A 59484-nucleotide genomic window follows, 5' to 3' on the forward strand; every position below is an offset into this window, starting at 1 on the left:
GTAATGCGGTATCCTAGGAAGGAGACGGACTGCTGGAAAAACAGACACTTTTCTGCCTTGGCATAAAACAGTTCCAACAGTCGGGCCAGCACCTTGCGAACCAGGGACACATGCTCGGCACGCGTAGCAGAATACACCAGAATGTCATCGATGTAGACCACTACACCACGACCAAGCATGTCCCGAAACACCTCGTTCACAAAGGACTGGAAGACGGATGGAGCATTCATCAAACCGTAAGTCATCACCAGGTATTCGTTGTGCCCCGTGGTTGTGCTGAATGCCGTCTTCCACTCGTCCCCCTCACGGAAACGCACCAGGTTGTACGCACTCCTGAGATTTTGTGAAGAAGTGCACCCCATGCATTGACTCGATCACAGATGGAATGAGAGGTAGAGGATAACTATAACGTATTGTCCCCTTGTTCAGTGCTCGTTAATCAATGCAAGGGCGCAGACCTCCGCCTTTCTTCTTCACAAAAAATTAACTCTAGCGTCTAAGACGAATCAGGACAGGTCATTTAACTGAGCAGCCATTACGAACACAGGCTGTAAAACACTGATCACTTAGGTCATTACAGAAAACACCAGACTGATACCTATCAGGATTATTTGTGAGGATAACATCAAGGAGAGTAGCCTTTTCTGGGTGTTTGGAGTCATACCTTGTGGGATTGGTAATAATCTGAGAGAGATTTAGGGAGTCCCATTGTTTTAGGACTTGGTCAGGTGGATTTAGCATGTCCCAGTTTAGGTCACCTAGCAGGTCAAATTCAGACTTAGTGTAAGGGGCCAGGAGAGAGCTTAGGGCAGATAGGGTACAGGCCGGTGCTGATGGTGGACGATAACACCCTGCAGCAGTCAATAAAGAGCTATTTGAAAGCGTAATGCTTAAAACCAGCAAATCAAATTGTTTGGGGACAGACTTGATGGAGACAACAGAGCACTGAAGGTGTTCCTTGGTAAAGATTGCCACTCCACCACCTTTGGAAGATCTGTCTTGTCGAAAAAGGTTATAACCAGAAAGGTTAACATCAGTGTTCAAAACACTCTTTCTTAACCACGTCTCAGTAATGACCAACACATCTGGATTAGAGCTGTGAAACCCACACTTTCAATTGGTACATTTTAGGTAATTAGCCTCTAGTGTTAATGTGCAGAAAACCCAGGCTTTTACAAGAGCAGAAAACAGTGAAGCAGAAATCAGAGCACAAGTCAGAATTGGGGCTAGCAACAGTAGACGGCCCAGGGTGTACGTGTGCATTTCCAGATATTATCAGCAGTAATACAATCAGGGCACGGCAGAGGACAGGAAGAGCTCTGCAGTGTTGATTTTCTATGACATTTGAATGTGCATCAGATGGTAACAAGATCATATGGTACAGCAATTTCATCAGGTAACATAAATACAAAGCCGGCGAGAGGTGGTTAGAATGGGATGGGAGGACAAGAGTCTGTGTAACCAATAGAGAGTCAGAGTCGCAAGTGTGGGAACAAACATTGTCTGCCCCACGGTCGGGTAAACGAGCAAGTTCATAGTCAACAAAGCACGCAGGAGTCATAGGGCAAATAGAATAAAGCACAAGAAATAATAAAACGACTTGGGGTTAGCCATTGTAAGTTCAAAGAGTCACTCGCCCCAACAAGATAACTTGAGGGAGTAGCTCTCTATGAGTCCAGTAGGCTATAAAAGTCTGAGATAAAATAAATAAATTAATAGTAGGCCTATACTAGGTAATTAAAGCGTTTCTGAGTAAGCTCACATAATAAGTTTCAAGTTAATTAGCCTACATACAATTCAGATCAGTCCAAAGTCTGCGGTGTGTGTGTATGGTCTAAGTGGTCTAAGGCACTGCATCGCAGTGCTAACTGTGCCACTAGATCCTGGTTCGAATCCAGGCTCTGTCGCAGCCGGCCGCGACCGGGAGACTCATGGGCGGCGCACAATTGGCCCAGCGTCGTCCAGGGTAGGGGAGGGAATGGCCGGCAGGGATGTAGCTCAGTTGATAGAGCATGGCGTTTGCAACGCCAGGGTTGTGGGTTCGATTCCCACGGGGGGCCAGTATAAAAAAATATGTATTCACTAACTGTAAGTCGCTCTGGATAAGAGCGTCTGCTAAATGACTAAAATGTAAAAAATATGTGCGTGTGTGCTGGAGGCAAGCAAAAGCTTGGGAGAGAGGGGGTAGTGTGGCGGGGGTACCTGTACCAGACAGGGGGAGACAGGGCAGGGCAGACAGGGAACAGATCGCCGGGTGGGATCCAAGCAGCAGTGCAGCAGGCAACGGGAGTAGGTGTCATACCTGGTTGGGAGAAGCTTTTTTCAGGAGGCTGAGTAGGAGAGAAGGCGTTCAACCTTACCAGACAGGTGCGTGGTAGAGCAGCTAAAAAAATTTAATGGATCTTATTCACCAACATATCGGTCTCAAATGACCTTCATCAGGGTATTTTTACAGGAAGGTAAAACTCATAGTCTTTTAAAGACAGACAATGTCCCCTGTAGCTCAGTTGGTAGAGCATAGCGCTTGCAACGCCAGGGTTGTGGGTTCGTTTCACACGGAGGGCCAGTATGAAAATGTATGCACTCACTAACTGTAAGTCGCTCTGGATAAGAGCGTCTGCTAAATGACTAAAATGTAAACGTAATAGGTGTTCCAACAATCCATTCTTGGACTTCACTGTTGTCCACTAATCTTTCTCACTAACTATGTTACTATGACGTGCTTTCAGCTATAAACAACACTTCTGCTTCTGCCATCTCAACCTCTCTCCCCACCTCTTATTTGGTCCTAAAACTTGAACTCCAGATATGCCATTTCGAAAATGAGGCGTTTCCCACGAAACGGAATATGCGTCATCACACTCCCTCATCTGATTGGTCGGGAAGGATAGACGCGTCATCACACTCCCTCATCTAATTGGTGGAGTAGGCTGTGGTAACTAGTGGTGACCTAGCCTAGACTGTAGAATCTGAAACCAAATCAATAAGGGGGTTGGATTAATCGCACCCGGGCGCCCGTGTAGGCGTGATTTGCATCAGCTGAAACTTGATTACATTCGATTCGGAACCGGGCAGCCTCCCGGGCGTGAGCCAGGTGCACCATTCAAAGTCGGCTCAAAACAAAAGTGACGTAATTAAGCACGTGTAGTAATTAGTAGGATTCTGTGTTCTCATGCAAAAGTAATTGCTTTTGATAAAAATGCTTTATCTGCCTTCTCAATGAAAATTGTTTCACAAATTAAAACATTTACTTTATGGAAAAGAGATGTTTCATGTTTCTGGACGACGCATCATGCTGCCTTGGTCACAAAATGACCAAACATCACAGATTACTGCTTGATTTGAGAAGGGTAGGGGCAAGTAGAGGGACGGAAGCAACACTGTTACATTGGTGCCCTGACCCGGATCACTGGTTGCTGCGGAAAAGGTGGAGGTCAAAAGGGGGGTGAGTGTAACCAGTGTGAAATGGCTAGCTAGTTAGCGGTGAGCGCTAGTAGCGTTTCAATTGGTGACGTCACTTACTCTAAGACCTTGAAGTAGTTGTTTCCCTTGCTCTGCAAGGGCTGTGGATTTTGTGGAGCGACGGGTAACGGCGCTTCGAGGGTGACTGTTGTCATTGTGTGCAGAGGGTCCCTGGTTCGAGCCCAGGTAGGGGCTAGTAGAGGGACGGAAGTAACACTGTTACATATACAGCCTTTTATAATTCAGACCAATCGAGGAAACGTTTGTGTCCAAAAGGAGGGATTCTGGATTTTTTTTTTAAATGTTCCAATAGGACAACGTAATGGCTTTGATTGACATGTATAATAACCTATTAAGTGGTATTTTATGTCCATGTTGTCCAATCCACATCCAACATGTCCGTCTCGGCTTTCTTGAATCTGGAGGAATTAAACGAGATGAAATATGGGATCCAGACGTTCCATTTCTTTGGACCAAAAAACGGTTTCCATTAGATAACACATCCACAAAGTGGCTATATCGTAAAAATGTATGAAAACTAAAATGAGCTTTTTGTTCCTAGGTTTAGGCGGGGTTTATGACTGCGGCTGTGGTAACTAGTGACGACCCAAATAAACAACAGAAGATCTCTGACAGATGTAGCCACAGACAGAATAGGTAACCCAGACGCGTCACAGGGGCTATAAAGCTGAAGCATCCGTTTAGAACGTTTTCTCACCACCAAATATGGTAGTGAGAGGAAGTCCAGTCGCGGGTAGTGGGAGAGGGGTGAAACTGGGCCGACATTCAGCTAATTTTCTCATCGATGAAACATCTGATCTCAATATATTGTTCTGTTCCCAAAACTAGAATATGTTACGAACACAGTGCACTACGATTTTATAGACTTGACGCTTTGCCAAAGTTTTAAAAAATTGCGTTGTTTAGAAGGAGTGCAAGTGGAATTGAGTTTGTGCAAACGCGCACTTCACAGAGGAGGCGTTCCCTAACAAAAATATGCAAATATACCTACAACGCGCCAATAGAATCTCGCTAGCTCGTGCTTGGTTTTGCCCACTTCTTTGCTTTTTTTTCCCACTATGCTTCATTTATTCACACTGTAAACGACACAGATTAACTGTCTTGGGTTAGTTATATATTATCTTTGATGTAGTTTGCCGTAATGGCTGCTTCATTGGTTAGGTGGTTGAGGGAATTGTACGTTTTCTTTTTGACATATCTGCTATCCGTCTCGGCTTTCTTGAATCTGGAGGAATTAAACGAGATGAAATATGGGATCCAGATTCTTCCCGATCCTGTCATTATGGGGCAGGTGAGGCGTGAAATAAATAACTTGTTTTGCTAAGCAGCTAGCTTACGGTAGCTAGCATGCATGGTCAACGGTTCTGCACAGCTTGCTAGTGGAGTCCGGTGGCTATTGTGGTAGCTAGCTAGCTAACATGCTACAGCCAGTCAGACTATTTAATAATGAAATTATAATGCACTACTGTATCTATAAAATGTGTTGTTGTACAGTCAAATGTTTAACTAACCCATATAACTAGCTCATTGTTATTTATGTGTGGTAGTGCTAGCTAGCGCGCATGTCAACATCAATGTTAGTTAACGTTCCGTTGGGTGGCTTGAGCCTTTGACCATTTTTAGGGCCTTCCTCTGACACCGCCTGGTTTATACAGTGAGGGGAAAAAGTATTTGATCCCCTGCTGATTTTGTACGTTTTCCCACTGACAAAGACATTATCAATCTATAATTTTAATGGTAGGTTTATTTGAACAGTGAGAGACAGAATAACAACAACAAAAAAATCAAGAAAAACGCATGTCAAAAATGTTAAATTATTTGCATTTTAATGAGGGAAATAAGTATTTGACACCTCTGTAAAACATGACTTAGTACTTGGTGGCAAAACCCTTGTTGGCAATCACAGAGGTCAGACGTTTCTTGAGTTGTCCACCAGGTTTGCACACATCTCAGGAGGGATTTTGTCCCATTCCTCTTTGCAGATCTTCTCCAAGTCATTAAGGTTTCAAGCCTGACGTTTGGCAACTCGATCCTTCAACTCCCTCCACAGATTTTCTATGGGATTAAGGTCTGGAGACTGGCTAGGCCACTCCAGGACCTTAATGTGCTTCTTCTTGAGCCACGCCTTTGTTGCCTTGGCCGTGTGTTTTGGGTCATTGTCATGCTGGAATACCCATCCATGACCCATTTTCAATGCCCTGGCTGAGGGAAGGAGATTCTCACCCAAAATTTGATGGTACATGGCGCCGTCCATCGTCCCTTTGATGCTGTGAAGTTGTCCTGTCCCCTTAGCAGAAAAACACCCCCAAAGCATAATGTTTCCACCTCCATGTTTGACGGTGGGGATGGTGTTCTTGGTCATAGGCAGCATTCCTCCTCCTCCAAACACGGCGAGTTGAGTTGATGCCAAAGAGCTCGATTTTGGTCTCATCTGACCACAACACTTTCACCCAGTTCTCCTCTGAATCATTCAGATGTTCACCTTGCGGGTGCAGCAGGATTTCAGTCCTTCACGGCGTAGTGTGTTACCAATTGTTTTCTTGGTAACTATGGTCCCAGCTGCCTTGAGATCATTGACAAAATCCTCCCGTGTAGTTCTGGGCTGATTCCTCACCGTTCTCATGATCATTGCAACTCCACGAGGTGAGATCTTGCATGGCCGAGGTAGATTGACAGTTATTTTGTGTTTCTTCCATTTGCGAATAATCGCACCAACTGTTGTCACCTTCTCACCAAGCTGCTTGGCGATGGTCTTGTAGCCCATTCCAGCCTTGTGTAGGTCTACAATCTTGTCCTTGACATCCTTGGAGAGCTCTTTGGTCTTGGCCATGGTGGAGAGTTTGGAATCTGATTGATTGATTGCTTCTGTGGACAGGTGTCTTTTATACAGGTAACAAACTGAGATTAGGAGCACTCCCTTTAAGAGTGTGCTCCTAATCTCAGCTCGTTACCTGTATAAAAGACACCTGGGAGTCAGAAATCTTTCTGATTGAGAGGGGGTCAAATACTTATTTCCCTCATTAAAATGCAAATCAATTTATAACATTTTTGACATGCGTTTTTCTGGATTTTGTTGTTGTTATTCTGTCTCTCACTGTTCAAATAAACCTACCATTAAGATTATAGACAGATCATTTCTTTGTCAGTGGGCAAACGTACAAAATCAGCAGGGGATCAAATACTTTTTTCCCTCACTGTAGGTCCTGGATGGCAGGGAGCTCAGCCCCAGTGATGTACTGTGCCGTACGCACTACCCTTTGTAACGCCTTGCGGTTGGATGCCAAGCAGTTGCCATACCAGGCAAGTGGTGATGCAACCAGTCAAGATGCTCTCAATGGTGCAGCTGTAGAACCTTTTTGAGGATCTGAGAGCCTGAGAGCCTATGCCAAATCTTTTCAGTCTCCTGAGGGGGAAGAGGCGTTGTCATGCCTTCTTCACGACTGTGTTGGTGTGTTTGGACAATTATAGATCCTTACATGCTGACTATACCGGGCACGCGCATGTTGATTTTGTCCAGCCACACCAGACGCGATCAGGACATGCAGGTTGAAATATCAAAATGAACTCTGAACTAACTATATTACGTTAATTTAGGGACAGGTTGAAACACGTGAAACATTCATGGACATATAGCTTGCTGTTGCTAGCTAATTTGTCTTGGGATATAAACATTGGGTTGTTATTTTACCTGAAATGCACAAGGTCCTTTTTTTCCTGGATCTTTGTAGAATTTTGACCCATTCTGAGTCACACAAAATTGTGTGTTCTCTACTCTGACAATTAATCCACAGATAAAAGGAGAAACCTCATTAGTTTCTAGTAATCTCTTCTTCTTCTGTGGACTTTATATGGTGGTTGGAAACCAACTTTAAGGTGCATTACCACCACCACCACCACCAACTGGACTGGAGTGTGGACCCCAGTTCAGCTTTGTCACCCACGTGGGTATATGCTCCTAAAAACCAATGAGGAGATGGGAGAGGTGGGACTTGTAGTGTGTCAGAAATAGAACCAGGTTCTAGTTTAGCGCCTGGCTATGCAGATGGTTGTTGACGCACGCGAGCAGTTTGGGTGAAACACAGGCAGGGTGGTCAGCAAATTAGTGATGTGGACACAGAGGAACTTGAAGCGCTCTACCCACTCCACTTCAGCCCTGTCGATGTGAATGAAGGCGTGCTCTGCCCTCGCGTTTCCAGTAGTCCACGATCAGCTCCTTTGTCTTGCTGACGTTGAGGGAGAGGTAGTTGTCCTGGCACCACACTGCCAGGTATCTGTCCTCCTCCCTATAGGCTGTCTCATCATCGTCGGTGTTCAGGCCTATCACCGTTGTGTCGTTGGCAAACTTAATGATGGTGTTGGAGTCATGCAGTCGTGGGGGAACAGGAAGTACAGGAGGGGACTAAACACACACCCCTGAGGGGCCCCTGTGTTGAGGTTCAGTTTGGCAGATGTGTTGATGCTTACCCTCACCACCTGGGGGCCACCTCCAGGATCCAGCTGCAGAGGGAGGTGTTCAGTCCTAGGGTCCTTAGCTTAGTGATGAGCTTGGAGGGCACTATGGTGTTGAACGGTGAGCTGTAGTCAATGAACAGTATTCTCACATAGGGTGTTCCTTTTGTCTAAGTGGGAAAGGGCAGTGTGGCGTGTAAAAGATATTGCGTCATCTGTGGATCTTTTGGGCCGGTGTGCGAATTGGAGTGGGTCTGGGATGATGGTGTTGATGTTAGCCATGACCAGCCTTTCAGGGCTACAGATGTGAGTGCTACGGGGCGATATTAATTTAGACCGGTTACCTTGGCGTTCTTAGGCACAGGGACTATGGTGGTCTGCTTGAAACATGTAGGTATTACAGACTGGGTCAGGGAGAGGTTGAAAATGTCAGTGAAGACACTTGCCAGCGCATGCTCTAGTAATCCGTCTGGCCCTGTGGCCTTGGGAATGTTAACCTTTTTAAAGGTCTTACTCACATCGGCTCCGGAGAGTGTGATCACATAGTCGTCCGGAATAGCTGGTGATGTCACACATGGTTCAGTGTTGCTTGCCTCGAAGCAAGCATAGAAGGCATTTAGCTCCTCTGGTAGGCTCGTGTCTGGGTTTCGCTTTGTAATCTGTGATAGTTGGCAAGCCCTGCCACATCCGACGAGCGTCAGAGCCGGTGTAGTAGTATTCGATCTTAGTCCTGTATTGACGCTTTGCCTGTTTGACGGTTCGTCGGAGGCCGTAGCGTCCGGGTTAGTGTCCTGCTCCTTGAAAGTGGCAGCTCTTTATCTCAGTGTGGATGTTGCCTGTAATCCATGGCTTCTGGTTGGTATATGTACATACGGTCACTGTGGGGACGATCTCCTTAATGCACTTATTAATGAAGCCGGTGACTGGTGTGGTAAATTCCTCAATGCCATCGGATGAGTCCCGGAACATATTCCAGTCTGTGCTAGCGAAACAGTCCTGTAGTTTAGCATCCGCTTCAATGGACCACTTCCATATTGAGCACATTTTACATTTACATTTTAGTCATTTAGCAGACGCTCTTATCCAGAGCGACTCACAGTTAGAGTGCATACATTTTTATACAGGCCCCCCGTGGGAATCGAACCCACAAACCTGGCGTTGCAAGCGCCATGCTCTACCAACTGAGCTACACGGGGCCCTGAGCAAATCACTTGTACTTCCTGTTTGAGTTTTTGCTTGTAAGCAGGAATCAGGAGGATAGAGTTGTGGAGGGCGAGGGAGAGCTTTGTATCCGTCTCTGTGTGTGGAATAAAGGTGCGAGACGCATCACTTGCATGTGTGCGAGACGAGTGGGACATTGTAACTCAATAAATGCTAGTCAGCCTGCAAAGTAAACACTTTTATAAGGTAGCTAAGAAAAATATGACTGAAAAACATTTGTGGGCTTGCTTCAGCTGAATAAAAATATTTGTAGCCTACCATAGCCATTTGATCTTTAATATATTGAATGAGCGAATTATTTAAAAAAGGCATAAAATGTATTTGGTTTCAATGTTTTACATCAAGGGTGGTCAACCATCCTCTAGGATAGCTAATTGGGTGTGCAGGCTTTTATTCCTGTCCCCGTCTAACAAAACACATTTTAGAAATGAGCTGCTCAACCAGACCTTGATAAACTGACTGATGTGTTTGAGCAGGGCTTGATCAAAAGTCTGCACACCCAGTAGCTCTCCAGACTGAGGGCTGACCATGTTTTATACAGTTGCCTCACAGGTTTTCTACTTTGTGGGGGTTAAGTGCCTTGCTCAACGACAGGAGATGGTACATGGGATCAGAGAGCAGCCTCCCAGTGTCGATACCACAAGTCATGAAATTTCATCTGTCAAAATGTGTATGAACCCTGAAATAGGGGACGGGCAGGCCTCAGGTATCACAAAATTGATAACTAACATTTTGAAGCTGAGCCATTTGCTCGTGCTTTGCTGCGCAGTACAGTCATATCTGACTAAGATCATAACATGGTGTCATAAGTGCTTCAACCTCGTCAAATATAACACGGGAGAGATTATTTAACAGAAAATAATGTTCCTTGAGTTTAGAATGATGGAAAGTAGCTAACAGCTCTCTCATGTCTCTTCATTGAGCAGAGCAGCCCAAGCAGAGCCGTTGCTATGGTTACTCACAGATTTAGAGCCACTATGAGCAGAGCGAGCAGCGCGCAGGGAGCTAGTGACAGACCAAGAGGAGCAGCTAATGGATTTACTAATGGAGGAAGTTATTTCTGATTTCTGGCAGGGCCGGGTCTTAAATTTGGCAGAAGCAATCGGACCTGGGTAGGGCCTAAACTTCATGGGCATGGGTAGAACTCGGGCTTAAACTTCATGCCTGTGCAGGGCTCTATCCTATACAGCTTGTTGAGCTACCCGCTAATATGTAACTAACTGGCCCTATTGTTTAAAAGAGAACGCAGTTTCAAGTTGACAGCTGTTAGATCGTTAACTAGCTAGACAAGAAGCCTAACATTAGCTAACTAGCTTGCTATTTGCCAAGTAACGTTACAGGAGAATACAAGAGTAACTGATGTAGTACAGTCTGTTTTATCTAACGTAATGTCATGTTTCCCACACTGCAGGCTAAGACAGAAGAAATCATGCTTGTGTCCAGCAAATACAAGCAGATGTATGAATGCCGCCTTCCAGCCCAGGCAGTGAGGTTTCACCAGGACCCAGCCTCTGAGCCTGACTCCCAAGGCTACACCGGACCAAGCATCCCAGACCTGCTCAAGCCCATGCACACTGCCCCTTGCCTAGTGAAGGTCAGACACAAATCACAGAAGACTAAGGGGAGGAATACTACATCACTGCGTAGAGACAGCAGTGCTTCATATTGCATCAACATCTAAACTGTTTTCAGGCCTCTTTACACCATTGCAGACAGTTATAATTATTAAAGTGATGCTTTAAAGGAAATGAAAGAGCATATGTTGGCCCAGGCGGATGCTTTTGCAATGAGTTGTTCAACTTGTATTGATAGTTGAATCCCAATTGTGCTTATCTGATTGGTCAGTTTGCATTCCCTAACCAAACTGTGACATGCGTGTCTCTACAATAAGCTACCTCACTTTACTGTATTTGGATGAAGAGGTCATCTGAAGGTTGGACTTGTAATCTACCAGACCTTGAGTTGGACAGACTCTAGATGCATATTAGAATTAGAGTTTATGTCTGGTTGATGATCGTGGGATTGTAAGAGGAAGGGAACAGAATGCAACTTCTCCATATAAGTCAGTCTATAGGCCTCATATTCTATTTCATCTAGCATTGGAAGGCCACTCAACATGGATATGAAATGTAATATGAACTAAAACGTTGTCATTCTTTATGACTGCAGACGAAAGACTGGTGGACATACGAGTTCTGCTATGGACAACACATTAGACAGTACCACCTTGAGGGTAAGACTTACTTTCAACAACTATTTTAGCCAAGAAAAAAAGTTAACAGCTGGATCATTCTTGTTTGTACTAACTGTTTACATTTTCACCTTTTAACTTTCATGACTTACTCCTCTGGTGTTGACCTGTCTGTCATGTGTACTCCTCTGGTGTTGACCTGTCTGTCATGTGTACTCCTCTGGTGTTGACCTGTCTGTCATGTGCTGCTGCGTCACATGGTGTCACCTACCTGACGCTACTTTATCTATTTAGATTTAGGTCATGCCTCTAATGATCGAGTCTGTTTTTATCTCTCCACAGACACAGACATCAAAGGGGATGTTCTCTTCCTGGGTTACTATGATTCAGAGTTTGACTGGAACAATGAAACAGCCAAGGTAACCAGTTTGTTTATCTGTTGCATGCAGCCTCCCTCCTCTCTCCCCTCCATAGGATTTTGTCATACTTTGTTGTGCTACTGTAGTGTGTTTAACTCCTCTCATAGAAAGGACTAAAGCAAGAGTTTTTCCGATGTATACTTGGCAAATATGAAAGAAGCATGTTGCATGAGCCAATTTTCAGTCTAGAAAAAGTGTTTTTGATACACTATATATACAAAAGTATGTGGACACCCCTTTTTAAATTAGTGGATTCGGCTATTTCAGCCACACCCGTTGCTGACAAGTGTATAAAATTGAGCACACCGCCATGCAATCTCCATAGACAAACACCGGCAGTAGAATAGCCTTACTGAAGAGCTCAGTGACTTTCAATGTGGCACCGTCATAGGATGCCACCTTTCCAACAAGTCTGTTTGGCACATTTCTGCCCAGCTACAGCTGCCCAGGTCAACTGTAAGTGCTGTTATTGTGAAGTGGAAACGTCTAGGAGCGACAACGGCTCAGCCGCAAAGTGGTAGGCCACACAAGCTCACAGAATGGGACCACTGAAGCGCGTAGCGCGTAAAAATCGTCTGTCCTCGGTTGTAACACTCACTACCAAATTCCAAACTGCCTCTGGAAGCAGCGTAAGCACAAGAACTGTTCGTCGGGAGCTTAATGAAATGGGTTTCCATGGCCGCACACAAGCCAAGCTGGAGTGGTGTAAAGCTCACCGCCATTGGACTCTGGAGCAGTGGAAACATGTTCTCTGGAGTGATGAATCACGCTTCACCATCTGGCAGTCCGATGGACAAATCTCGGCTTGGCAGATGCCAGGAGAATGCTACCTGCCCCAATGCATAGTGCCAACTGTAAACTTTGGTGGAGGAGGAATAATGGTCTGGGGCTGTTTTTCATGGTTCGGGCTAGGCCCCTTAGTTCCAGGGAGGGAAATCTTAACGCTACAGCATACAATGACATTCTAGACGATTCTGTGCTTCCAACATTGTGGCAACAGTTTGGGGAAGGCCCTTTCCTGTTTCAGCATGACAATGCCCTCGTGCACAAATCGAGGTCCATACAGAAATGGTTTGTCGTGATCGGTGTGGAAGAACTTGACTGGCCTGCACAGAGCCCTGACCTCAACCCCATCGAACACCTTTGGGATGAATTGGAACGCCGAGCCAGGCCTAATCGCCCAACATCAGTGCCCGACCTCACTAATGCTGTTGTGGCTGAATGGAAACAAGTCCCTGCAGTAATGTTCCAACATCTAGTGGAAAGCCTTCCCAGAAGAGTGGAGTCTGTTATAGCAGCAAAGGGGGGACCAACTCCATATTAATGCCCATGATTATGGAATGAGATGTTTGACGAGCAGGTGTCCACATACTTTTGGTCATGTAGGATAAGAGCTGGCAAATACCAACTTCAGCTAAAATGAGCTCTTGCTCTTTAGAAATTACAGCCTGACGTACTGCATCAATACCAACCAGTGTGAATACCAGTGTAATACACACACTAATAAAGCTATTTTTATCTATCCTTCCTTCTCTCCCTCCCAGGCCTCCAAGCAGCACAGGTTGAAGCGCTACCACAGTCAGAGCTACGTCAACGGCTCCAAGTGTGACCTGAACGGGAGCCCCAGGGAGACTGAAGTCAGGGTGAGAGACTATGAGATGGTTTCTTAAGATTGCAATAACAACCTGAACAACCTGTGTTTTGTATTAAATAAATATTGTATTGAATAAATATGTAAAACTGCAAATGCATTAGATAAGACTGGTGTGACTCCTTGACAATCTATGACCGCTGACCCCTGATCTTCTGTGCTCTGTATCTTCCAGTTTGTGTGTGAGGAGGGGTCGGGTGACTACGTGGCCCGTGTGGACGAGCCCCAGTCCTGTCGCTACGTGCTGACGGTCCACACTACCAGCACCTGCCAGCACCCCTTCCTGCGTCCGCCCTCCACCGCCAAGCCCCAGAGCATTGTGTGCCAGCCGGCCCTCAGCACCCAGCAATACATGGACTATGTCAAGGCCCAAGTCTGTGAGTCAGCAGGCAGGATGGGGGTCTTTGGGAGGGTGCTTACTCTTTATGTATTGTGATATGAAGCCTGGCTAAATATTTTAATTGGTTCCCTAATTTCACAAGCCCTGAGGAATAATGTAACCTTGCTTCTCTCTCATGTTCAGCGGACACGAAACGTAAAGTGGAGCAGATCTCAGAGGAGCTGAAGACTCTTGATGAAATTTTGGCCGGTGACGAGGGGACAGATGGCACAGTGGATGAGGGGACAGACGAGGAGTCAGCGATGTCAAAAGATGACCCAGATGTCCTGGGGTCAGACACAGAAGGTTCAATGCCCATTTGTTTCATCAAAGTACTTAATTTCTCTGGTGTGTGTTGGTCTTATAGTAGACACCACAGCTTGCTTGCAGGATATTAGAATGAAAGCATCATATTAGGAAATAATCGGTCCTCTTGATTCATTTCTGTTGGACCAGATGAAGGTGTTACCTCTGAACAGCCAGAGGATTCTGATTTCTGGGAGGGAGTGACAAATCCAGGGGGTACCACAGCATCTGACACCACTTCAGAGCATCAGGTACACAGTCAGTGATCATCATAATATCTTTCAACTTTAGTCTTCCACAAGATGGCGCCAACAGCTTTCTGTTTTGACAGGCTGGAGAGGATGCCTTTGATAATCAGCTCACAGACAATGAGGTCACAGAGGATGGTAATGTATTACATTGGCATTTAAAAACACTACTCACTACAATATCACATCTGATGCTTTCAAGTGTTATCCTTTTGGTTAATATCTATCAGATGTTTTTGATTCCTCGCAGCTTTTGGAGATGAAAAATTCAACTTCAAGATCATCACAGACCCTGCAGACCTGATGAAATTTGTGCAGCATCTAAAAGAGAGCAACAGAAAGGTTAGTGCCACCTTTAGGCCAGACCATGGCACAGTTACCTTTTTCCCATAACCATGTATTCATAATGCAGTGACATTTTTGTGCATTTAATTTCAATATGGTTATTTGACTTCCTTCTCAGAAAGAACAAAATGAAGCCGAAAGAGAGGCACTGAGAAAGAAGGAGAAAGAGAGAGGTGGCGGCGAGGATGAGGAAGGGGATGAAGAAGAGCGTTTCCTGCTGCAGGAGTTTGAAGAGGAGATAGCTGGCCTCTCGGTGCCCTCTGTCAACATCGAGGAGATGAAAGAGGAAATGCAAAAGGAGTTTGATAACATCATAGACGAGGTGCGGACAGATGCTAGAGATGTTAGATAAGTGTACAGGCTGTAAATGGTTCTATGTGGTAGAGTAGGTTATCGTCTGGAAGGATTTGTTTAAAGTTATTGAGAGTGGAGCAGATCTCAGAGGAGCTGAAGACTCTTGATGAGATTTTGGCCGGTGACGAGGGGACAGATGGCACAGTGGATGAGGGGACAGACGATCACATTATGGGCCAAGCATGAGATAGATGGACATCTAAATGACCAGTATTATTTTGTCAACATGTTAAAGTGACACTCCAGTCTCCTTTTCACCTCATTTAACACCTGATTTACTTAACAAAAGGCATATCTCAAAAGGTGGTCCAGGTAAGTCATGACATTGCAGTGCGGGGTGGGCCTTTCTTCTTTTTGTTCTCTATTGCTCCTCAATCAAGGGGGGAGGCCGATGACGTCACCACTTCCCGTCAAACCAACTCCTTGAATGCCCATATTTTTTTTACCCTTTAGTGTGTGTACTTTACTGTATTTATACTTGGGATATCACTTTTCAGGAGGAAAATAAAAAAATGACTGGGGGACATCTTTAATATTTTACATAATTTCAGTCATATTTACTACTATTGACAGGCTCATTGGTGCTGTCTTCCTTTGACTTGATGGGCTCTCTATGTTCTAGGCTCAGCAGGAGCTGGACACAGAGGGTCTGAAGGGGGAGTTTGACCGCACTCAGGCCACCCAGACCCTGGAGACTACTCTGGACAAGCTGCTGGACCGCCTAGAGGACAAAGAGGCCGGGGACACCGAGGCAGAGCACCAGACAGAGGGAGGCCAGAGGGCCAACGACCCAGCCAGGGGCAGCCCCAGCCTGGCCCCGCGACAGCCAGGTAACTGGGCTCTATGTGTTCATAGTTCATACATCTACATTCTGTGTATATTGATGTCTTGTTCCATCCCATGTTCAGTACCATTGGAGATTTGCTGTTCAATGCTCAGGGGAAATTAAAACCGCTGTAGGCTATAACGGCATACTGACAGTCCTATATGAAGAGAAAAGGCATTAAAGAATTGCTTCAATATGCTGGATTCATGTAGTTAGATTTGATTTGCCACTGTCGCTGCTGGCATACATTTGAAGTTATGACACTGTAGAAAAAGCCCCTTTCAATTACAAGTGAGTAAAACACTTCTATAAGAGATCCCACCCACATTCCTGGCTTTAACTCCTACATCCTGCTGCTCTACGTATACTTGTTGGGAGGTGACCTCTGTTGTTTGTCCCCCTTTTGTCTCGTCACCCCAGACCAAGAGGCTGACGACCATGTTAAAATCAGAGTTACTAAGTATAAGACGAGCGGCAGCCCCGATGGGGAGGTCAAAGTTCAGGAGATGGGAGAAGGCGACCTCCAGTGGCAGCATATTAAGGACATGGTTAAAGAACAGCTAGAGAAGGCAGGACTGAAGGCCGAAGGTAGGAAGGGGAGTGCCCAAAAAACACACGGCCTATCTCTCTCTTTTCCGCCTGCTTTCTTTAGCGTATGATCATGCCACTCTCTTCTCATCTAATTTGGGTTGTGTTCCAAAAATAGAATGGGGTCAATGGCAAAACAGAGCTACGCATCACATGATCATATCTTATCTATTGAAATTTACTTTAAAAATTCCCTTCTTCAGATCACTATTGGGGTGTGGCAAAGATACTGTGTGAACATGTTATCTGAGGAAGCTTCTGGGTGTGCTTGCGATTAATTACATTTCACAATAGGATGATCTGGTTTAGGACTCACAGCATCAAAGATCTATTGAAAAGCAATGTAGATGCAACAGTGACACTGATGTCTCATCCATTTTCATAATCCGTCTTTAATGTGCTTTCTATGTCCAGTTCTTATTTCTTAAATGATTGCTTACTGTATGTGGTATTGTGATAGAAGCTTTCCAATGGGGTTACTGGCTGATATTCAAGACCATATTTGTGCACAGTTGCACATTTCAAGCTGCCCATGTGCTAATGTATGTTTGGTGTCTATTTATACTGTGTGTGTATGAGAGGTTAGACGATGTGATATATTTGCCTGTTTGTGTGTATTTGCATTGTTGTTTGATGTAAGTGAAACACCTGTAAGTATTGTAACGTTGACAGTTCTTTTTTTAAGGTAAAATTGAGGTGAAGATTTTAACACGAAGGACAGCTGGGGAGGCTGGGGACCAGTGGCTGACTGAAGAAGATACTAAGTCATTCAGAGAGCTGCTCATCAACCTATTGGTAATCACAATGACAAGTATCATAATCCTTTTAAATACACTACAGATGGGTTGAGTGTTATTTACAGTCTAGAAAAATTATTTTTGAAACACTATATATACAAAAGTATGTGGACACCCCTTTAAATTAGTGGATTCGGCTATTTCAGCCACACCCGTTGCTGACAGGTGTATAAAATTGAGCACACAGCCATGAAATCTCCATAGACAAACATTGGCAGAAGAATGGCCTTACTGAAGAGCTCAGTGACTTTCAATGTGGCACCGTCACATTGTCTGTCCTCAGTTGCAACACTCACTACCGAATTCCAAACTGCCTCTGGAAGCAACGTCAGCACAAGAACTGTTCGTCTGGAGCTTCATGAAATGGGTTTCCATGGCCAAGCAGCCACACACAAGCATAAGATCACGATGCGCAATGCCAAGCTTCTTCTGGAGTGGTGTAAAGCTTGCCGCCATTGGACTCTGGAGCAGTGGAAACACGTTCTCTGGGGTGATTAATCACGCTTCACCATCTGGCAGTTCGACTGACTAATCTGGGTTTGGCGGATTTCAGGAGAACGCTACCTGCCTCAATGCATAGTGCCAACTGTAAAGTTTGGTGGAGGAGGAATAATGGTCTGGGGCTGTTTTTCATGGTTCTGGCTAGGCCCCTTAGTTCCAGTGAAAGGAAATCTTAACTCTACAGCATACTATGACATTCTAGATGATTCTGTGCTTCCAACTTTGTGGCAACAGTTTGGGGAAGGCCCTTTCCTGTTTCAGCATGACAATGCCCCCGTGCACAAAGCAAGGTCTACATATAAATGGTTTTTTGAGATCGGTGTGGAAGAACTTGACTGGCCTGCACAGATCCCTGACCTCAACCCCATCGAACACCATTGGGATGAATTGGAACGCCGACTTCGAGCCAGGCCTAATCGGCCAACATCAGTGCCCGACCTCACTAATGATCTTGTGGCTGAATGGAACCAAGTCCCCGCACCAATGTTCCAACATCTAGTGGAAAGCCTTCCCAGAAGAGTGGAGGCTGTTATAGCAGCAAAGGGGGGACCAACTCCATATTAATGCCCATGATTTTGGAATGAGAAGTTCGATGAGCAGGGGTCCACATACTTTTGGTCATGTAGTGTATGTGTTGAAAGATATCTGTAAGATCATTTTCTCCATCAATTGGGTTCACAGACTGCTAACAAAAGCAAGATAAGCAATTGAAAGAGTTAAACAGTTCAACATTTTGGAAGAAGTCTAAGTAATATGAGTATGTGTGAGCAATTCTTTTGATCTTCCCTGTATGTCTCTCAGACAGGGGGAACAGAGGAGGTTTACAAGGAGCAAAAAAGACATCAGGAGTTGGAAAACAACTACAGATTTGTATGGGGAGATAGACAGCAAGAGGCCCAGTCCACCAGTACTGCACCGGACTCAGACGATGTGGAGTTATGAGCTCTGGGGAGACGTTTCCTCACATCGTGGGAACCAAGCACCTGTGGAGGCTAGGAGCGGGGAGTGTCCCTCTCCCCTGTCAGACCTCTGAACTCACTGCTAAGTCTCAGCCGCCCCTTGGGCCCCACTGGTAACACCAGTGTCCATAAATGCACCTGTTCCCACACTTAGAAATGTGTTATGTCCCTATCCGGCACCCTTATGTACCTTGCACAAACCAATCCAAATGTCTCAGCTGTGGTAGTGTAATGGTGTCAGGTTTTGTTTTCTCTCTTTAGTGGGAGGCCAATGTGATGGCTGAAAAGGGGTGTAATTTCAATGTCTGTAACTATGTTGGGTTGAGAGGAGGGTGGAAAAACACCATGGACTGGACAATTTGCACCTGTGAAAATGTATCTAAGGCTTGGACTGAATGAGGTTTAACTTTACATTTCTACAGAGCTATGATGCCCTCTCCTTGTGTATCCACACAGCAGTGCTTATAACTACACCTCTGTGTTTGTCTGCTGCTCTACAGTGTGAGGAAATCACCTCCATGAGTGATGCAATGTAGGAATTGACCTCGTATTTACACTTGGCTTCACAAAATAATATAGTATGTTTGCAAAAGGAGGGTTCGGTTCACTAGTTATCTTGTTTAGAAATTCTACATTGTTTAAAAAGAATGCAGGTTCGGAAACCTGAAAAAGAGTGAGCACCCCCATGCTATTGTGGTTTGGAGGTTGAACCACAGTTTGAATATTTAAATCAGAACCCGTGTAATTTAGTGAAGCTTTTACAACTCTTTAATTTAATTGTTCATTGTGGAATTGACATGCTTGATGAAACATTCATCGTACTCCATATGCATTTTGTAGCACTTTAAAAGTTGAGAAATGGTTCTGGAAAGTTGGACATTTTGATAACTGTCACGAATGTTCAAAACCGTTATTTGAAGTTTCAGATTTTTTTGGTTTGATGCTATGTACAGCAAACCAAAAAATACTAAACCTATTTTCATTTGAGAAGTTATTTCTCAGAAATAGTGATTGGAGCGCAGCTGTTCTTGTCAAAAAAAATGGCGAGCATACATTTTACGTATAGGTTGTCCTGGGGATCAAACCCACAACCCCGGCGTTACAAGCGCCATGCTCAACCAACTGAGCTAGAAAAGGCTTAATGTGTATATATTGTGAATAATTGTAGCACCTTCAAATCTGTAAATAATTTAGCTTGAACGTGAGGGGATAATTTTGATATTGAGTTAATACCATTATAAGCACACTTCCTTGTTGAGGGGTGTTATTGAGTGAAGATGTCAAACAGATCCAATGTTACATTTTTAATTCACCAGATGAACACCCTCCCTAAAAGTCAATGAGCTGCCTTGTAAAATCTTTGTATACTCATACCTTGCAAATTTAAAATAAAGACCATTAGAAAATACTTGGGCAAGATATGCCACAGTGTTTACTGATATTTTGAGGAATTCCCTCAGTGGTTTCAAGTGATAGGCTTATATGAAGTTTGAGGAAACTACTGCTTTTTCTGTCAACAACCCTCGCAACACCCTCACATTTTTATACTATTTGTTTGAAGTCAGTCGTTTGTGGAAGCTATCATAAATTATAAAGAAAATCTTTGTTACTACTCAGAGGAGAGCAACTGCCTCTCATTGTAGCCACGGCGGTACTGCAGGCATTGTAGTGAATATAATAATTGTTTCGAAGACCATTATGGTACCAATAATTGCTTCTAATACACCGGACGTATTTCCTTGAACAGATTATTTGAAAATCGGCGGGACAGGTGTATTTACTTTGGTAATTGTATTCCTCATCCAATTCATAATGTAATTGTGGTCCTCTGTAGCTCAGCTGGTAGAGCACAGCGCTTGTAACGCCAAGGTAGTGGGTTCGATCCCCAGGACCACCCATACACAAAAAAATGAATGCACGCATGACTAAGTCGCTTTGGATAAAAGCGTCTGCTAAATGGCATATTATTATTATTATTATTATTTAGTTGCTAATTGCAGCCTGCAGTACCCCATTCGGCCTTTATCTTGAGGTATTCAATGAGGGGGCAGCACTGAGTTAAGCCTGCAACGTTCCCCTGCTCAGACGTTGCATGCATCAACCAATGGTTTCGTGCCACGTCATCGACTGTCAGCGACTGCCAGATTGCTATAACATATGTGATTAGCTGATACTTAAAATACTTATCCAGGCGTTGTAAGATCTGGTATGCATCAGTATTGCCTGGGCAGAGGATCACCTGATCGATGGCTTGCCCTGAGTCTTCACATAGGAATGAATGGTGTCACCTGATCGATGGCGTTGTCCATTCATATATAGTCATTGGGCTAGTTCGTTTTGAGCGGAGTTTATACAGTTCAGACCATTCCATTGGTACTTAACCGAAATCTCCACTCACCCGGGGCACCGGGCCATGCAAAACGAACTTGCCCACTGCTTTTTGCTAGAGTACTTGTTCTAACAAATTTTCTTTACCTCTGTGCTCTGGTGCAACTCAATGATTGGTTGTGCTTGCTCCGTGGACATACAATGATCCAATAGAAACTTAACAGTATTTAAAGGGCGGGGACTAAGGCAAGACAGAGCAAACGATTAAGCAATCAATGACTGGGCCTACGCATGAGAAACTGATGTTGGCATTTTTGGTAAACGCAACACCGCCACCGTAAAGAGGCGTTTTACACGTTATTTTATACCTCAATAAAACCATACTGGTTTTACATCGAAGTTGAGCCTGTGGCTAAAGTAGTTACATTTTATTTTGACATTTGTATGAAAGACTCCGGATAATCTTAGCTAGAGAATCAGTATTGGTTTCGGATGACAGTTGGAATTGATGTCTCGTTTCGCTTATCTAAGTTGGCTGGCTGAAATTGATGTGCGATGCGGCTAGCTACCAAACCCACAGAGCTAGCTAGTTAGCGGAAGAAAATTCCAAGAGAAAACTGTTTTCACCCCTTCAACGCCAAGTGGTATTTGTTTTTGACGAGATGGTGTTTTACTTCTGAACAAATGGCTCTCTTAACATGACACGCGCCACAGTTTCCCCACTTTTCAACTGGACCCAAGAGAGGGACTTTTCCGAAATGGCGTTAAAGTAGTGGTAAGGGCCTGCTAACCACCAATTTCTCTTTTGACATCTCCACCGGACATAGCTATTCTCGCAGGGATAGACAATTTAAAGGCCTGCAATTTAATGTATGTTACTAGCCAACAGTGACCCTGCCACACTTACTTTGGTAGCTAACATAGTGTGGCAGGTTCAGCTATGTAGCTAGCTGTATTTTATTTATTATTTATGAGATCACAGATCTAAAATGTATTGGCATGCTGTTTACATTATTATCATATAACTAGCTACAATGAAAATAGTCAGCTAAATGAACTAATGTTAAGTTTCCTCCCTACTCCAATAATGTACACACCATATAATAATCTCTCTCCCCTCATGTCTTTGCATAGAGCCCAGCAGTTGTATATGCCTGTCAAACAATGTTCTAAGTCAGGGTTTCCCAAATTCGCCCCCCCCGCGCACGTTTTAGTTTTTGCCCTAACATTATACAGCAAGGACCGAGTTTGGGAAACCCAGCTCTCAGTTAACACCACCCTTTCTGTCCCTGCCTCTCTTGTTTGTCTTGACTCTTGAAATAGGGATTCAGCTTGAGGCACATTGTTAGAGTTTGTCATGAAGGCGCTGGGCTCGCGCTGCGCCTTCTTCATAGGGTTCCTGGTGGGGACCTGTACGCTCTATGTGTTCCTACATCAGGTGTGGTTCGAGAGGACCTTCTCAACACTTCAGCCCGATGGCTTGGAGAAGACAGCGGCTCAGCTACATGAGCTGGAGGAGGACAGCAAGAACTGGAAGAAGGAGAGGTCGGCCCTCTTCAACCTCAACCACCCACACCACAAAGGTACAGTGCCAGAGTGAGATGGTAGTTTTAACAGCCAGCGGTCAATACTAAGCTTCACAGGATTGTATTTATCTTCTAATCTTGACAGATTTCAAATAGAGCCACTGAGCCTGTAATGTTACATACATTTATGGCTGAGATCACAAATAGAAATGCATTTATAAAGTGACATGACTCATGTACTTCCTTATGTGCTTAGCACATCCTTATGTTAAGCACATGGTTTTTATCTTGCCTAGTCTATCTTGATAATGCATCTGATCGTCACCAGTTTTATTAAAAACTTTAAAACAATCTTTAATGGTTGTTGAGACAGGGAAGTGGATGGTAGTTCCTGGTTATCTGGTAAATAAGTTAACGGAAGCAACCTTTGTTCCAAAGAGGGTTAGGGTTGGGTTGAAGAAGTAATATGGCCACGATCATGGGTTGCTGTACACATTCTACTACTCTATAGGCCTATGTTCTGTTTGTGCACTCTTCTAGAATACACTGTGTGACTGTAGTAATTAATGTAGTAATCGTGACTCATTACCATATTACATATCTACAGATTTACAATAGCTCAGGGCAATGTTAATTGTTATGCCCATATCCTCTTAGAATAAACATTAGCAGTGTCTTCTGCAGCCAAATCCAACAGTGTACTGTATTTATCTTCATACAGAGTGAAACAGTAGCCTAATTGGTCATAAGATCATGCTGTGCCTTTAGGCGGTATTTCCATATATCCCTAAATACGCTTTAAATTGATAAATGCATTTATCATCCATGTTATTTAGAACAATGGGGTCTTTGCTTCTGCAGAGTTTTGAGTAGGATTTGAAGACATGCAGACTGATGGATAATAAATTAAAAACTAAATTCCCCCCCCTTCCAGGTGAGGACAGCCACATGGCAGATGAGCTGTACAAGAAGGTGCGCATCCTTTGCTGGGTGATGACCGGGCCCAACAACCTGCAGAAGAAGGCCCGCCACGTAAAGAACACCTGGAGCCGCCACTGTAACGTGGTGGTGTTCATGAGCTCTGTGGACGACCCAGACTTCCCCACTGTGGGGCTGGGCACCAAGGAAGGCCGCGACCAGCTCTACTGGAAGACCATCCGGGCCTTCCACTACGCCCTGGAGAACCATGGAGACGAGGCCGACTGGTTCCTTAAGGCCGACGACGACACCTACGTTGTCGTGGACAACCTGCGCTGGGTGCTGGCCAACCACACGCCAGAGGAGCCCATCTACTTTGGACGCAGGTTTAAGCCCTACACCAAGCAGGGCTACATGAGCGGCGGGGCAGGCTACGTGCTGAGCAAAGAGGCCCTTAAGAGGTTCGTGGAGGGCTTTAAGACCAAGGTGTGCACCCACACCACCCACGTGGAGGACCTGGCCATGGGCCAGTGCATGGAGAAGGTGGGGGTGGTGGCCGGGGACGCCAGAGACACCGTCCTCAGGGAGACCTTCCATCCCTTTGTCCCTGAGCAGCACCTCACCTCCAAGTTCTCCAAGAGCTTCTGGTACTGGAGCTACTGCTACTACCCCATCTCAGAGGTAAGTACCGGGAGGCAAGGGGAGGCTGTTGTTGGGCTGAATAAGTAAGTTAGCGGCTTAGCTGTGATTTTAGTTCAATACTTGACGATATGCAGTTATGTACAGTAACTAGCATTCAGACTTGCCATTAGTCCATGAACTCTATGGGTCAAAACCATCAGCTATTGTAGCTCCGAAACACTCAAGAAGTCATGAAAAACAAAAAGTTTGTTAAAAAAATCCAATAGAAAGACTTAAAACAACACAATATTTAAAAATGTACAGGAGCTCTCTGCCTAGGCTTCCTCATGGTGCCATGGCAACCACGGAACCCCAAAATATAATAGAATGAAATAGTGAATAGAACAGGCTTGGAACCTCTAACCCTGGCAATTTGACAGGTAAACTAGTGTACACTTGCAATGGCTGCCTGGTATTGTGATGCAATAATTTCCATGGTAATGTAGAATGTTAACTGATGTGGCTCATGCAATTTAATGTATTTCTTGTAATGTCAGTTGAGTTGAATCAAGAAATCACAGCACATATTTTACTTCCTGCTTTGCTCCTATGGGTACTCGCAATGGCCGCCAGTCCGCCCATTATGCCATCATTGACTTGAATGGGGATGCCCGTTTTATTCATTTTATTTTAATGTAATTTATTGCTTTTTATCCTGCAGATTTTCTTATGTGTGTGTGTATATATGTATATTGCGCTATTCAAACGGTTATTACGGTAACCGTGGTCATTTGGATGGCCAATTAGTCATCCAACATTCCATGACGTTACAGCCCTAGTGGTAGACCTTTGTCAAACATAACTACCAGACCATAGCGTGTTCAATAGACCAAGGCGTCATGGACTATTTACTGAATAGACCCAACCAAGCCTAAGATGACACCAGGTATTGATGATGTCCTAGTGAAACCAGTGCTGCTGCTATGCCTGCTAATGAGGCGGGTAAAGCCTTTTTAAGCCTAATTATCATTCACCTTAGTTTTATCCTGATACAAACATGTAAAGCAGGAAGGACAAGGGACTGATTGTGTTCCCACATAATAGTGTGTAATTTTAAGGGTGTACAATCACTGCCCAGAGTGGGTGTAAAAGCGCTTTAGTGATGCAATTTCACTTCCTTATGTTATAAAATACATTTTACCAAGACAAATTATGATTCTCCATGTTCTGAATCATTCAGTGGGGTCTTTCTCTAACATTATATGCAAAAAGTCGGATTTCGTAACCTAATACATCCGATAATAAACACTGCGCTCTGTTGACAGAGCGGTGCCGCTTCTCGCAGCGACTTTGAGGATTTTACATATTGTGGTCATCTGCAAAGTTGTTTCCGCGGGTGGCAAAATGAAAATGACGTGCAGAATTACACTGAACAAAAATATAAACGCAGTGTTTGTCCCATGTTTCATGAGCTGAAATAAGAGGCCAGAAATGTTCCATACGCACAAAGCTTATTTCTCTCAAATGTTGTGCACAAATTGATTTATCCCTGTTAGTAAGCATTTCTCCTTTGCCAAGATAATCCATCCACCTGACAGGTGTGGCATATCAAGGAACTGATTAAACAGCATGATCATTACACAGGTGCACCTTGTGCTGGGGACAATAAAAGGCCACTCTAAAATGTGCAGTTTTGTCACAACACAATGCCACAGATGTTTCACATTTTTAGGGAGGGTGCAATTGGCATGCTGACTGCAGGAACGTCCACCAGAGCTGTTGACAGATTTTTATTCTTAATTTCTCTACCATAAGCCACCTCCAATGTCGTTTTAGAGAATTTGGCAGTACGTCCAACCGTCCTCACAACCACAGAACACGTGTGACCACGCCAGCCCAGGACCTCCACATCCGGCTTCTTCATCTGCGGGATCGTCTGAGACCAGCCACCTGGACAGCTGATGAAACTGTGGGTTTGCACAACCGAAGAATTTCCACACAAACTGTCAAACCGCCTCAGGGAAGCTCATCTGCGTGCTTGTTGTCCTCACCAGGGTCTTGACCTGACTGCAGTTCGGCGTCGTAACCGACTTCAGTGGTCCACTGGCACACTGGAGAAATGTGCTCTTCATGGATGAATCCCGGTTTTGACTGTACCTGTCAGATGGCAGACGTTGTGTGGGCAAGCAGTTTGCTGATGTCAATGTTGTGAACAGTGTCCCGTGGTGCTGGGGGTATGGGCAGGCATAAGCTACGGACAACGAACACTATTGCATTTTATCGATGGCAATTTGAAAGCACAGAGATACCGTGACAAGATCCTGAGGCCCGTTGTCGTGCCATTCATCCGCTGCCATCACGTCATGTTTCAGCATGATAATGCATGGGTACCATGTCGCAAGGATTTGTACACAATTCCTGGAAGCTGAAAATGTCCCAGTTCTTCCATGGCCTGCATACTCACAAGACCTGTCACCCAGTGAGCGTGTTTTGGATGCTCTGGATCGACGTGTACGACAGTGTTCCAGTTCCTGCCAATATCCAGCAACTTCGCACAGCCTTTGAAGAGGAGTGGGACAACATTCCACCGGCTACAATCAACAGCCTGATCAACTATGCGACGGTGATGTGTCCAAATGGTGGTCACACCAGATATTGACAGGTTTTCTGATCCACCCCCTAACTTTGTATTTTTAACCTCTACAGGATCGGTGTTCTGTATACGGAATGGTTGAGCTAACGTGTGCTAATGTGATTAGCATGACTGTTGTAAGTAACAGCAAACTTTCCAGGACCTAGACCATGTCTTATATGGGCAGAAAGCTTACATTCTTATTAATCTAACTGCACTGTCCAATTTACAGTAGCTATTACAGTGAAAAAATACCATGCTATTGTTTGAGGAGCGTGCACAACAACAAACTTATCAAGGCAACTGGTTTGATACATTCACCTCTGAAGGTAAATAATGTACTTACATTCAGTAATCTTGCTCTGATTTTTCATCCTAAGGGTCCCAGTGATAAAATGTAGCAGTTTTGTTTGATAAAATCAATTTTTAAATTCAAATGTAGGAACTGGGTTCCACAGTTTGAACCCCTGCTGTCTGTGGCTCCACACCCACCCCGCCCGGCCATCTAGATGTGTGAACGTTAGTGTATAAGCTAATGCTCCATCATGTATGACATTCCTGGGAGTGTGTAAACTTACATTCTGTATTACCGTATAATTTTTGTATGTTCTCTATAGTTATGTACTTGAAAATGTATCAATTGACCAATTTGGGAAGACTTGATACAAAGTCCAGTATTGCAACGCTTCACTGGATCAATATGAAACTTTGGACACACTGCTGCCAGCTAGTGGCCAAAATCTAAACTGCAATATATTGTGGCCTTTCTCTTGCATTTCAAAGATGAACACTTATTTTTTTGAAAACGCATGTTTTTTTTGTTTGTATTATCTTTTACCAGATCTAATGTGTTATATTCTCCTACATTATTTTCATAAACTTCAAAGTGTTTCCTTTCAAATGGTATCAAGAATATGCATATCCTTGCTTCAGGTCCTGAGCTACAGGCTGTTAGATTTGTGTGTGTCATTTTAGGCGAAAATGGGGAAATAAAGTGTCCGATCCTGAAGAGGTTAAGGTATCTGTGACCAACATTCGGTAAGTATTTAGACCCTTCACTTTTTCCACATTTTGTTACGTTACAGCCTTATTCTAAAATCATCAATCTACACACAATACCCCATAATGACAAAGCAAAAACAGGTTTTTAGAAATGTTTGCAATTTAATACATTTTCGAATAAGGCTGTAACGTAACAATGTGGGAAAAGTGAAGGGGTCTGCATACTTTCCGAATGCACTGTATATCTGTATTCCCAGTTGTTAAATCCATAGATTAGGCCCTAATAAATGTATTTCATTGGACTGATTACCATATTTGAACTGTAACTCAGTAAAATCTTTTCAATTGTTGCAATTTCTATTTTTGTTCAGTGTAAATGTAAAAGGCTTTGAAAAATAAAAAGCTTGCGGTACTCTTTGCTCCGTTGACATTTCAGAGACGCTTGTTTTTCGGAGAAATCTTTGAAAAAACACAGGATTTTCGCATGAATATGAAAAGCTAATAATCAAATATGTAAATGTCTGGTCTCAAAATCGATATCTATCTTACCTCTGTTTTATATCCTCCGGCTGAGTTCAACGGTGAGCCTGTCTGTTTGCCTTAATTCTTGCACAGCATCCAGCCTAGCTGACATTTTAGTTTTACTACTAAATTGTTAGATGAAGCATTGTCCCCTGTCCAGTATGTTGTTGTGTAATGCTAAACCGAGCCGGTCTTGGACCGCCCTCACTGTCTGTACTCCTCATTTTTCCTTTCCCATCCTGGTGTTTTTCCCGTAGGGGCCAAATTGCTGCTCGGACCTGTCTGTGTCTTTCCACTATGTGGACGCGTCCCTCATGTACCTGTTGGAGTACTACACCTACCACCTGCGTGCCTTTGGCTACAGGTACCGCTACCAGCCCCCAAGCCCCCTGGGCTATAAGATTGAGGCTTGGGATGGGGCAGACGGGGGACACTCGTACTCCAAAGAGCAACCGGCCATCCAGAGGGGGCCACTGGCGAGGGTGGAGGGTCCGTCCAGGACAGACAGGAAACAGGAAATGATGCCTCTTGCTGCAGCGGAGGAGAAAGACCCGCCTGCTGCTGCGCAGGATGACAAGCAGTAGCAGCCTTGTGTGTCAGAGAGTGTGTGTGTGTGGGGGGTTGCTTTTGAGCGTTCATGTTTTTACGTCTGTATGGACGCACCTGCACACATTTTTACAGAAGTGAAAAGACTGTGTCAACTGTGGGGCCTCCAAAGAAAAGTGCTGTTGTGAAGGATTCTGTTGGTGGTGAAGAATGTCTACTGTGACTGGCTGTGTGTTGGTTGGGTTATCACTGGCACCAACCCATCCTTTTTTAGTCCTAATGTAAAAAAGTTTGATACCACACAGACTCCATGTTGAAATGTCAACAGTCCTTAATGTTTTCTAAATATTTAACATGATTGTTATTTCAAATACCTATTTTAATCAATGTTTGTTATTTCAAATACCTATTTTAATCAATGTTTGTTATTTCAAATACCTATTTTAATCAATGTTTTAATTCCCTCAGAGTTCTTGAACCACTCTTAAGACACCATCAAATGGTTAAAGGATGCCTTAGTGAGTAGTCCTGGGCAAACGTAACTGTAGGAGGTTCCTATTGAACTGGTTCATCTTGCTACTCACCACCGTAACCAGTATGACCACTCCTCACAGCTCTGGCTTTAACATTGAGCTGACTAGATTAACTGGATTTATCAGATAGGATTTACTGGGTGATTTCGGATCCGCTTCGCTACCCTAATCAACCTAAGCTACTAGGGGTTGAAACCAAACTTGGTCTTAGATCTGCGTTTTATTTATACTCATAGGAAAAATTCTGTAATATGACGTTAAGAAGACCAGCAGGTCGTTCAGACATACTGTTGAAGAGTGGTAACGAGAGAGAGAGAAAGAGTCACTTTAATCCTAGGAGACCTCGCTCTCTATCAGCCCCAGTAGCTTGTGCCTTGTGAAGCATGATTGTGTGCAACTTTAGTTGCACATTTTGACACTGCACTGTGACAAAGTCTAAAAAGTTTGGACATGTCGCTTGAACCTACCTGTGCATGTTCAGTTAGCCTATCTCTAGAGAACAGTTTTTGCACCTTGTTGGATTGGATATTGTTTTCATTTGTTTGATTCAAGTTCTATTTAAACCTGTTATGGATAGGGTATTTTAATGTATTTGGGGCTTTTTAAGTGAATTACTTTTTAAAAGCGTATGAGTCAAGAATTCTATGGGGAGGATTTTCTGGGAAATGACCAAATGGGTGGGGATGTCTGGTATGTGATGTCATTAGTTGATTTTACTGACCTTGTTTTTTTTTTAATGAATCTTCATTGTATTATATCTCCATTTTCTTATTCTGTATACTTTTACAGTATATTATACTTTTTGAGCAAAGTGACTCATTGATCATCTCAGAAACAACCACACAGGGTGTCTTGTCTTTTCTTCTTCAGTTCTAATGGGACTTGTGTCTATAGCCCTGTATTCCACTGGGTTATGAAGTCTATGTATAGACATGAGTAAATTTAACATCCTGTACATGGTGCTGTGTATTGGTTAGACATATTTGCACAAACAGAGTGGCTGTATAGGAGGTGTATTGACAGTAAACAGTATAGCAGTTAGTTAGACATTTATCACATGGCAGCCTGCATGTACAGCCATTGTAAGTTAAACAGTAAACCAAATCAGCATGTATGTTATTCTGTATTATTTTAAACCTGTTTCAAACAAGAATGACGAAGTATCCTCATTTTCTCGTCCTTTCTACTTCTACTTCACTGTACGAGTCGTCATTTCACAACACTGATCAAGTAACTAAGTCCTGTTCTTTACTGCAGTGGAGATCTGAGTCACCCAACTGGCTTATTTCCCTGACTTTGAATGGCTCTTAAAAGCTCTGGCGCTGTCAAGTTTGTTGCACTTACTCTATGTATACCTAACTCCTCCTGGGGTAAACAGCGCATGACGTCAGTGTGTAAGGTGCGGGGAAGGTCCACTCCTTGAACCATTAAACAAAGGCAGCACCTGTGTGCAATGTCACCGTTCATTGTAGTGTTTGGCCCTGTAGATGGTGTGAAGATCACGTGGATCAGAGTTAAGTCTGCTGTAAATACCTGCCAATTAACACGCCTCTGGCTTTCTCTCTCTGGTGTGTGTGTTGGTACAAGCAACCCAATCCTCTATATAGTTCACATTCTTGTAAAAGGGAACGGTGTACAGAACTGTATCTACTGTTTGTTGGCAGTGACTGCAAGAAGTGACCATATATGTGGTTATTATAGTGTCATATAACCATACTTTACAGTATGTTCTCAAAGGCATAAGTTTACTCAGCTATGTATGTCTAATCTCTCCCCACCAGTTACGCTGATTTATTGACTGTACAGTTACCTGGTGTGTGTGACATGACATCTCAGACAGAGGTGCGCCAGGGGTTACCAAAGGCTGGTACAGTATATTATCATGTTCAACACGACCCTTCATCTGGTATAACTTAATACATTAGATAACATTACATTAATTTGCAATACTTTACATGTGTATTTACAGATAATCATAAATTCTTCTCTCGTGGTGGTGAGAAATAAGCATAGTGGTATCACTGCAAGACTATGGTTTCTCAGTAAACATCCTATTTAGAGCGACTCTGGGTGAATGATGTGCATACAGTCCGGCGTAGTGCACTCTGCTTTGCGGTGTTGGGTTGAAAGGGACGAGGCAGGACCCTACACACCAGGTGCAAATCTGAGCAGAGAGATGAGAAGGAGAAAAATGGAGAACAAAACTCAGTGGTCAGATCTACCAAGATGACAGAGCAGCACTAAGCAGTAGCACAACAGTCCAGCCAGCACAGGGCTGATAACTAATACAATCTAGAGGCTTTCTGTTAGAGATTAATTTATGAATATTCAATTCACTCCATATTAGACCATAATGGTCTCTAACAGATATGGGTCTCAATCAATCAATCAATTTTATTTTATATAGCCCTTCTTACATCAGCTAATATCTCGAAGTGCTGTACAGAAACCCAGCCTAAAACCCCAAACAGCTAGTAATGCAGGTGTAGAAGCACGGTGGCTAGGAAAAACTCCCTAGAAAGGCGAAAACCTAGGAAGAAACCTAGAGAGGAACCAGGCTATGAGGGGTGGCCAGTCCTCTTCTGGCTGTGCCGGGTGAAGATTATAACAGAACCATGCCAAGATGTTCAAAAATGTTCATAAGTGACAAGCATGGTCAAATAATAATCAGGAATAAATCTCAGTTGGCTTTTCATAGCCGATCATTAAGAGTTGAAAACAGCAGGTCTGGGACAGGTAGGGGTTCCATAACCGCAGGCAGAACAGTTGAAACTGGAATAGCAGCAAGGCCAGGCAGACTGGGGACAGCAAGGAGTCACCACGGCCGGTAGTCCCGACGTATGGTCCTAGGTGCTCAGGTCTCTCAGTTGGCTTTTCATAGCCGATCATTAAGAGTTGAAAACAGCAGGTCTGGGACAGGTAGGGGTTTCGTAACCGCAGGCAGAACAGTTGAAACTGGAATAGCAGCAAGGCCAGGCGGACTGGGGACAGCAAGGTGTCATCATGCCCGGTAGTCCTGACGTATGGTCCTAGGGCTCAGGTTCTCAGAGAGAAAGAGAGAACGAGAGAATTAGAGAGAGCATACTTAAATTCACACAGGACACTGGATAAGACAGGAGAAGTACTCCAGGTATAACCAACTAACCCCAGCCCCCGACACATAAACTACTGCAGCATAAATACTGGAGGCTGAGACAGGAGCGGTCCGGAGACACTGTGGCCCCATCCGAAGAAACCCCCGGACAGGGCCAAACAGGAAGGATATAACCCCACCCACTCTGCCAAAGCACAGCCCCCGCACCACTAGAGGGATATCCTCAACCACCAACTTACAATCCTGAGACAAGGCCGAGTCAATCACTGAGATGACTTTGAAGTGTTGTTTTTGTAATGTTTGGTGTGGTCATTTCATGTAAAATTCCTACTTGCCTCAGTCTCCCTTTCTTGATGAGAATGCCGCCTCTTGGCTGTGGATATTCCTTCGCTCTCCAGGGCTGCGGGATGGCTATCACCACGCACAGATCAACACGTTAAACAGGCTTAGTTAGGAAACACGTTCCCCAGCGTTCCATAGCCATTATCTACTTTGGCATTTGGGAATTCCACAAAGTGCCACTGGAGGGCAAACTGTCTCCAGGCTTTGCTTTCCTCCTCTTCCCAGCCTCCGCTCTGTGTAGCGTACAGTAGCTACCCATTGGGCACAGACATCTGTTAAATGTCTATTTTTGATTTACATTTGGTTGTCAACTAACCTGAATTCAACGTGAAATCAACAAAACATTTCACAATGTAATTGGATTTAGGTTAAAAGTTGGATGAAAAAAGACTCCTTATGTTGAAGATTTAAAAAAAAATCCAATCAGTTTTCCATGTTGATTCAATGTCATCACATAGATTTTTGTTGTTGTTGAAATGTGTAAAACTGGGTGAATCAACGCTGTTTTGTCCAGAGGGTAGTTACTCACCTGACCCGGAGCTCCTGCGACCCAGGAGGCCGACAAAGACGTCATTCATGTCTCCTACAGAAAAATAGTTTTTGGTTCTTTAAAAACGTTATTACATACGCAACATTTTCATTAAAAGGTGTTGGATAAAATTGTTCTGGTTTTTGTGACTGAGCATTTACACCTGGAAATAAGATGATCACATATTACAGTATGTTACCACTGTTAGGTCTATCTACATGCTGCATTTTAATTCATCTTCAGATGTATTAGTCACAGACAAGCTGCCTTAGATAAACCTACTGTGTATCGCATAAATAAAAACAAATAAAAAAATCTGTTGATTACATTTACAGATGGCGGGCTATCCATGAGTCATGCAGTCATCCATATAATGTATACTGTAGAAGAGCCAGCTAACAGTGACAGAAAACAAATGCTCTCTGGACCCCGGAGTCCCAGATTCTTACCTGCACTTCTCCTGCCCATCAGACCCACAAAGGTGTCGTAGTCGATGTCGCTGTACCTCTTAGAATGAGTTAAATCACTGCTGAGGTAGTCTGGGCTGACCTGGGAGAGCAGATAGTTTGTATCAATAAAGAACTCAATAAATTACTGCACTTTTTTGATTAATTTAGAATTATTTTGTGAGATTAATATACAGACCAACCACTACATGAACCAAGTCAACCGTGAGGAAAGGGCAAAACCTCAGACTTTTCCATAGAACTGTAATATTTACTGAACTAAAATATAAACGCAATATGTGAAGTTTTGGTCCCATGTTTCATGAGCTGAAATAAAAGATCCCAGAAATGTTCCAAATGCACAAAAACCTTATTTCTCTCAAATGTTGTGTACAAATTAGTTTACATCCCTGTGAGCATTTCTCCTTTGGCAAGATAATTACATTTACATTTTAGTCATTTAGCAGACGCTCTTATCCAGAGCGACTTACAGTTAGTGCATAATTTTTTTTCTTCCATACTGGAAAAATCCATCCACCTAACAGGTGTGGCATATCAAGAAGCTGATTAAAGAGCATGATCATTACACAGGTGCACCTTGTGCTGGGCACAATAAAAGGCCACTCTAAAATGTGCAGTTTTGTCACACAACACAATTTCACAGATGTCTCAAGTTTTGAGGGAGCGTGCAATAGCATGCTGATGGCAGGAATGTCCACCAGAACTGTTGCCAGAGAATTGAACGTTAATTTCTCTACAATAAGACGCCTCCGCCGTCATTTTAGAGAATTTGGCAGTACGTCCAACCAGCCTCTCAACCACAGACCACATGTATGGCGTCGCATGGGCGAGCGGTTTGCTGATGTCAACGTTGTGAACAGTGCCCCATGGTGGCGGTGGGGTTATGGTATGGGCAGGCATAAGCTGCATGCACCAAACACAATTGCATTTTATCTATGTCAATTTGAATGCACAGAGATACTGTGACGAGATCCTGAGGGACTTTTTATTTAAGGTATCTGTAACCAACAGATGCATATCTGCATTCCCAGTTGTGAAATCCATAGATTAGGGCCTAATGTATTTATTTCAATTGACTGACTTCCTCATATGAACTATAACTCAGTAAAATCGTAGAAATTGTTGCATGTTGCGTTTATATTTTTGTTTAGTATAGATACTAGAGCAGTCTGTACCTGCAGTTTTGAGTTGTAGAATTCCTCTTCACAGTCTGATGCCATTGGGCATGAGATGAGAATAACCAGTAAAGTCAATATGGCCAGTGCCCAGCTGTTTCCCATCATGCTGTCCAGATGGAATACAGTGTAAACTGAGGGAGAAGAAATGCCAGCCATGCCAACAATGAGAAACAGGGGAGGGGTAAAATGTATCTTTTAAATAGGCAAATATTTGTACTGAGACATTTTTATTTTTGTATTAATGTATACATTTTGTAAAACTAACCCTTATAAAATAAGTAAATTGTTTTTAAAAATCCAGACGTACATTAGCAATTATTTCACAAGATGTACAGGAAGTATTTTCCAAGCCCCCCAAATGATATTGCACAAATAAATACTGGGAAAAAAGTAAAATAAAGCACATCACTGGATGCTGTAAGATTACAGTATTCACTAAATATTAGAGCACATTTTATTGACTTTTGGCAACACAAGACTGTGTCCCTGAACAATCAATGCAGTGTAGGCATATCTTACTTTTAGCCTTATACATACAGTATTATGTATATAGTCTACTGCCCTATCATTTTGACATAATTAAAAAGATAATTACTTAAATTACAAAAAAAAATTCAAGAATGCATGTTAATAAAAAAGTCTTACCTTATTGATATTTGTTTAATTTTATGTTGATGACAGAGAACCTGCTTCTTCTTCTGTGTAGCCCTCCTATGTTCTACAATGAAAATGAATGTCCACTGCCTGTTCGAAATTCCACCACGATCTATCTCTCCTAATATCTGCCCAATTATTATAGGTACAGGAGAGCACACATCCTCCAATCAGGGTTCGACCAGCTACTCTCTCTCTCTTTCTCTCTCTCTCTTTCGCTCTCTCTCTCTCTCTCTCGCTCTCTCTCTTTCTCTCTCTCTCTCTCTCTCTCGCTCTCTCTCTCTCTTTCTCTCTCTCTCTCTCTCTCGCTCTCTCTCTTTCTCAATTATCATACTTAGTAACAGATGTGTGACATTTCATTATAACCACAGCAATTAGCAATACTAATGACCTTTTACCACAATGATAGGCTACTGTTTGAATAACTAACAGTTAACTCGAGAAGTAGAGAAGTGAAAATTGTATTACGATTTTCCAGTCCCAATTATTATTTTCAATTGCACTGGTAATGCAGTGGTTTACTGCATTCTATCAGTCCCAAGCCTTTGCATTTACAGTACTGTATCTTCTATATTTGGATGTGGCAAGAGACATTGTTAAATTACACATTTAAATTAGTGTCAGTTTTCTTTACAGATGCTGTCAACCTAAACTACTTTTTAGGCATACTGTATTTTCCTCTCAGTAAATGTCATACCTCTGAGTAAATGTATTTTGTACCCAGACTTCATTCCAATTATGTTGAGGTCAGTGGATGATTAATAAACATGATTGATGGGGTCAGTATAGGGCCTTACAGATAGAATAGAGCTCACTGCATACATTTGCAGTCTCAAAATGAATTGGTTAAGAATGCTGGTAGAAAATGATTGAATTTAGTTCTCTTATTGTGTTCAGATAAGAGGGAGAGGTAGTGTGGGTTTGAGGTCACCATTTTTAATAAGAAACTATCTCAGCTTGATGAAATCAATATTTCAATCTTTTCATCGATGTTTGTCTGATTTGTGTCAAATAAGTGAAAGGGTGTCAATAGTTGGGTGCATGGCCCTGACATTTCCAGGCAAATTAGAAAATGGTTGAATGATGGGCGCAGTAATGACTCTAGCCTTCTGAAATCTTGAGATGGAAGGAACAACTTTTGATTAGACCATTGAGTGCAGTTGATTGAACCATTGACTGTGGCAGCTTGAGTCTCTACAGTGTGTACCCAACTGTCCTCTGCATTGAGCACAGTGGTGCAGCTCACCATTCTAAAGCCTTGTGACTGAATGTCTGTGGAAATAACCTTTTATCACCTTTATCACATTTCACAAAAAGGTTTGATGAGTCTGTGTGTGCGTGGGGGGGAGGGCGTGGGGTGCGTCTTATGGGTGTATGTGTCTGCGCTTCTGGTTCTGACTCATGGCGATGTCTCTGTCTCTCTATATGTGGCAGATATCTTGGACAACGGGGTGGAGCGGGGGGTCATTGGGAACCGAGACTAACTTTATCCTAATGATGTTTTGAACAAGACACGTTGTTCAATGTTACTTATCAGTGCATTGTTGGATGATAATGCCTAAAAAGGCTGCCTTCTACCTAAAGTATGTTGCCAGACTACCTGCATGATACAGTTTAGTGTTGCCTTTCCATTCTCACTGCTAAGGCAGACAAATCAGCTGAGTAGAAGTCTATTCAATTTTATATTTACGTAACAGTCACTCAGGCCCTAAGCGCATTCGTGTTTGACAAGAGTTTTATTACTTTAGAGGCAGCTAGAAATAATGCCTGAATGACTTCTGTCGGGGTAGAGGCGGAGGGGAAAACGAACATCATAAACCCTCTCCTGTATTGTAGTGAGTGATGCTGTTCAAAGACTCATTATGGTTCGCTCAAGGTTGGCCATGGAGACAATATGTTTGAGGAAAGTAGCTCCAAGGAGCCAGTATGTTCTTATGAATATAATGAAATTTAACTCCAGAGATGTTGTACAATATAGACATTATGCATTACTTTGCATTGTCAGAATGCAAAAGTGTTGTTCACATGGCTTAGTAATAGGTGTTGCCTTCCTATTGATACGTGTGTGTGTGTGTGTGTTAGTTGTCCTTGGAGATGGAGAGAGAACGTGCATGTTCCCTTTGTGAGTCTGGGCACCTGTATGATACGATGTCTTTGCGATTGTGGGTGACAATCTTTGTGTGAATGTGTGTGGCACGCTCTTCCTCAGTTCTACATGTATTGTGTTTCCTGAGGACAGCATCTTTTCCACATTGTCACCAGGCTGTTAGATGTAACAGGGAGCAAAAAATCTGCCACACACCAACAAGATTGATGACTGGTCCACTCGCACCGCCTTTCTACCACAACTGACAACTGCCATCCATAACCGCCCTACTGCCTTCCCTCACTAACGTAATTATACTCTGTTCATAACATGGATTATGCCTGGGTTTAAATCCCTTTACCCTTAGGGCAGAGTGACAGGGTTGTAATAATATGAACATTAACAAGTGTGTTAGCTTCTCTCCATCGCAGGAATATATATCCAATGGATACTATCCTGAAGTTGTTCACAAACACACACGCATGCACGAATGTGCATACACGCACACACACAGGATGAGAGAACATGCTAACCACACATGGTTTCCACACCTGCCATCCCACAGTCAAATCAAAGTTAACCATGTTACTGAACTGATTAATCAGGCTAACGCAGTATTAGTGAACCACCTGCATTTCATAAGAGAGCTCCCCAATCACTTTATTTTCACTTTGTTCTTCTTTCAAATATGTATTTTTCTTCTTAAAATTAACAATGTAAAATAAATGCAAAGACACTCCTCATCAAATAATGTATGTCACCTTCAATCACGTCCCAAGCCTTGTTTTATTGGTTGATCATGTGTTTTTATGTATTCGGTGGTGTGTGAGACAGTTACCTCGGAGCTCCCTAACCTTGGTTTATTAGTTTGCGTGCTTGTGTTTCAGTGTGTGTTTCCCCTGAGAGACCCCTATCCCATTCTGCTTTATTAGTTCTCTTTCATAATGAGTTTAAATCACAATGTTGTGTAATACACTGCATGACCAAAAGTATGTGGACACCTGCTCATCGAACATCTCATTCCAAAATCATGGTCCCCCCTTTGCTGCTATAACAGCCTCCACTCTTCTGGAAAGGCTTTCCACTAGATGTTTGAACACTGCTGCGGGGACTTGCTTCCATTCAGCCACAAGCATTAGTGAGGTCTCTCACTGATGCTGGGCGATTAGGCCTGGCTCGCAGTTGGCGTTCCAATTCATCCCAACGGTGTTCGATGGGGTTGAGGACAGAGCTCTGTGCAGGCCAGTCAAGTTCTTCCACACCAATCTTGACAAACCATTTCTGTATGGACCTTTCTTTGTGCACTGGGGCATTGTCATGCTGAAACAGGAAAGGGCCTTCCCCAAACTGTTGCCACAAAGTTGGAAGCACAGAATCGTCTAGAATGTCATGCTATAGCGTTAAGATTTCCCTTCACTGGAACTAAGGGGCCTAGCCCAAACCATGAAAAACAGCCCCAGACCATTATTTCTCCTCCACCAAACTTTACAGTTGGCACTATGCATTGGGGCAGGTAGCGTTCTCCTGGCATCCGCCAAACCCAGATTAGTCCGTCGGATTGCCAGATGGTGAAGCGTGATTCATCACTCAGAGAATGCGTTTCCACTGCTCCAGAGTCCAATGGCGGCGAGCTTTACACCACTCCAACCGACACTTGGCATTGCGCAGGGTGATCTTAGGCTTGTGTGCGGCTTCTTGGCCATGGAAACCCATTTCATGAAGCTCCCAACGAACAGTTCTTGTGCTGACGTTGCTTCCAGAGGCAGTTTGGAACTCAGTAGTGAGTGTTGCAACCGAGGACAGACGATTTTTACTAGCTACGCACTTCAGCACTCACCGGTCCCGTTCTGTGAGCTTGTGTGGCCTACCACTTCGCGTCTGAGCCGCTGTTGCTCTTCACAATAACAGCACTTACAGTTGACCGGGCCAGCTCTAGCAAGGCAGAAATTTGACGAACTGACGTGTTGGAAAGGTGGCGTCCTATGACAGTGCCACAATGAAAATCACTGAGCTCTTCAGTAAGGCCATTCTACTGCCAATGTTTATCTATGGAGATTGCATGGCTGTGTGCACGATTTTATACACCGGTCAGCAACATGTGTGGCTGAAATAGCCGAATCCACTAATTTGAAGGGGTGTCCACATACTTTTGTATATATAGTGTATATTTAAAGGAATCTGCAGCGCAAACACCTCTAGGCCATGTCACACAGGATGATGATTCATGATAGGGTGTCAAGGCTAATGCAGGTGTGAGTGTGTGTGTAAGTTACAGTGTAAGTATGGATGTCAGACACACTCATGCACACACACACACACGCGAACGCATACACACACCATAGGTCACATTGTCATCATTAGAAAATCTCAACAAGGTGAATACTACAGTAATATCAACAATTTTTAAAATGGTGATTATAATGAGGTTATCAAAGGATAATGGGATTGCAGTTTGTTTATTTGAAAGGAGAAAAAACATAAAAGACAGTTAAAATAAGAGTGTAATAAGCAGCTGCAACCGTCCAATAGGGAATGAGTGTTTCTAAGCCCTGTGTTGAATATTGCCCTAAGGGAAGCTAACCTGTCTACATAGGGGAAATCATTCACTTTCACACTGCCTGTCGCTTGTGTGTGTGTGTGAGTGTGTGTGTGTGTGTGATGTGAGCCAGTGTTTGCATAGGAAAGGGGAGTAATGCATCTTGTTGTTAATGAAGACCGATTTATTCTATCTCCCTGTTCTGTTGCAGGTATTTTATGTGTGCCGTAATGTGTGTGTTTTTCACAGTATTCTGTCTTATCTGTGTCCGTGGGTATTACATTGAAGACGTTATGTATCGTGTGTATTTCCATCAATGTGTCAAACTGTGAGAATTAATAAATAACACCTCTCCATTAACACCGCTGAGAAAAAAGAGCTTTCTGGCAGATCACATTTCCCTCGTTCTTTCTCTTCGTCGCTCTCTCTCTCCCTCTCTCTCGCTCTCTCTATTATGATTATTACATTTTTAAAATTCTGCATCTGTTTTCAAACCAGTGGTCAAGATTACATGCTCTGAGAATGCTTGGAAAAACAAAAATTCCCAATGAGTTCCATCCACACTCATCTCCGCACAATCTGATTACTGCTCTTTTGCCTCTTGGTTTTTCAAGTGGTTTTCTATCATTTTCTCAGCTGTATGAAATGCTAGTCTGGGCTAATTACTGAAATCATATATACCAGGGATGACATATCCCATCGAATTCACTACAATATTTCACAGCCGTTGACTATCAAATGGCACCCTATTCCCTTTATACTATACTACTTTTAACCACTACTCTGGTCAAAACCAGTGCATTGTATAGGAAATAGGGTGCCATTTGGGATTAACCCAGAGCCTACTCTCGGAACACTACCCTGAGAATAAAAGTAATTAAGTCTGAGCAGCTGAGCTTTACACATCAGTTGTATTTGCTTTTCCAGTGGTACTTTGATTAGCCCTTGGGGGATTCCTGTAAAACTGCAATAAGGCAAATTAAATTACAAAAATGTACCACAAGACAAGACGGGCGGCAGGTAGCTTAGTGGGTAAGAGCGTTGTGTCAGTTACCGAAAGGTCGCTGGTTCTAATCCCAGAGCCGACTAGGTGAAAAATCTGTCAAGGTGCCCTTAAGCAAGGCACTTAACCCTAATTGCTCCTGTAAGTCGCTCTGGATAAGAGCGTCTGCTAAATGACTAAAATATAAATGTAAGACCATTCACTGCCTTAAAATAAATAATATAATTTTTCCTGTAATTTTCTACAATCTCAAATGTTTTTGTTTTGTTTTATAGCACTACAAAATGCTCCAGGTCTAATTTCATTAGCATTTTGGCATGTTTGTTGTTTTTGTTCTAACATAAAACAACATTAATGAAGCCAACATTATCCTTTATGTCTAGAACAGTGATTAAAATATTTATTTCTGAATATACACTGCTCAAAAAAATAAAGGGAACACTTAAACAACACAATGTAACTCCAAGTCAATCACACTTCTGTGAAATCAAACTGTCCACTTAGGAAGTAACACTGATTGACAATACATTTTACATGCTGTTGTGCAAATGGAATAGACAACAGGTGGAAATTATAGGCAATTAGCAAGACACCCCCGATAAAGGACTGATTTTGCAGGTGGTGACCACAGACCACTTCTCAGTTCCTATGCTTCCTGGCTGATGTTTTGGTCACTTTTGAATGCTGGCGGTGCTTTCACTCTAGTGGTAGCATGAGACGGAGTCTACAACCCACACAAGTGGCTCAGGTAGTGCAGCTCATCCAGGATGGCACATCAATGCGAGCTGTGGCAAGAAGGTTTGCTGTGTCTGTCAGCGTAGTGTCCAGAGCATGGAGGCGCTACCAGGAGACAGGCCAGTACATCAGGAGACGTGGAGGAGGCCAACAACCCAGCAGCAGGACTGCTACCTCCGCCTTTGTGCAAGGAGGAGCAGGAGGAGCACTGCCAGAGCCCTGCAAAATGACCTTCAGCAGGCCACAAATCAAATCAAATTTTATTGGTCACATGCGCCGAATACAACAGGTGCAGACATTACAGTGAAATGCTTACTTACAGCCCTTAACCAACAGTGCATTTATTTTTAACAAAAAAAGTAAAAATAAAACAACAACAAAAAAAGTGTTGAGAAAAAAAGAGCAGAAGTAAAATAAAATAACAGTAGGGAGGCTATATATACAGGGGGGTACCGGTGCAGAGTCAATGTGCGGGGGCACCGGCTAGTTGAGATAGTTGAAGTAATATGTACATGTGGGTAGAGTTAAAGTGACTATGCATAAATAATTAACAGAGTAGCAGCAGCGTAAAAAGGATGGGGTGGGGAAGGCCCTCAAGGCAGTGCAAATAGTCCGGGTAGCCATGATTAGCTGTTCAGGAGTCTTATGGCTTGGGGGTAGAAGCTGTTGAGAAGTCTTTTGGACCTAGACTTGGCACTCCGGTACCGCTTGCCGTGCGGTAGCAGGGAGAACAGTCTATGACTAGGGTGGCTGGAGTCTTTGACAATTTTGAGGGCCTTCCTCTGACACCGCCTGGTATAGAGGTCCTGGATGACAGGAAGCTTGGCCCCAGTGATGTACTGGGCCGTACGCACTACCCTCTGTAGTGCCTTGCGGTCGGAGGCCAAGCAGTTGCCATACCAGGCGGTGATGCAACCAGTCAGGATGCTCTCGATGGTGCAGCTGTAGAATTTTTTGAGGATCTGAGGACCCATGCCAAATCTTTTCAGTCTCCTGAGGGGGAATAGGCTTTGTCGTGCCCTCTTCACGACTGTCTTGGTGTGTTTGGACCATGATAGTTCGTTGGTGATGTGGACACCAAGGAACTTGAGGCTCTCAACCTGTTCCACTACAGCCCCGTCGATGAGAATGGGGGTGTGCTCAGTCCTCTTTTTTTTCCTGTAGTCCACAATCATCTCCTTTGTCTTGGTCACGTTGAGGGAGAGGTTGTTGTCCTGGCACCACACGGCCAGGTCTCTGACCTCCTCCCTATAGGCTGTCTCATCGTTGTCGGTGATCAGGCCTACCACTGTTGTGTCGTCGGCAAACTTAATGATGGTGTTGGAGTCGTGCCTGGCCATGCAGTCATGGGTGAACAGAGAGTACAGGAGGGGACTGAGCACGCACCCCTGAGGGGCCCCCGTGTTGAGGATCAGTGTGGCAGATGTGTTGTTACCTACCCTTACCACCTGGGGGCAGCCCGTCAGGAAGTCCAGGATCCAGTTGCAGGGAGGTGTTTAGTCCCAGGATCCTTAGCTTAGTGATGAGCTTAGAGGGCACTATGGTGTTGAATGCTGAGCTGTAGTCAATGAATACCATTCTCACGTAGGTGTTCCTCTTGTCCAGGTGGGAAAGGGCAGTGTGGAGTGCAATAGAGATTGCATCATCTGTGGATCTGTTGGGGCGGTATGCAAATTGGAGTGGGTCTAGGGTTTCTGGGATAATGCTGTTGATGTGAGCCATGACCAGCCTTTCAAAGCACTTCATGGCTACAGACGTCAGTGCTACGGGTCGGTAGTCATTTAGGCAGGTTATCTTAGAGTCCTTGGGCACGGGGACTATGGTGGTCTGCTTGAAACATGTTGGTATTTTAGACTCAGTCAGGGACATGTTGAAAATGTCAGTGAAGACACTTGCCAGTTGGTCAGCACATGCTCGGAGTACACGTCCTGGTAATCCGTCTGGCCCTGCGGCCTTGTGAATGTTGACCTGCTTAAAAGTCTTACTCACATCGGCTACGGAGAGCGTGATCACATAGTCATCCGGAACAGCTGGTGCTCTCATGCATGCTTCAGTGTTGCTTGCCTCGAAGCGAGCATAGAAGTGGTTTAGCTCGTCTGGTAGGCTTGTGTCACTGGGCAGCTCGCGGCTGTGCTTCCCTTTTGTAGTCTGTAATAGTTTTCAAGCCCTGCCACATCCGACGAGCGTCAGAGCCAGTGTAGTACGATTCAATCTTAGCCCTGTATTGACTCTTTGCCTGTTTGATGGTTCGTCGGAGGGCATAGCGGGATTTCTTATAAGCGTCCGGGTTAGAGTCCCGTTCCTTGAAAGCGGCAGCTCTACCCTTTATCTCAGTGCGGATGTTTCCTGTAATCCATGGCTTCTGGTGGGGGTATGTACATACGGTCACTGTGGGGACGACATCATCGATGCACTTATTGATGAAGCCATTGACTGATGTGGTGTACTCCTCAATGCTGTCTGAAGAATCCCGGAACATGTTCCAGTCTGTGCTAGCAAAACAGTCCTGTAGCTTAGCATCTGCGTCATCTGACCACTTTTTTATTAACCGAGTCACTGGTGCTTCCTGCTTTAGTTTTTGCTTATAAGCAGGAATCAGGAGGATAGAGTTATGGTCAGATTTGCCAATGTGCATGTGTCTGCTCAAACGGTCAGAAACAGACTCCATGAGGGTGGTATGAGGGCCCGACGTCCACAGGTGGGGGTTGTGCTTACAGCCCAACACCGTGCAGGACGCTTGGCATTTGCCAGAGAACACCAAGATCGGAAAATTCGCCACTGGTGCCCTGTGCTCTTCACAGATGAAAGCAGGTTCACACTGAGCACATGTGACAGAGTCTGGAGACGCCGTGGAGAACGTTCTGCTGCCTGCAACATCCTCCAGCATGACCGGTTTGGCGGTGGGTCAGACATGGTGTGGGGTGGCATTTCTTTGGGGGGCCGCACAGCCCTCCATGTGCTCCCCAGAGGTAGCCTGACTGCCATTAGGTACCGAGATGAGATCCTCAGACCCCTTGTGAGACGGTTGGCCCTGGGTTCCTCCTAATGCAAGACAATGCTAGACCTCATGTGGCTGGAGTGTGTCAGCAGTTCCTGCAAGAGGAAGGCATTGATGCTATGGACTGGCCCGCCCGTTCCCCAGACCTGAATCCAATTGAGCACATCTGGGACATCATGTCTCGCTCCATCCACCAACGCCACGTTGCACCACAGACTGTCCAGGAGTTGGTGGATGCTTTAGTCCATGTCTGGGAGGAGATCCCTCAGGAGACCATCCGCCACCTCATCAGGAGCATGCCCAGGCGTTGTAGGGAGGTCATACAGGCACGTGGAGGCCACACACACTACTGAGCCTCATTTTGACTTGTTTTAAGGACATTACATCAAAGTTGGATCAGCCTGTAGTGTGGTTTTCCACTTTAATTTTGAGGGTGACTCCAAATCCAGACCTCCATGGGTTGATAAATTTGATTTCCATTGATTTCCATTGATAATTTTTGTGTGATTTTGTTGTCAGCACATTCAACTATGTAAAGAAAAAAGTATTTAATAAGATTATTTCATTCATTCAGATCTAGGATGTGTTATTTTAGTGTTCCCTTAATTTTTTTGAGCAGTGTATACAGTGCATTCGGAAAGTATTCAGAACCCTGCCCTTTTCCACATTTTGTTACGTTACAGCCTTATTCTAAAATGGGTAATGAAAAAATCTACAAACAATTCCCCATAATGACAAAGCGTAAACAGGTTTTTAGAAATGTTTGCAAGTTTATTAAAAAATAAAAAACAGAAATACCTTATTTACATAAGTATTCAGACCCTTTGCTATGAGACTCGAAATTGAGCTCAGGTGCATCCTGTTTCCATTGATCATCCTTGAGCTGTTTCTAAAACTTGATTGGAGGCCACCTGTGGTAAATTCAATTGATTGAATATGATTTGGAAAGGCACACACCTGTCTATATAAAGGTCCCACCAAGCCATGAGGTCAAAGGAATTGTCCATAGAGCTCCGAGACAGGATTGTGTCGAGGCACAGATTTGGGAAGGGTACCAAAACATTTCTGCAGCATTCAAGGTCCCCAAGAACACAGTGGCCTCCATCATTCTTAAATGGAAGAAGTTTGGAACCACGAAGACTCTTCCTAGAGCTGGCCGCCTGGCCAAATTGAGCAATCGGGGGAGAAGGGCCTTGGCCAGGGAGGTGATGGTCACTCTGACAGAGCTCCAGAGTTCCTCTGTGGAGATGGGAGAACCTTCCAGAAGGACAACCATCTCTCCAGCACTCCACCAATCAGGCCTTTATGGTAGAGTGACCAGACGGAAGCCACTCCTCAGTAAAATACACATGACAGCCCGCTTGGAGTTTGCCAAAAGGCACCTAAAGGACTCTCAGACCATGAGAAACAAGATTATCTGGTCTGATGAAACCAAGATTGAACTCTTTGGCCTGAATGCCAAGCGTCACATCTGGAGGAAGCCTGGCACCATCCCTACGGTGAAGTATGGTGGTGGCAGCATCATGCTGTGGGGATGTTTTTCAGCGGCAGGGACTGGGAGACTAGTCAGGATCGAGGGAAAGATGAACGGAGCAAAGTACAGAGAGATCCTTGATGAAAACCTGCTCCAGAGCGCTCAGGACCTCAGACTGGGGCGAAGGTTCACCTTCCAACAGGACAACAACCCTAAGCACACAGCCAAGACAACACAGGAGTGGCTTCGGGACAAGTCTCTGAATGTCCTTGAGTGGCCCAGCCAGGGCCCGGACTTGAACCAGATCGAAAATCTCTGGAGAGACCTGAAAATAGCTGTGCAGCGATGCTCCCCATCCAACCTGACAGAGCTTGAGAGGATCTGCAGAGAAGAATGGGAGAAACTCCCCAAATACAGGTGTGCCAAGCTTGTAGCATCATACCTACGAAGACTCGAGGTTGTAATCGCTGACAAAGGTGCTTCAACAAAGTACTGAGTAAAGGGTCTGAATACTTATGTAAATGTATTATATTTTAATTTTTTTATTAGCAAACATTTCTAAAAACCTGTTTTTGCTTTGTTATTATGGGGTATTGTGTGTAGATTGATGAGGGGAAAAACTATTTAATCAATTTTAGAGTAAGGCTGTAAAGTAACAAAATGTGGAAAAAGTCAAGGGGTCTAAATGCTTTCCGAATGCGCTGTATATTTATATGTATAGATACAGTGAAGGAAAAAAGTTTTTGATCCCCTGCTGATTTTGTACGTTTGCCCACTGACAAAGACATGATCAGTCTATAATTTTAGTGTTAGGTTTATTTGAACAGTGAGAGACAGAATAACAACAAAAACATCCAGAAAAACGCATGTCAAAAGTGTTATAAATTGATTTGCATTTTAATAAGGGAAATAAGTATTTGACCCCTCTGCAAAACATGACTTAGTACTTGGTGGCAAAACCCTTGTTGGCAATCACAGAGGTCAGACGTTTCTTGTAGTTGGCCACCAGGTTTGCACACATCTCAGGAGGGATTTTGTTCCACTCCTCTTTGCAGATCTTCTCCAAGTCATTAAGGTTTCGAGGCTGATGTTTGGCAACTCGAACCTTCAGCTCCCTCCACAGATTTTCTATGGGATTAAGGTCTGGAGACTGGCTAGGCCACTCCAGGACCTTAATGTGCTTCTTCTTGAGCCACTCCTTTGTTGCCTTGGCCGTGTGTTTTGGGTCATTGTCATGCTGGAATACCCATCGCCGACCAATTTTCAATGCCCTGGCTGAGGGAAGGAGGTTCTCACCCAAGATTTGACGGTACATGGCCCCGTCCATCGTCCCTTTGATGCGGTGAAGTTGTCCTGTCCCCTTAGCAGAAAAACACCCCCAAAGCATAATGTTTCCACCTCCATCTTTGACTATGGGGATGGTGTTCATGGGGTCATAGGCAGCATTCCTCCTCCTCCAAACACGGCGAGTTGAGTTGATGCCAAAGACTTTCACCCAGTTCTCCTCTGAATCATTCAGATGTTCATTGGCAAACTTCAGACGGCCCTGTATATGTGCTTTCTTGAGCAGGGGGACCTTGCGGGCGCTGCATGATTTCAGTCCTTCACGGCGTAGTGTGTTACCAATTGTTTTCTTGGTGACTATGGTCCCAGCTGCCTTGAGATCATTGACAAGATCCTCCCGTGTAGTTCTGGGCTGATTCCTCACCGTTCTCATGATCATTGCAACTCCACGAGGTGAGATCTTGCATGGAGCCCCAGGCCGAGGGAGATTGGCAGGTATTTTGTGTTTCTTCCATTTGCGAATAATCGCACCAACTGTTGTCACCTTCTCACCAAGCTGCTTGGCAATGGTCTTGTAGCCCATTCCAGCCTTGTGTAGGTCTATAATCTTGTCCCTGACATCCTTGGAGAGCTCCTTGGCCAAGAGTTTGGAATCTGATTGATTGATTGCTTCTGTGGACAGGTGTCTTTTATACAGGTAACAAGCTGAGATTAGGAGCACTCCCTTTAAGAGTGTGCTCCTAATCTCAGCTCGTTACCTGTATAAAAGACACCTGGGAGCCAGAAATCTTCCTGATTGAGAGGGGGTCAAATACTTATTTCCCTCATTAAAATGCAAATCAATTTATAACATTTTTGACATGCGTTTTTCTGGATTTTTTTGTTGTTATTCTGTCTCTCACTGTTCAAATAAACCTACCATTAAAATTATAGACTGGTCATTTCTTTGTCAGTGGGCAAACGTCCAAAATCAGCAGGGGATCAAATACTTTTTTTCCCTCACTGTATATACACAACCAGTCAAAGGTTTTAGATCACCTACTCATTCAAGGGTTTTTCTTTATTTTTACTATTTTCTACATTGAAAAAAGAATAGTGAAGACATCAAAACTATGAAATAACACATATAGAATCATGTAGTAACCAAAAAAGTGTTAAACAAATCAAAATATAATTTATTTTTGAGATTCTTCCAATAGCCACCCTTTGCCTTGATGACAGCTTTGCACACTCTTGGCATTCTCTTATCCAGCTTCACCTGGAATTTTTTACCAACAGTCTTGAAGGAGTTCCCACATATGCTGAGCACTTGTTGGCTGCTTTTCCTTCAATCTGCGGTCCAACTCATCCCAAACCATCTCAAATTGGTTGAGATCGGGGGATTGTGGAGGCCAGGTCATCTGATGCAGCACTCCATCACTCTCCTTCTTGGTAAAATAGCCCTTACACAGTTGGGTCATTGTCCTGTTGAAAAACAAATGGTAGTCCCACCAGTGGCGGTTTTACACGGAGGCCGGGGGAGGCCCGTGCCTCCCTGGAAATGTCCCTGGCCACCCCTGTGGCCCCCCCGTGCTGACCAAATAAAAAATTATGAATTTATAACTATTTTACACGCGAGCGCCAAAAGCGGAACTAATGCAACGCTCTACACGGCAACGTTTTACACGGGTAAATTAGAGTGGCGCACCCAAAAACTGTATCCTGCCATCTGCCTGCCTGCCACGTGTGGTGCTGCTTCGGTGAATGAGAGCTCAGCAACTACTATTTGCGAGAGGAGCTACGATTTGCAGGAGTCGAAGGTAAGAAAAATTATTTAATATCATAAGTGACTAGTTGTTCTTGCACATAGCCTTCATGTTCCTTTTGTTCCTCACACAAAAATCAAATCAAGTTTTTAAATGTCTGGTCTCGATTTGTTTAGAAATGTAATCATATCTAAGCAAACTCATCGAAGCAGAAGCAAATATCCAAATGTTAGTAGGCTATCCTTGCTAGGTCTACACAATGTTGTGATGTTAACCACGTAACTTCATCCGTCTTGGCTGTTGCATCGCGATAACAAATACATTTTTAGTAAAGTAATCAACAGGTTATCTGCCAGTGTTAAGTAGGGAGGGATGGTTAGGTAACAAAATGTAATGCATGCCCCTATGTTACACCCCTGAAAAAGGGGAGAAATAATCACGAACGTGACGCAGTTATGTTTCCTCACTGACAAATTTAGTGTAATTATTTTACAAAAATACCACATTTTACAGAACAACAGATCTACAGGAACCAGAGATTTGTAGGGTACAAAGCTTATTCAAGTCACAACAGCATAAACTGTAATTCACTAAAACATATACAAATGTTTCAATATAACTGTCAAACACAAAGTAATTTTAGCTCAGTAACCCATAACTACATTTATCAACCATGTCAACAAAGTATTCGAAACACATTATACAAATAACCCCAAATATATTATTAACAACGCACATATTCATTCACAATTAGCATAAAATGGCAGCTACTCTCAGTACGAAGCTATCGCTGCAACCAAGCAGATTACAGTCACACACGCACCTAATAACTCTCTTCAACTTAACTCTAACTTCCTCAAGATGTTACTAACACATACCTTAAACTCTCTTCACAGGTTAGCAAGTTATTACATTCAAATTAACTCGTTTCATATCAATAACGTACCTGAAAAAGGGGAGAAATAATCACGAACGTGACGCAGTTATGTTTCCTCACTGACAAATTTAGTGTAATGAGAAAAAGACCGCGATTCCCCCAGGAAGTTGGGTGGAGACCAGAGCAATCGATCTCAGGCTCATAGATTAAGAGCATTTAGTAGATCACAGATGAACACTTTTACCCTTAAATTAGGCACCACAAACTAAAGTAGTCAATATAACATTTACACATTCCTCTTACAATATTAACCCTTTGACTCTTGACGGATTTTAAACACATTTATGCATTTTATCAATCTCTATGAACTAGTACTGGATGCATAATCTTTTTAACCTTAGATATTTTAAGATCCTTACATACCATGAACTTACTAATACTTTTTAGTGTATAACAGGCTATGAATATGTCCTTTAACCTGTCACACTCTCCCCGACAAAATAAATGTTGTCCCAACATTACCAACATTGTCTTCTTAAACAGTCTATAAGCACTGGACGTAGAAAATCCTCTTCTGTAAGATAGTCCTTGAGCAGAGGTCAAAGTTCACAGTTCAAATAGAACCAAGAAGTTATATTCACAGTCCATATCTGTTGACCAGCTGTATAAACAGTCCATAAGCAGTCTTTTCTCATACTATTGTCAACAGTCCATCAGTTTTAATGATCTATATGCATAGTCTGCTAATTGTCTTGTGAAAGTCTGTGAAATCAGTCAGTAGTCCATGGTCAAACATGTCAACTCTGTCTGTGGCCTCAAGTTTGCTGAAGTCCATACATGTAGGGTGGCTGAAGGTAATATCGCTGTAGTGATGGCAGCCATGGAACCAGTCCTGGTGCAGGGTAGACAGGGAACAACTGTGGCTGTGGCTGTATACTGTAGCAGGAAGGGATACCAAGCTGATCATAGGTGATACGTCTTGGAGGGTGTCTCTCTCTTTGTGGCAGCTGGTAAGCTGGTTCCTCAGGTTCAGCAGCAGCAGTTAATGAAGGAAAGGCACTTAGTGGACGATCATCAGGCACATTTTCAGCAGGCAAGTTCATCTCCTCAGCAGGCAGTTCTTTAACTGTTGTTTTCTCCTCCAGCTGATTTTCAACAAGCGGCTGTGCTGGTAGCATATCAGGAACTGGCACCGCAACTGTTTGTTTCACTGGTGGGGGGCCTGTTTTCCGACTCTCTCGCTGGTTCAGCATACCTCTCAGGTACTGTAGGAAATGTGGGGACCTGTAGCGGCTCATGATGAAGGTCATATTCATCCCCGCTGTCTTCATCAGAATCTAGAGGCTGTGATCCAGGCTGATGTCTCTTTTTCTTACTTTTGTCATCTTCAGTCATTTCTGGTTGTCTCTCAAAAGGTAAGTGGTCACAGGACATGAGCAGGTTTCTGTGCAGGACCCGGGAGCGTCCCCTACCCTTTTCTGGTCTCAACTCATAAATCGGCAGGTCTGAACCCATTTGTCTCACTACTGTGTGAATTTGATCTTCCCAATAGTTACGGAGTTTGCCTGGTCCTCCTCTTGGTGTCAGGTTTTAATCAGAACTTCGCTCGCCAGGCTGTAGCACTGAACTCCTAACTTTAGTGTCATAGTACTTCTTACTTCTTTCAGCAGCTTTCTGAGCATTTTCTTTTGCAATGGCGTATGCTTCTTCCATTCCTCGTTTCCAGTTCTCCACGTAGTCTCGCTGGTTACTGGAACCTGCCTCTGTGCACAATCCAAAGAACATATCAACTGGAAGCCTGGGTGATCTCCCAAACAGAAGATAAAATGGTGAATAGCCAGTCACTTCGCAACGGGTGCAGTTATAGGCATAAACCAGTTTGTTTAGAGACTCCTTCCAGTTTGACTTTTGTGTCTCAGTTAGTGTCTTTAGCATTTGCAACAATGTTCTGTTCATTCGTTCCACTTGACCGTTCCCCATCGGGTGATAGGGTGTTGTTCTGGACCGCCATGCCACTGAGTTTCTTTAACTGATGGAACAACTGATTTTCGAATTCTCCCCCTTGGTCATGGTGGATGCGGGAGGGGAACCCAAACTTCAGGGCAAAGTCATTGAAGATGAGATTTGCAGCAGTTTTTCCTGACTTTGATGTGGTGGCGTAGGCTTGAGTGTAACGTGTAAAATGATCAACAATCACGAGGATGTACTCATATCCCCCTTTGCATCTGTCGAGATGGAGGAAATCTATACATACCAGTTCAAATGGCTGTGTTGTCACAATGTTTGTCAGAGGAGCTCTTGTTTCATGGCCTGGCTTTTTCTGCTTGACACAGCTACAAGTTTTAGTCACATAGTGCTCAATGTCAGATTGCATATAAGGCCAGAAGAAGCGGTCACGTACTAGTGATACAGTGCGGTCAGTACCTTGGTGTCCCATGTTATTGTGCAACTCTTCCATCACTTTACCTTTGTACTGCTCTGGTAGAACTAACTGCTTGCGGGCTGTAGTGATTCTGTAAAGAATACCATCACTGTCGATTGTCAATTTGTCCCATTCTCTGAATAGGCATTTTGTCTTTGGACTGAATTCCTTTTGCTCTTTAACTGGCGGTTTGGAACCAGACAGCTTGAAATCGAGCACAGGACGGATGACCGGATCAGACTCTTGTGCCTCTCTTATCCCCTCTTTTGGGATCGAGCTGATTGTTGCTGTAGTTGTCTCACCTTCAGCTGATACTGACATAGATGCAGCTGAAATTGACCAAGGCACAAAGGCTCTTTCTGTACCTCTACTGCTTGTATAGTGGCGGCAATGGTGTCTGGTGGAAGCTCCTCAGAACACTCTCTCATCAGTGACTCTACATCCAGTGGCATCCTCGACAAAGCATCTGCATCACCGTTCTCTCTGCCTGGCCTGTACTTTATTGTAAAGTGGAAATCAGCCAATTCTGCAACCCACCTGGAAGTGGTTGCGTTCAGTTTTGCAGTAGACAGAATGTAGCTCAGCGGGTTGTTATCACTGTATACAGTGAAGGTCGGAGCATAGTACAAATAATCATGGAACTTATCAGTGATTGCCCATTTTAGAGCTAGAAATTCTAGCTTGCCAGAGTGGTAGTGATAGTTCTTCTCAGCTGCTGTTAAGGTTCGAGAGCCATAAGCAATGACCCTAAGCTTCCCATCTTGCTCTTGATAAAGAACTGCTCCCAAGCCTTGGTGTGACGCATCAGTGTGTACAACAAATGGCTGAGTGAAGTCAGGGAAACCTAAGACTGGTGGGTGAAGCAGACACTCAATCAGCTGTTCAAGTGCCTGTTGATGCTGGTCAGTCCACAGGATTGGCTTGTTTGAGGGCACCACATGACTTACTTTCTTTGTTTTTGCTTTCCGTGGGTGGTCAGGTAATTTCTCTGAATCTGCTTTCAGGAGGTCATACAGACAGCTGGCCCTCCTAGAAAAGTCTTTGATGTACTGTCTGTAGTAAGTGAGTAAACCAAGCATTTTTTCTGAGCTGGCCCACAGTCTGTGGTCTGATCTCTTTCAATGCTCTTACTGCTTCAAAATCGGCTGGGTCAACTTTGCTGCCGTCTGCAGACACTATTCTGCCCAAATAACGGACCTGGGGTTTAAAGAGATCACACTTACTTGGCTTGAGTTTGATGCCATACTCTCTGAGACGCTGCAAAACCTTTTGCACATCATTCACATGGCTGTCGAAAGTTTTACTGAAAACTAGCGTGTCGTCCAGATAAGGAATGCAGATGTTGTCCCGGAGCCCTTCCAAACATTCCTCCATACAACGCTGAAAAGCTGCAGGAGCGTTCATGAGGCCGAATGGCATACGTATCCACTCATAGAGTCCCCATGGGGTCACAAATGCTGTCAGTGATCTGCTTTCTTCAGAGATGAACCCTTGGTGATATGCTTTTCCCTGATCTAAAAGGGAGAACCAGGAATTACCACCTAAACTGTCCATGATGTCCTGGACCCGAGGGATGGGCTGGCGGTCGGGATGTGTCTTTCTGTTCAGGTCTCTGTAATCTATACACAACCGGAGGGTCCCGTCCTTCTTCCTAACGCACCACGACAGGTGAAGAATATGAAGAGTTTGACTTCCTAACCCAACCCTGGGCTATGAGGTCATGAAGGTAACCCTTCATCTCCTGATACAGTGGCCTGGGCACTGACATGTATGTGCGCTTGACTGGTTCAGAGTCCTTTAGAGAAATAGTCATTTTCAATCGTTCAATGCAGCCAATGTCATTGTCTGATCTGGAGAAGGAGTGACACTCTTCTCTAAGCATTTTCCTAACAACCTCTCTCTGTTCTTCGGTTAGGTGACTTAAACCTACTGGTGGATCCCACTGTTCAGTAGCAGTACATGGAGTTTGAACACTAGTGTGATTCACTGTGGCTGGGGTGACAGCTTTTTCAAAGACTTGGGCAGGTAACACAGTCATAATGGTTTGTACTGTACCGATTATGGTGCCGTTCTAGCAGGGCAATGTCGTGGTCAGTGGGGTTAGAGACATCAAGCATGACAACTGGAAAAACACCTTTCTTAACTCTGACTAGTGTGTCAAAGAACTCAAGTTCATCTGGCCACTGCGGGTTCAGGTCTGGCTGGAAAAGCATTGTCATGTCATCTTTGAAAGGCTGGGAAGCTACCCGGCACTCAATCTGAATGCTACTGTGTTTTGGTACAGCAACCTTCTCTTTCTTGGTTTTCACTGCGTATTCATCTGTCTGTTCTGCACTAACAGCCTGTATAAAAGCCCTCACCTTATTTCTTTTGAGGCTTGGGAAAGCTTTTTCACTGTACTGTACCGTTTAGTCTTTTCGGTCATTGTCAGGATGTGCTCAATAACATTGAAACCTATGATGGGATGAGATAGGTGACAGCCTTTCATTACCAGCACTGGGATGATCAGTTCCTTCGTTTGGTCAGTTTCAGAGGCTAGCCGAAAAGTTGTTTCAATCCATCCCAGGTACGGCATTTCAGTCCCATTTGCTGCCGTCAATCTTAGATCATCAGGTGAGTCCAGAATTTCTGAAACATCCCTCAGCCTTGCGTTTGGGAGAGATTCCGCTTTCCATCGTTCATCAATGACCGATACCTGAGAGCCTGTGTCCCATAGAGCTTGGAGGTGGTGGCGATTCAGGTGACACTCAACAAGGCACTGTCTACCGACTAGCGAGGTGACCTTATGGGGGTGGCAACCTTGAGCTAGGGATGGTAAAGAGTGGGCATTTTCTTCTGTACAGGAAAGCTTTTCACAGGTAGAGTCCATTTTCAGGTGAGTGCATTTTTCCTTATGTTTAGTCCAATGTTGGTTTTGACATCCTTTGGAACAGTACAGTGTCTCTTTACATGATGAACATTGTTTCAGGTTCTCAAATGAATCTTCTCTGGCACAATTTGCACATTTCTGGGACTTTTTTGGTAGCTACGGTTAACACTTGTCCCTCAGCGGTAACCCTTCCCCGTTTAAAGGGGCCTCTTTGGATGGTCTGACTCCCCGGATTTTACATCCAGCTTGAAAATGTTCTCCACTCCCACATCGGAAGCAGTGTGTGCAGCGTGCATCTGTTCTGGCCTGCTGGCAGACAAAACACCTCCTTGGAGCTTGAGCAGAGCGGTTGGTATACAGGTTAGGTGCATATTGATACTGCGCAGGGTCAGGTGCTTGGGGCTGACTGTAGTTGCTGTAATACTGCTGCTGGGAAACAGGTGGCTGGGGTTCCCTATCTGGCCTCCTAACTGGAAGTGGGGCATGGGCATAAGGCGATGACTGAAACATAGGCTGCTGTAATGTCTCCTTAATCTGAGCAATCTCTGCACTGAGACCTTTTAGGAAGCTACACCTGTCTTAAGTTCAGCTAACTCTGTTAACAGTTCTGCGGGTATCTTAGCTTTGGCTTCCTTCACAGGACACTTTGCAGATGGCGTATCTTCTAACTGGACTACACTTACAGTTGTAGCAGGCTGTGGGGCATTAAAAACGCTTTTTGTTTCGTCTTTCTAACTCATTAGCACAAGCAATGTTAAGCTTCTCTAGCAAAACCTCATCTGATGTTTCGCTATCAAGCAGGAGAGGCTGCATGTCTATCCTGATACTGTCACTCTGGAGACCTGTAAGGACTGTGTGTAAACACATGCGCTGGACTAGAGCAGGGTCATACTTAAGCCCTGATTCTGACTCCTGGGACGCAAATAGTACTTTCTGCCTCAAATCTAAGACGCGCATCAGGAAGCTTTGAGGGGTCTCCTTGCTATGCTGTGCTTCTGAAGCTAGCTGTTTGTAAAGCTCTGTTGCACTCTTCTCTTGGAAGTGGGAACGCAGGATGCATCTAAGTGTGGGAAGAGTTAGCTGGGGTTTACCTTCCAAGTAGCTGCGTAGCTGTGAGCCTGGAGAAATAGCCCTGATTACTGCGTCTACTATTTCTACCTCAGGATAGCCTCTGTTAAGTCCATTCTCAATCTGATGGGCAAGGCTGGAAAAAGTCAGTTTATCTTTCTGGCCCGGTTCACCTATCTGACCAGAAATTTTTAACTCTTTGCGCCAGTATGAGCCGGGCTGTGCACTGGGTGAGAGCTGCATGCTCCTCTGAAGATGGGCAGGGGGTTGGGGCTGGCGCAGAGAATCACTGGCTTGGTCTGCAGTACTCTGCTCAGTTCCCACCCCTTGTTGTGGGGTTACAGTTCTCAGTCCCTCTATTCTGTGATGTGTTCTGGCTGTTTCAATATCATGGTCAGTTTGCCCTGTCTTGCTATCTATGCCACTGATCATCTCTGTCATTTTGTCTTTAAGTAACAATAATTCCGACATGCCGCCATCTTCTAACTCTGCAACTTCCTCTCTTTCAAGGAACATCATAATGTGAGTCATCAGTGATATGCGGGATTTGTCTTGAACATCTCTTCTCTGTTCGCCTGATATGTCAAGGAAATCACATACGTCTAGTAACTTGTCTTTAGTCAGGGTGTGCAATTCTCCTACTACCTCTTCCTGTAGTTCTTCCAAGGCGGTTGTCATGTTGACAGGACAGGAGGAACCTTTACTGTGCAGGAGTTGACTCTGAATTAGGTGGTCCTTACTGTCTCTGATGGTCTCTCAACGGCCTCAGTTGACACGTACTTAACCCCCAACTTCCAGCTCCCCTCGAACAGCAACACTTTCCTCACTGCAGCCTGCCTGGGTTGTTATGTAGGGATTTAGCTGGCTCGGAATTCAGCGACCAGGATGTGGAAGCCGGACATCTGAGCAGCAATCTCAGCGGAGCCTCCAAAATGTTACACCCCTGAAAAAGGGAAGAAATAATCACGAACGTGACGCAGTTATGTTTCCTCACTGACAAATTTAGTGTAATTATTTTACAAAAATACCACATTTTACAGAACAACAGATCTACAGGAACCAGAGATTTGTAGGGTACAAAGCTTATTCAAGTCACAACAGCATAAACTGTAATTCACTAAAACATATACAAATGTTTCAATATAACTGTCAAACACAAAGTAATTTTAGCTCAGTAACCCATAACTACATTTATCAACCATGTCAACAAAGTATTCGAAACACATTATACAAATAACCCCAAATATATTATTAACAACGCACATATTCATTCACAATTAGCATAAAATGGCAGCTACTCTCAGTACGAAGCTATCGCTGCAACCAAGCAGATTACAGTCACACACGCACCTAATAACTCTCTTCAACTTAACTCTAACTTCCTCAAGATGTTACTAACACATACCTTAAACTCTCTTCACAGGTTAGCAAGTTATTACATTCAAATTAACTCGTTTCATATCAATAACGTACCTGAAAAAGGGGAGAAATAATCACGAACGTGACGCAGTTATGTTTCCTCACTGACAAATTTAGTGTAATGAGAAAAAGACCGCGATTCCCCCAGGAAGTTGGGTGGAGACCAGAGCAATCGATCTCAGGCTCATAGATTAAGAGCATTTAGTAGATCACAGATGAACACTTTTACCCTTAAATTAGGCACCACAAACTAAAGTAGTCAATATAACATTTACACATTCCTCTTACAATATTAACCCTTTGACTCTTGACGGATTTTAAACACATTTATGCATTTTATCAATCTCTATGAACTAGTACTGGATGCATAATCTTTTAACCTTAGATATTTTAAGATCCTTACATACCATGAACTTACTAATACTTTTTAGTGTATAACAGGCTATGAATATGTCCTTTAACCTGTCACACCTACGTTTTTTCTTCTTCTAATAGTTATCATGAAACGAGGAAGGGACATAAAGTCATTTTTTGCCCCAGCAAACAAAAAAGTGAGAGAAACAAATCGAGGTTTTGAGAAAGTTGAGGAAGAGGGAGAGCCAGCATGTGATGAAAGTGAGGGGTCTGACAAAGAGAGGGAAATTCCAGAGGGTGAGGAGGATGAAGAAGAGGGTGAGGAGGATGAAGAAGAGGGTGAGGAGAATGAAGAAGAGGGCGAGGAGAATGAAGAAGAGGGTGAGAAGCATGAAGAAGAAAGCATACAGGGACAGAGAGATGAACAGCCAGAGGGACAGCAAGTGGATCCATGTGGATCAAGTACTGCACCATCAGGTTTGTGATGAGGAAGGTTCTTACTATTTGCAAAGCAATGCAATTACAATGTAATGGTAGGCCTGCTGGGTGTCCTTAAAATGCTGCTTTCTGCTGTTAATTCTTTTTGTGTCAATATGGCTCTGTTTTTTTTTTAAGTAAATACTTTGCCTACATTTTGAAATACATGCAGATATACAGTAAATAAATGTTGTAGTTGTGCCCTATGTTTACTGTCCATCTTCTTCAGATATCAGCAAGTCTAAGTATGACGTACCAGTACAGCCGAACTTGAAGATATTCCCAACCACACTGATGGGGGACAGAAGACGAAGCTTCAGACCAAACTGGTACACTACTCATCAATGGCTTGAGTATTCTGTAATGACGGACTCTACATGTTGCTATGCATGTAGACATTTTAGCACACCAAATGCCCCAGACACCGTTTTTGTTTCAACACCTGGTTTTACAAACTGGAAAAAGGCAACTATGAGAAATGCAGGGTTTTCACTACATGCAAAGTCTGAACGACACAAGTGTGCAATG

At 43.9% G+C, this 59484-nt stretch overlaps 2 protein-coding genes across 3 annotated transcripts; both read left to right on the forward strand.

The window, feature by feature from the left end:
• Positions 1-4550: 4550 nt before the first annotated feature.
• On the forward strand, positions 4551-20125 carry LOC121575260 (protein OS-9). Of its 2 annotated transcripts, XM_041888230.2 has the most exons (15): positions 4551-4774; positions 10565-10747; positions 11323-11386; positions 11687-11763; positions 13308-13406; positions 13590-13791; positions 13938-14099; positions 14250-14350; positions 14431-14485; positions 14598-14689; positions 14811-15014; positions 15669-15876; positions 16293-16460; positions 17146-17255; positions 18560-20125. In XM_041888230.2, exons 1-15 carry the CDS (start codon positions 4625-4627, stop codon positions 18698-18700), a joined length of 2016 nt encoding a protein of 671 aa, XP_041744164.1. In that variant the 5' UTR covers positions 4551-4624; the 3' UTR covers positions 18701-20125. The 2 variants fall into 2 exon arrangements, with proteins under 2 accessions (XP_041744164.1, XP_041744165.1); XM_041888231.2 differs by lacking the exon at positions 16293-16460.
• Positions 20126-20881: 756 nt separating this feature from the next.
• Positions 20882-30514, forward strand: c1galt1b (core 1 synthase, glycoprotein-N-acetylgalactosamine 3-beta-galactosyltransferase, 1b). The gene is made up of 4 exons (XM_041888232.2): positions 20882-21820; positions 22369-22628; positions 23506-24170; positions 28524-30514. Exons 2-4 carry the CDS (start codon positions 22403-22405, stop codon positions 28848-28850), a joined length of 1218 nt encoding a protein of 405 aa, XP_041744166.1. The 5' UTR covers positions 20882-21820; positions 22369-22402; the 3' UTR covers positions 28851-30514.
• The last annotated feature ends 28970 nt before the right edge of the window (positions 30515-59484 follow it).

The sequence above is a fragment of the Coregonus clupeaformis genome, chromosome 10 (genome assembly GCF_020615455.1).
Source record: "Coregonus clupeaformis isolate EN_2021a chromosome 10, ASM2061545v1, whole genome shotgun sequence".
Lineage (NCBI taxonomy): Eukaryota > Metazoa > Chordata > Actinopteri > Salmoniformes > Salmonidae > Coregonus > Coregonus clupeaformis.

Coding starts and splice junctions, on each gene's coding strand:
- LOC121575260 (XM_041888230.2), top strand. CDS start 4,625: ATGGCTGCTTCATTGGTTAGGTGGTTGAGGGAATTGTACGTTTTCTTT. Junction 13,792..13,937: donor CTATGTCAAGGCCCAAGTCT/GTGAGTCAGCAG, acceptor TCTCATGTTCAG/CGGACACGAAACGTAAAGTG. Junction 14,690..14,810: donor TAAAAGAGAGCAACAGAAAG/GTTAGTGCCACC, acceptor CTTCCTTCTCAG/AAAGAACAAAATGAAGCCGA.
- c1galt1b (XM_041888232.2), top strand. CDS start 22,403: ATGAAGGCGCTGGGCTCGCGCTGCGCCTTCTTCATAGGGTTCCTGGTG. Junction 22,629..23,505: donor CAACCACCCACACCACAAAG/GTACAGTGCCAG, acceptor CCCCCCTTCCAG/GTGAGGACAGCCACATGGCA. Junction 24,171..28,523: donor GCTACTACCCCATCTCAGAG/GTAAGTACCGGG, acceptor TTTTTCCCGTAG/GGGCCAAATTGCTGCTCGGA.